The following is a 72,089-nucleotide window of genomic DNA, read 5'->3' on the forward strand; positions in this document are numbered from 1 at the left end:
TTCTACATCAGCTGTTACAACTGCCTTAACTGCTGTCAAACTGGAACCAACTGTTTCAGTTGAAAAATCTTCTGATCAGTTAAGTAATGACACTATGTCATTATTCGTGAAAAAGTTTGGAAGTTTCATGAGATGAAATCAAGGAAATTTCCAAAGATAATATTAGAAAAATCACTCCAAAGAAGAACCTAATGCTTGCTACAACTGTGGCAAAACTGGTCATTTCATTGCTGACTGTCCCAAGCCTAAAAAGCATAGTCAAGACTCAACTGAAAAGGGAAAGAAATCCTATGAGCACAAGACAAGATCAAAAGATGACAAGAAATCTTACAGAAAGAAGCATAAGGTGCTTCTAGCTAAGGAAAGCAAGTCAAAATGGACAGAATCTGACAGTGATGATTCAAAATCTGAGAGCTTGAGCTGCTCCAGTGATGATGATGAAGAAGTCAAGTGTCTAATGGCTGATGACATAGAACTGGAGTCAACCTGTCAACAGGTATTTGACTTTAGCTCAACTGATTTTACACGTGATGAACTCATTTCTACACTTCATGACGTGGTGAATGAGTATCACAAGCTTGCCCTATCTTTTGAGAAAGCCAGAGCAAAGAAAATTGATCCCATAGACAACAAAACTAAAACTGATGAATCAGTTGATATGTTGAGTCTTAAAAGGGAGATTGATGAGCTCAATGCTGAAAGAAGCAAGAATCAATCAATGATTCAGCAGTTGATTCTTGAAAATTCAAAGCAAACTGAGCTTATTAAAGCATGAAACAAATCATCTATTGCATTAGCTGAAATACAAGATAAACAAAAATCAGTTACTGATAAAACTTGTTTAGACTTCAGCAACCAAGATGAAACTTCCACCAGTGATACTCAGCCAAAACTAAACATGAACAAAGGGAAATACATTCACTTTGTAAAATCAGTTATGGTACAAGAACAACCAGAGCCAAGTAAACCATTTATACAGCCTATTGAAAATAAGGATAAGGCTAGAAGGTATGGTATTGGTTATAGCCCAAAAATTTCAGTTGACCCACAAAGTCAGTCATCAAAAAGGTCCAGTAATAAATACTTGAACTATTCAAATGGCTTCTCTAATTACTATAACAGCAAGCCAATTCAGAAAAGATATCGGCTGAATAACCAGTTGAAGAAGGCTAAAACTCATATTGATTCATCTGAACACTACACATCAAGCACACACATGCCGAGAAAAACTATCTGGAACACAGCAACTGGAAAGTCAATTAGACTTGTCTAAGTCTGGGTTCCTAAAGGACTAATCAGTTTAGGACCCAAATAAGTTGCGAGTACCAAGATTGTATATTGTGTGTAATTGCAGGTGACAGGTACAAACAAAGAATCAACCTGGTATCTGGACAGTGGATGCTCACGTCATATGACAGGGGATGCAAGTTTGCTATCCCAACTGATCAAATACATTGGTCCAAACATCAATTTTGGAGACAACTCCAAAGGTAAAACTGTGGGTAAGGGTAATCTTATCTATGGTAACTTTACTATTAAAGATGTTTTACTAGTTGACAATTTGAAGTATAACTTGATTAGCATCAGTCAGTTATGTGACAATAAATTCTCAGTTCAGTTTGACAGACACACTTGTTCAGTTAGAGACTCAACTGATGAGGTCGTCCTAATTGGCAATCGTTGTGGGAATGCCTATGAAGTCAGTTGGACTGAACAACCTTATACACCAGTTTGTCTTAAAACTTCCAAATCTTCTAAGAACTAGTTGTGACATCAAAGATTGAACCTCCTAAACTTTAAATCTATTGCCTATCTGAGTAACCATGATCTTGTAACTGGTTTGCCCAAAATAGATTTTTCAAAAGATAAAATTTGTTCAACATGTCAGTTTGGTAAGCAAGTAAGATCTTCATTTAAAAACAAGGGTTGTAAATCATCTTCTCGATGCTTAGAACTGCCATATATGGATCTTTTTAGTCCTATACCAGTCATGAGCTTAGGGGGGATGAAATACACTCTAGTAGTCCTGAATGATTTTTCAAGATGTACTTGGGTTATTTTTCTCAAATCCAAAGACCAAACTGCTGCACAACTGATTAAGCTTTTCAAAAGATTATTAAATGAAAAATCAGTTGGATTGATTGAATAAAGTCTGATCGAGGGACTGAATACATCAATCAAAATCTTTCACAGTTTTTAGAAAATACTGGAAACAAACATGAGCTCTCAGAAGAAAGAACTCCTCAAAAAAATGGTGTGCTGAGAGAAAAAATCGGACCCTTAAAGAAGCTGCTAGAACAATGCTTGCTGATTCTGGTATTTCTCAAACGTTTTGGGCAGAAGCAGTAAACACTGCATGTTACACTCAGAACAGATCAATGATTAATAAGAATCATTTGAAAACACCATATGAGATCTGACATGGACGCAAAAGTGTGGTTTCTTATTTCCAAATATTCGGCTGCAGATGTTTTATTCTTGATAATGAAAAAAATCATTTAAAAGATTTTGATGCTAAATCTTCAGAGGGAATATTTCTTGGATATTCTTCAGTTAGTGAAGCTTACAGAGTTTTTAACAAATGCACTTTGAATGTAGAAGAGTCTATTCATGTTGTATTTGATGAATTTGTGCTAACTGATAAGCCAACTGATCCAGTTGAGCTAGTTGATCGCTTTACAGATATCAATTTGGAGGATGATAATGAAGAAGAGAATCATATTAATTGAAATATCCTTCAAACACTAGAACCAGAAGTCCTGGATCAATCAATTGAACAAGAAATTGTTCATGATAATCAGTTAGTGGAGCAAAATGATAACAATCAGTTACCAACTGATATAGCAACAACTGAAACTGAAGAAAATATTTAGTTGCCAACTGAAGCAGTTGCTGAGATGGATGCAACAAATACGAATACAGATGGAAGAAATCATATCCACCAGAATTGGTGATAGGTAATCTATATGATATGGTAAGAACTCAGAATCAAATGTTTAATTTATTTGTTCATTCTGATTTCGTTTCCCAACTGGAACCTAAGAAAACTGATGAAACTCTTGCTGATCCTAACTGGATAAATGCAATGCAAGAAGAGCTAAATCAGTTTACCCATAACAATGTCTGGAACTTAGTTCCAAGATCAGTTTCTAAAACTATTATAGGTACAAAGTGGGTATATAGAAACAAACTGAACGAAGATGGTTTAGTTGTGAGCAACAAAGCGAGACTTGTAGCACAAGGATATAGGCAAGAAGAAGGAATAAATTACGATGAAACTTATGCTCCAGTTGGAAGACTGGAAGCAATCAGAATGTTCCTTGTCTATGCATCTTTCAAGAACTTTAAAGTCTACCAGATGGACCTGAAGAGTGCATTTTTGAATGGTCAGTTGCAGGAAGAAGTATATGTTGAAAAACCACCAGGTTTTGTTAATCACTCTCTTCCTGATCATGTCTATCATTTGAACAAAGCCTTGTATGGTCTTAAACAAGCTCCAAGAGCTTGGTATGAAACTTTTTCAAAATTCCTAACTGATCATGATTTTACTTTTGGATCAGTTGATAAGACTCTGTTCAATTCACGAAAAATGATCATATTTTACTTGTACAAATATATGTTGATGATATTATTTTTGGGTCAACTAACCCCAAATTATACGAGAAATTTGCCATGCTAATGCAGGAAAAATTCGAGATGAGTATGATGTGTGAACTGACATTTTTCCTCGGTCTGCAAGTGAAGCAATTGGATACTGGTATTTTTATCAGTCAGACCAAATATACAAAGGAATTGCTTCAGAAATTTGGCATGGAAACATTCTCAGCTGCAAGTACTCCCATGAGCTCATCAATCAAACTAGACAATGATCAAGGGAGAATATCAATTGAGACGACACTTTACAGAGGTTTAATAGGTTCATTATTGTATCTAACTACTAGTCATCCTGATATTGTATTTGCTGTTTGCATGTGTGCTAGATTTCAGGCAAATCCTAAGCAATCTCACTTTTCATCTACCAAACGTATTTTAAAATATCTTAAAGGCACACAAAATGTGGGCTTATGGTATGCTAAGGATTCTTCATTCAATTTAGTTGGATATTCAGATGCAGATTATGCAGAATGTAAGCTAAATCGAAAGAGCACCAGTGGATCATGTCAGTTTCTAGGAGACAGACTGATCTCATGGTTCAGCAAGAAGCAAGCATCCATAGCAACTTCCATAACTGAAGCATAATATCTTGCTGCTGGAAGCTGCTGTGCACAACTGGTCATGATTCAACAACAATTGAAGGACTATGGAATCATTGCAAAAGAATCACCACTATTTTGTGATAATACAAGCACGATTGTAATTACATACAATCCCGTTCTTAACTTTAGGGCCAAGCATATTGATGTCAGACATCTCTTCATCAGAGATCATGCTCTGAAGAAAGCAATAAGGCTGGAATATATATCAACTGAATAACAAGCTGTTGACATCTTCACCAAACCATTACCAGAGACTAAGTTTTTCCTTTTTCGCAATATTCTTGGTTTAATTGATTTATCTTAATTATATCAATCTTTAATAATGATATGTCGGTTGTTATTCTTATTCAGTTAGTAAAATATAAGTTAATAACTGTTCAGTTAGTTAATTATTTGTCAACTGATATCGGTCCATATGCAGATAAGGAAAGAACATTGAATCGAAATAACAAGTATATTGATAAAATCTAAACCAGGTTACACGATTCATCTCATGTTCAGAGGCATCTTGCCAAACGGACAACCAATTATTCAATTCATGACTGTTAATTCTCCTGAAGCCTTCTGAAGAAGAAATACTCTCCAGCACATTCCATTTCTTCATAAGCATTAGATGAATAAAACGTCATCAGTGACAATCTCTGAAGTATGGTTGACTTCAGCACGCCTCTTATACTTTCTTGCAGTTGCTCTCTGCTTGGCAGTAGCAACTAATCCATCACGTTGAATCGTTTGGAGCTCGTGTACCTTGGTCCAAGTGGACATAACTGAAAGACAAATTTTTCAAGAGATTTCTTTAGTTTCTCCAAACGATGAGGTGTCAATGCAGGATGAGGGACGTTAGAACTGCTTGAACTATCCATCGGTGCTTAATTGTTATTATCGAATGACAATGCTCTTATTTAAAGATAGCTCTTAAAGAGATAGGAAGAAGACGAAGAGACATCAGTTATCAGAATGGATATAACTGATCAGGACTAAGTTTCCTCTACTCTTTCTTTTATTTATATGCATTTATTGAGGGAGAATATCGAATATAAACGGTTAACTGAGAAGACAGTAGTTAGTTGGTCTTTAACTGAAATGATTCAACTTATAACTGATTACTCAGCTGCTGACCTAACTGATCTTCTCCAATAAGTTAACTGATAAATCGATAAATATTCCATAATAAGTTATTTGACTGATAATTACGCATTTAATGTACGTATTTCAATGAATAATGTTTTAAAACGTGGCCCCACGTAGCCCATTTAAATTCTATACACGCTTTTATCACACGTATACACGATTTTATTCAATTTATCTTGGACTGACACGTGTCCAAATATTTGAATAGTCACATACAAACATACTTATCCCCGCCTCATTTCAGTTTTTCTTCCTTTACGTGCATTTCAATCTCCAGATCAAATCAATACACTAAACTTTCTTTCTCGCAGATAATCAATCTTTCAGAAATGGCAAACCAAGTTCCAGCATATATGTTGAACGCTATGGATATTGATTTTGATTCAGTCCTATCTGTTAAGGATGAGGCTATCAAAATTGTGTTTATCAAAATAGAAGCTGCTGGACTGAAGACATTTTGAGATTTTCTTCCCAAGAAATCTATCCTAAAGAGATTCAAGATCTCTATGCCAATATTTTTATCTCTGCTTACGGCAATATCACTTCCAACGTCAACAACCAGTTGTTGATGATCGATGAAGACTCTTTCAGCAACCTCTTTCAGCTGCCAACTGATTGGCTAGGAAATATTTCTGAGGTAAAATCCTCCGATGTTGAGGAGATGCAAACTCTCATGTCTGCCAATGGTCGCAAAATCAAAGTCTACGACCCCAAGAAGGAACTCAAGCCAGAAATACAGTTACTGGCTGATATAGTGGCCAAAGGGCTTCTAGCTAAAGCAGGATCTTTTTCTGCCCTCACGTTGGAGAAATTTCAAACCATGACGGCTATCATGACTGGAAAAAGACTAAACTGGAAAGGTATCATCTTCAATCTTTTGAAGAACATGTTTCAGTCTTCAAAAGAGTCGAAGGGATTTGCTGTGCAGCTTAGCTATTTGCTGAAGAGCAAGGGCTTAGTGGGTGACTCATTTGAGAGGACATCCAAATTCAAAATCTTCAACGCCAAGAGTGTTCAGCTGCCGAAACTCAATCTGGACATCTCTCCTGGGCAGTTTGACAAGGTGAAAAAGGAGATTGGGATGCAGGGGGCTCCAAAATCAGTTAAGAAAGCCAAAATGGCACTTCAGAAAAAGGCAATCAAACGTAAACTAATTGTCAGTGAAACAGATTCTGAAAAGACTCCTTCTCTCAAGATCGCCAAGAAGCCCAGAACTCAGAAGACAAAACCTTCAATCGCTGTGGACACCATTCCAACTGAGAGGCTGATCCAATCCGGAGCTGAACAGCCAATCAAGGCTACTCCACTGAGAGAAATACCAGTTGGATCCTCAACTGATGATCAGTTACCTTCACCTGCTGCTCCTCTCAAGAAGACTATCACCGAATCTGGTGATAAGAAGAAATCTGTTGGAGTTAAAGTTCTACTCACCACTGTCTCTGGCCCAATTTCTTTGCCATTTGCCAGACATAAAGGGATAGTGATCAGAGAACAAATTGATACAACTAGGTAAGGACTGAGCATTCCTCATGTTCTGACTGACTCAAAGGGCAAAGAGGAAAATGACAGAAGAGGCCAGACCAACAAACACCATTCAAACCCATATTGACCTCATCTGGAAAGAGGTCAATGCATTTTCTGAGGCTAAGCTCAAAACTTATGATGAATGAGTAAAGTTTAGAACAGTCGTGTTTGTCAGGAAATTGCAAAAGAAATAATGATTTGAAGAAGTTTATTGCCCTGGAAACCATTGTTCTAAAGTGGACAATGCTGCTTCAGTGGCTCAAGTGTTGCAGAGGAAGAAATATTTCTTTGATCAAGTTCGGGCAAAGAAGCTAAAACAAATGGTTGTTCAGCTACACCAAAACTTTGATCCCACCAGTCCAACTGCCTTTAATTACAAAGCAGTTTATGACCAGTTGGACATAGATCTTTTATCTCTACAGATGGAAATCAAGCATTGGGAAATAGATCAAGAACAGATTATTCCAGAAGATTCCCAAGATCTTTCATCAGACGAGGAAGCTGAAAAGTCAGCTCAACTGGAAAAGCCATCCGAGGAACCAGTTGCAGAATCTGCTGAGCAAGTAACTGCTCCTTCTTCAAAGGATGCACAACTGTCAACTGATGCTCCTCATTCCTCAACCGCAGGATCTCAAATTTACACTGATGTTGAATTATCATTTGCATACATTGATGAAGTTATTAAATCAGTTGCTGCTGATATTCAACAGACTACTACAGAACCAGTTGAAGAATTATTCGCAACTGACGAGCCAGCTCCACATGCTACGTTTCAACAAACTGAAGAGCAACTTCAGTTGACTGCCACAACTGAACAGAAAGTTTCTACAAGAACTGAAGAAGCAGTTTCAGTCATACGCCACAAATAAACAAACATTAGAGATGCCAGATGTACAACCTACCATAGTTTCAGTTGTTCAACCAACTGAAGAATCAGCTGGGCAACCAGCTCAAGAAACAGCTACTATTTCAGCTGATCAACCACCTGAAGAACCTTCAGACTCTACTGCTGTTCCGACTTCTTCTTTTTCTCCACAGCCTCAACAGGAAGCTATACCGGAGGATACCTCAGAAATTGTCAATCCTGTAACTGAAACAACTGACGGGGCCCTTGTGATATTCAATCAAGAAAACAAGGAGCAGGAACCATAAACTTCTGGAGCCATGTCTCTTGGCATATCAATAGAACTGAATCTTTCTTTGAAGAAATTCAGGCTATTCAGACCAACCTCTTCGGTGTAATGACTTTCATTTCTGATATCAAGTCAACCCAATTTTCTCACACTATGAGGTTCGACTCTATAAGGGAAAATACCATGGGAAGACTGCAGCAAATCCAAAAGGATGTAACTTCATTATTTTTCCAAATTGAAGAACTTCGAAAAGACAGAGTGTCAGTTGAAGCTCATTTCCAAACTCAAGCCTTGGTTACAAGGCGTCTTGATTTTCTGGAAAGCACTGTCTCTAAGAGAATGGATTTACTTCAAGATATCCTGATGAATGTAGTTTCCAACCTCTCCTCAGATGTGCGGATCTTATCCAAAAAGGTTGATGAGTTTGACAAAAAGGAGGAAGAACAAGAAGAAGGAAAAGATCAGCAAGAGAAATCTTCAAAGTTGATCAAGAAGAAAAATAAGACTATTTTTTTGGCAGATTTTGTTCAAGATTATTTTATTTGGTTAGAAGATTCTTTATTCTTTTATTCTTTGTACGAATATGTACATTGAAAGAGTTATTTTATCTACAATGAGTTCAGCTGATCAGTTTCAGTTCTTACTTTCTAAGTTTTACAAACACCTAAAAGGGGAAAATTGTTGGAAACTGAATTTCGAATGTTTGACAAACTGAGCATCTAATTGATTTAAAAGAATGATAGAAAATGATCTAATATATGTAATTATCGGAAGGCAACTGAACCAGCAACTGAACTGAACTACGCAGAAAACTGACTGATCAGTTGGAACTGATCAGTTACTACAAACAGTTGTGATTTTATCGACTACAATCAATCAGCCGATCCCTCAGCTGTACACGTCATCAGTTAAGACATTCAATCGACAAAATCTGACTGCAACAAGTAGTGGGATCATAGTATCTCAGAAAAGCTGCAGTGTACGACTGTCAGAAAAATGTTGACGTGGCAAGCAACGGATAGGAAGTTTCAAATTGTATTTAATATTACTGTTGGAGGGAAGCCTATAAATAGAAGAGAAGAGCAGCTGAAGAACTCTTGAACTTTTGAATCTTTGAACAATTATCATTTTACGAATCAGTTACTCTGCTGAAATCCTTACAAACATCAAAGCTCACGCTTATTGCATACATTCATAGCTTTCACACTATACTTCGAGCTTTCAAACACAAGCTGTATTACTCGATCTTGAAGAGATCAGTTGTGTTAGATTATTTCAGTTCTTTTGTGTACTGTAAATAATTTTGTTACTAGGAGTTTCTGTTTGGAATTGTTAAGTCCAAAACTGAAGCGGGTCTGTACAACTTCTTGTATCGATCAAAGCCTTTCAGTGTATATCCTATCCTTGAGATAGAAATGGTGACGTAGGAGTATTTGAAATCTCCGAACATCCAATAAAATCTCGTGTCCTCGTATTTCATTTTATATTCTATCAATCAGTCAGTTTGCTTTCGCACACTATTTGTTAGCTGATTGATATTGACTTGAAAGAATCCCGAGTATCAGTTTATTAATAAACTGACTCATCAGTCGAAATTTTTTTTAAAATCGTAAGTGTTTATTCAACCTCCCTTTCTAAACACTTTTCTACCTTTAACCGATCCTATCAGTTTTATATCTTTTGCAATTGAATAACTGAAAATTGCATGGGATCAGTTCTGGATTATATCAGCTCAGTTATGGACAGAACAGAACTGATATCAGCTCAACTGATCAAATCAGTTAAGAACAAAAACAAGCAGTCAAACAGAAATAACACAATATATGTTTTTGGATGTTCAGTGACTGTAACTGTTCATACGTCACCCTTTCTACCATCTCAGGTAGGATCCATTAGAAGACTTTGATTTATAGAACACCTTGTAAAATTCTACTCAGCTTAAGACTTACTATACTACATAACTGAACTCCTAATCTAGACTGAAGACAACACCTTCCAGCGAACATTTGTTTAATGCATATGTGTCAAATACTACATAGACAAGTTTTACTTCTTTGTGCAAGACTCACTCAACTATTCTATAAGCTCAACTCTCTATATTTGTGAGTGGTGGTCTATGTGTATGTGAGAACTGAACAGTGAATACAACGGGAAGATGTTCTCACACACTGAGGTCAATAAGCTTCTAAACTAAGCCGATATAACTTTGGTGTACTCCTTCGACTAGGCTGATTGCTTCTAAAATAAGCTTCTTTTCTCTCTTGTTCTCCCTATGTCTTCTCACTGATCTTCATCTTTTATTTATAGGCGGGAAGCTTGGTCGTACAGTGAGACTAAATAATTGTATCCATTGCAGCTTTAATGCATTCTTTGAAATTTGTGTCTCGACTTTTTCGACAGCCATTCTGGAATATTTTGGCGTTAAGCACTGCTGCAACGTTCTTTATTGTACCTTGATCGTACAATTATCTTTGTACCCTTGTGCACAGCTGGATTCCATTAGATAAGCTTGCCGTGTTCTAAAAACTGATTGATTTCTAACTGATGCTTTGAACTGGTACGGTGAAATCAGTTGACTCGTCAGCTGAACTGATTTCACTTCATCAGTTGAACTGGTCAGTTGGGCTCTTCATCAATTGAACTCTTCATCAGCTGGCCGGGCTTCTGAAAGTCTTCTGCCGAACCACCTATCAACTGAACCATCAATTTAACTGGTCTTTGATATCTAAGTTTGACTGGTTAAGTTTGAGCAATCATTTGTCACTTTCAGTTTGCTTCTCGAAGGCTTCAGTTTTGGCTCGGTTAATTGATCAGTTCGAAGCCTGATCACTTCCAGTTTCCTGTGCACTTAGGTAAATTAATTAGAAAGAAAATAACAAGTTTTGTTATCATCAAAATCAAGATTGCGAACATGAAATATTCCAACAATCTCCCATGTTTTGATGATCACAAAACTTGAGCAATTAAAGCGATTTTAAAATTTTAAACTGATTTTCCCCCTTTGTGAGAATCAAAAACTTTTAAGAATTGTTTTTCAGTTCGAGAGATAAGAAAGCTCCCCTTCAATAACTGAATTAAAAACTCTCCCTCAATAACTGAATTAAAAACTCCCCCTAAAAAATTTAATCATTTACGCGATTTTAACAGTATTTTTAGCAGTAATTATCATGCAAGCAGTTAAGGCTTCACAAAAATTGGAAATAACAGTTCAATTATATTTAAACTAACTGGATAACAAGATGTTTATTTAAACGAATAAACTTCTCTTGTATTAGGATTAAGCGAACCAATTATGTAAGGGAAAATGCTACAACACTAGCTGAATTTTAAACTACATCAGTTATCAATCAGTTTACACATAGTACAACTAAATGTACCAACTATTGATTTCCTTCAATGCTTTGAAATGATGCATCGATCTTAAGTCTCTTCTTAGATGGCTGCTGTTGCTGCTCTTCTTCCCCTTTTTTGTCAACACCATCAACTTTATTGGATAATGTACGGACTTCTGAGGTGACAATAGATATAGCATTCATCATTTTTTCCTGCATCAGATCCATGTTAGAGTAGGTGCCCTGTCGAGCCAAGTGTCCGAGGGTTCACATTGAAAATCTATGTATAAACAATCTTTATTTTAATAATATTTGAAATGATTGTTTTGGCACATCTTTATCTATATACCCATGCTTGTTGCATAGATAAAGTCCTTGAATATACAAATAGTAGAAAGAATATGATATGATCATATGATGAGTATCATTAAAACTCATATTTGGAATACTGTATATTCTAAAAGTTCCTAGTCGATTCAGCCGCCGCTAAGAAGGATAAAGACCGCTCGAGTTTGAGACTAGTATCTGCGATGTGAGTACCATGTTTCATTGGTAGGGGACATTGTGATGTCTGAGCATGCAGATAGGTGTTCCTTGTAGAGTGCACTGAACAACCCTCTATAAAGGACTTTCCAAGTGGTTCTCATTTATCGAGTGGAACGTCCTAGTTTATGGTTGTACACCATTATTTTTTATGGGCCGGGACAACATTGCGACTCTATATGCTTGCATTGCACTTTGACTTGTTACCGACTCATATGAGGTCATCAGGTGGCAAAGTTTGGTGTTTTTTCGAAACATATAGGAGTCAATGCATTGTAGTCGGGGATTCACCGCTTACCTTCGGGTATGGATATCCTATGCGATCTCATGTTTATAAGTAGAAGGAAAATTAGAATTATGACTTCTATATGGGGAATGTAACTTTTAATTTGTGAAAGTATTCCTAAATTAAAAGTTGGCCAAATAAATAATGTATTTGAAAATTTTGATTTTATAAACATTTTTCGAATACATTTTTATGTACTTAATTAAATTAATTCAATTGTTGAATTAATTAAACAATCGTGGACTTAGTAGAGTCCAAATAATTAAATTAATTTAAGTTTTGAATCAATTAAATAACATTGGATCATGTAGAGCCTAAATGAAAATAATTATTCAACTAGTGGGCTTGAATAAATTCAAGTAAGATTTTATTTATCTCAAATGTGTTTGAGATATTAAAAATTAATCCATAGACTTTGTACATGTTACAAACCCAAATAACATGCTAGGGAGGTGAAAGGTTGGAAGTCAACTTTTTGAGTTAAAGGAAAGCATGCCTATGGAATACATTTTAATTTTTTCAAGAACCAAGAAAAGACTTCCTCTTCCATTTTTCTCTCCCCTTGGCCGAACACTCCACTCTCATTTTTCTTAAAAATTTTGCTTATTCATTTGATGAATTAAAAGCAAACTTCCCAATGAAAATGCATTGAGTTTCCTAGTGCAATTGTAAGTTGGTTCTAGGTTGTTGGTTGTAGACTTGATTTTGAGGAAGGAGTGCTCAAGTGAGGCTTGTAGATTTGTCTACCATTCAAGAGCTAAGTTGTTTGATAACTTAGTTGGAGCCATCATCAATCTTTGTAATTGATAGGTAAATCTATAAAAACACTCTATGTATGTTTTTGTGTTTTTATTTGTATTTGCTACACACTAAGTGGGGGGTGCTTGGGTTTTTGCTATTGTAAATTATTTTTAAAACTTCTGTTGTACATTCCGGGCACCTATAATCGATCCCCTTTCAATCCATTCTTTTTTCATGCTTGTTTGTTTGAAATCAATTCGATTCATTAGCATGTCCCGAGTTTGGAAAGGTGCTGGAACTGTCACTCTGTCCTTCTTCAACTGATCTACTAGAAGGAATAAGAAAGTGATATCCTTAGTAACCTGCTGAAGGCTGTTCATAGTGCTCTCTTTCGTAGAATCAATCTTCAATGTATGCAGCAGTTGGGTTGACTTCATGTCATAAATATTCGAAATAAGATTGTGCAAGCTAGACTGAATTTCTTCCATCATAATATCAGCAGCCATTGTTATCTGAGGGGACAGGGCTTTAGATGATTCTGGTTCTTGCTCCTTGTCTTCTTCATTGAAAATTACCAAGGCCCCATCTGTTGATTCAGTCACAGCCTGAACTATTTCTGGAATAATTTCTTTAACTACGTCCTGTTGAGGTTCTTGGGGTGGAGTAGAAGTCTGAGTAACATTTGGCTTTTCAGTTTGGAGTTGCACTTCTTCAGTCTGTTCAGAGTGCAACTGTAACGTACCGTGTTTTTGAAATACTTGAAATTTGCAGAGTAAAAATTTCTTAAATAAATAATAACCTTTCAAATAACGATAAAATAAACTACTCGTCTAAAATATTTGGATTTAAAACAGTTACAACCAAAGTTTGCAAAAAAGATATTCGTTTAAACATCGTAAAATAAACTCATTAAAATCAGAGTATTTGAATCAACATGCATTAATTCTTAAAACATAGGCGGTCCTCGGGTTTAGCCTGTGCAGTCCGAGCCTAGCTCACTGGTCCCCACCTCTCGACTCATCATACTCGTCGTCACCTGCATCAATCAAGTCTAGTGAGTCTAAAGACTCAACATGTATAAACTGGGAATAACAAGTAATACATAATATAACCACTTGCATTTTAAAGTAGGACATACATACTGAAACTTGAACGTACTTACATAAACATAGATCTGCCATCATATCGTAAAAATTTTCATAAACATACTTGAACATGCATAACATCATTTTGCATAGAGATATGTTTCAAAGCAAGTGACCGTAACGTAATGCGCCTGATCAGACTAAAACACAGTACTGGGCTGGGAGGGATGTCCACTACCACATACATGAGATCCCCGTTCATGCTTTACGGGTGGATTGGTTCCTGGTCATGCTTTACCGCTTTCCAATCCTGATCTAACCCCGATCATGATTTACCAGGGTGGAGAGGTCCTTGGCCACATTCACCGACTTCCAAACCCGTTCATATTTGTTCACAATACATTTAGCATACCTCAAAAATAAAACATTTTCTTTTGCACGTCGAACATACTTAAAAACGCCGGGACTTCGTTGGAACTCTCTGGACATGCTGCCCTAACCACAACATCAAAGATTCAGGAGATCCCAACGAAGCCTGCAACCAACACTTGAGAAAACAGTGAAGAACATGCCCAAATTTTCATAGCTTGAGCGGTTTTACGATAAAAATCACACCTCTCTCATATCTTATCAAAAAATTACGATTTACTAACGAATCAAAGATAACACGGAGTACAACAAATCTTATGATGAAAAAATTTCCAAATAACCAACCTATAAGTTTCAGAATTCAAAATAACAAAGGGTGACGAGTTTTGTGACACAGAAATTTCACAGTTTGAGCATTCTAACAAAAATGATCATAACTCAATCATTTCTGGTCCAAAAATTACGAATTTACTGTCAAATCGAAGATATGAAATAGTACTACGTTTTATCTGTTGAAAGTGTTTCCAAAAAATCCACCGAAAATGCACAGTATTAAAAATCACGGCAGACTCGGTATTTAAGCTCTAAAAATCGTTTCAAAATCGATCCAACCATTTTTGCTCAAACTTTGCATTGCATACATGGATTTTTGTACATAATAAACATCAAAACATATAGTATGACAAGATTGATGCAAAAAAGAAAGAATATACATGCCTTGGATGATTACTCACGAAATGACGACTATCGAAGCGGAGAGATGCGAGGGTTGATCTTAGACGAATTGTGGCGCGATTTCTTGCTACAAAAATGATCGAGAATTGCTAAAATGATGAAGGGGAAAAGGGTGGTGGCTGGTGCTCTCCAAGAACCCTACCTCTTCCAAAAGAAATGAAATGGAATGCAATGAAATGTGTGTGTGGATAGGCCAAGTGTGTGTATGTGTATACGTGCATGTGTGTGTGACTTAGTAACGTGTGCGCGCGCTAATGGGTTAGGGGGTTAGTGGGAATTCAGGGGTTTAATTAATAATTAACATGCTAATTAAAAATACTAACCCACTATTAACTTTACTAAAAATATCATAATTTAGAATAAAATACTCAAGTGATAAACTTTGAAACTTTAAAATCTTAAAAATCACCTAATAATTAAATTAGGGTTTAAAATGCTTAAAAAAATTAATAAATCGTTTAAAATACCATTTTTTGACTTAAAATAAAATACCACATTTTAAAATCGCCTAAATCGTCCTCGCTATCTTTTCATTGATCTCGCATCGAATATTCGCCTAAAATGTAAAACTCAAGTAAAATGTTTTAACGTGCATCAAATAAACATAAATAATTTAAAATAATGCAAATTCATCAATCATGCATCTCTAAAATCATTTTAAACTTAAATAAATAATTTAACAATTAAATAAATACATATGTTTTACGTGTACTGATTTTGGGCTCTACAGCAATTGAGCCTTTTCAGTTGGTTTATCAGCTGACACTTCAGTTTCACTTGTTGCTGCTTCAGTTGGTATTTGAATATCATCGTTTTTGTGGGGACCCTGATGCTAATTCATTTCTTAATCGTCTGTGGGAATAATTAAATCAATTATAATAAACAGGGTCTAATTTTTTTTTATACAAGTGTCAAGTGCGGAACGTAATGGAATTCATTCGAATATATTCTTCGAAACAAAGTACAAGTTTTGTACCATATACAGTCATATAAAACTAAGGTTTAACTACATCATCTCAAGTGTTCAACCCTATCTAGAATCCAAGTCCGTAGTCTCCACTCTACTCATAATCTCTCTTCATCTCCTCGACCCTGATCCTGTCCCACCTGTTGTCATGCACACATACAAACACGACAACAGCCGGATAACTCCGGTGAGAAATACATCCCAGTATAAATCAACGATACATGCAATCATATAATCAATATAAAGCATGAAACATATATCAGTAATATGTATCAAAATCTGAAACATAATTCAATATAAATCTGTCAATCAACTCCTGATTCAATATCTCAGAGTAGACTCATTCCTAGTCTAGAAATCCCGGTTTCCAGACGTTGGCATACTATATCGAATCTCAGTACTAGAAGTAAATCCACCTCTAATCAAACATCGATATAAACCAAACATTCAGTGTCTTGACCTATCTGTCAAAGACTTTGGCACCTCCGCCAATCACTATTCTGTGACAATGTGCAATGGGCCAGTGACGATTCCATCACCATCTGACCCTTCTGTCACAAGATCAATCGTCTAATACATGCTTTCTATAAATCAATAGAACAAGCATATCAATCCAAATCAATGTACACAATAACAATCAGTATGTGGTTTAGGAAAACTCAAGTATTTCACAATCGAGTCATTCTCCCGGTTCGACATTGACTTATACCTTTCTTTTTATCGAGGTTCGGCTTTGTTCTGTCTCAGAATCTTCAATACCAATCTGGAATGACATATCGAATATCAATATACAACTCATAGCAATACTCATCTGATCAATACGTAATCTAAAATCTGATAGACCCAATCTCAGTCAATGTCGACAGCATAACGGTACAGTCTCGATATACCCTTGGCAATTCAATATCAATAAACAATCTCAACATCTCACAATCTCAACAAATACAATCATAATTCAAATCTGCTCAACATCAATTGATATATTCTGAAAAATGATAACAATTGCATAAACGATCTGTTCTTCGATATGGTTTCGATTCTACGATTACCAGTATTTCCAAAACACAGAATATCAATCAAATACTGATTCCTTCAATACATAAATTTCAAACCATACTGAAAAGTAATAAAACTTACATCTTTTTGAAGTTCTTGACGAGAGAAATACAGAACTGTGTACGGATCGAAATTCTGATAGACAAATCTTGTACAATCGAAATTCTAAGGGATTTACGAAAACTTGAGAATTAGCTATGGGAGCTATCGGGTTTCTCCTCAATTCTGAAATGAGAATGAAGGTAATATACATCCAAGTTGCATGGTGAAGACAAGTGTCCCACTCAAATCCATTAATTGCAATTTAGCCCCTGAAATCTTCACTATTTACAATTTGGTCCTCACAACTCTTTTTAATTCAATTTCAATACTATGGAATTGTAGGACTATGGAATATGACACAACATTCCAAAATTCATAAAGTAAATAATCTCGGATTAAAATGATAAAATCTCGGGCCTTACAGTTTTTCTCCTCCAACTGATTATCAAGAACAATTTCTTGTTCAATTGATTGATCCACTACTTCTGGTTCTGGTGTTTGAAAGAGATTTCTATTTATATGAACTTCTTCTTCATTATCATCCTCCAAACTTTATCTGCAAAGCAATCAATTAGCTCAACTGGATCAGTTTACTTATCAGTTAGTCTCGATTCATCAAATACAACATGAATCGATACTTTACATTCAAAGTACATTTATTAAAAACTCTATAAGCTTTACTAACTGATGAATAACCCAGAAACATTCCTTCTACAGATTTTGCATCAAATGTTTTCAAAGGATTTTTGCCATTATTGTGAATATAACATCTGCAGCCGAATATTATGAAATAAGATACCAAACTTTTATCTCCATGCGAGATCTCATATGGCGTTTTCAAATAATTTTTGTTAATCACTTATCTGTTTTGAGTGTAACATCTAGTGTTTATTGCTTCTGCCCAAAATCTTTGAGATATACCAGAATAAAAAAGCATTGTTCTAGCAGCTTATTTAAGTGTTCGATTTCTCCTCTAAGCTACACCATTATGTTGAGGTATTCTAGCTGCTGAGAGCTATGCTTAATTCCAGTATTTTCTAAAAATTGAGTAAGATTTTGATAGAAAAATTCAGTCCCTTGATCAGACCTTATTCTACCAATTTCAACTGATTTTTCATTTAATAATCTTTTGAAAAACTTAATCAGTTGTGCAGCAGTTTGGTCTTTTGATTTAAGAAAGATAACCCAAGTAAATCTTGAAAAATCATCAACGATTACCAAGGTGTATTTCATTCCCCCTAAACATGATTGGTATAGGATCAAAAAGATCCATATGTAGCAGTTCTAAGCATCAGGAGGAAGATTTACTACCCTTGTTTTTTTAATGAAGATCTTACTTATTTACCAAACTGACATGCTGAACAAATTTATCTTTTGAAAAATCTATTTTAGGCAGGCCAGTTACAAGATTATGGTTACTCAGATGAGGGATAGACTTAAAATTTAAGTGGTTCAACCTTTTATGCCACAACCAGTTTTTAGAAGATTTTTAAAATACAAAACACACTGGTGCATTAAGTTGATTAGTCCAACTCATTTTGATAAGTGTTACCACATCTATTTCCAGTTATGATTATTTCATCAGTTGAGTTTTTAACTGTGCACGTATGTTTGTTGAACTGAACTGAGAAATTATAGTCGCATAACTGACTGATGCTAATCAAGTTATACTTAAAATTATCAACCAGTAAGACATCTTTAATAACAATGTTACCGTGGATAAGCTTACCCTTATCCACGGTTCTACATTTAGAGTAGTCTCCAAAACTGATGTTTGGACCAGAATATTTGATCAGTTGGGATAACAATTCAGCATCCCCTGTCATGTGTCACAAGAAACCACTATCTATGTACCAAAATGATTCTTTTATTGTACCTGTTACGTGCAATCATACACAATATATAATCTTGGTACTCATATCTATTTGGGTCCTAAATTGATTAGTCCTTTAGGAAAACAGACTTGGATCAGTCTAATTGACTTTCCAGTTACTGTGTTTCAAATGGTTTTTCTTGATTTGTGTGTAATTGGTGAGTTGTGTGCAGGAGAAACAATACGAGTTTTAACCCTTTTCAACTGATTGTTCTTCCGATATCTATTCTGAACTGGCTTACAGTTGTAGTAATTTTAATAGCCATTCCTAGAGTGCTGATTTTTGTAGCTGAATTGTTTAGGTGACCAGATTTTTGAATCAGTTGGACTCTCATGGTTATATCCAATTCTATACCGTTTTGCTTTGTTCATATTTTGAATTGGTTGAACAGTAGGTTTACTTGGTTCAAATATTTCTTGTACCACTGTTGATTTCACAAAGTAAATGTATTTCTCTTTGTGCTTATTCAACTTTGGCATTGAATCACTTGCAGAGGTTTCATCAATGATTTTGAAGACCGAACTAGTTCTATCAGTAACTGATAAACCTTACATTTCAGTCAGAGTGACTGATGACTTATTCCAAGCCTGAATCAAGTCAGTTTGTTTTGAAATCTCATTTTTCAACCGATGAAACAAATATTGGTTCTCGATCATTTCAGCTTTTTGCTTTGAAATCTCCCTTTCAGACACAACAATTCAACTGACTCGTCAGTTTCAGTTTTATTGTCTTTGGGATTATTTTGCTCATCTTTGGCTTTTTCAAAAGAGCGAGCAAGCTTGTGATACTTGTAACGTACAATATTTTGAACAACTTTAAAATTTGCGGAAAATAAAAATCTTCTTAAATACAAAATCAATCTTCAAATTGCTATAACACTAAACCGTTCACCCAAAATATTTGCAAAAAAAGATCACAAATAAATTTTACTAAAAATACTTGTTTAAACATCGTAAACAAAACGTGAAATCAGAGTATTTGAACATGCATAAGATTCTTAAAAACAAGGGCGGTCCTCGGGTTTAGCCTCCTACGTAGACCGAGCCGGCTCATTGGTCCCCACCCCTCGTCTCCTCATAATCACCCTCACCTGCATCGATTAGTGGGTCTAAAGACTCAACATATATAAACTGAAGATAACAAATAATACATAATAAAACCACACGCATCCTTAAAGTAGAGCATACATACTTGAAACTTGAACGTGATAACATAAACATAGACGTGCAATCATCATAAAACTTTTCATGAACATACTTGCATCATACATACTTGAACATGCGTAACTTCATCATTTTGCGTAGAGATATGTTTGAAAGCAAGTGACCCATACATAAATGCGCCTGATCGGACTAAACCACAGTACTGGGCTGATAGGGAAAATCTATTGCCACATACATGAGATCTCCTGTCATGCTTTACCGGGTGGATTGGTCCCTGATCATGATTTACCACTTTCCAATCCTGATCTATAGCCGGTCATTCTCTACCGGGGTGGAGAGGTCCCCGGACACGTTCTCCGGCTTCCAAACCCGTTCATAATTGATCATAATACATTTAACATACCTAAAAAACTTAAAATATTTTCTTTTGCACGTCGAACATACTTACTTGACGTTGAGGGATTCGTTGGATCTCGCTTAGGGCCGCTACTGCACGTACTACATGAGTTCAAATACTTATCTTTCATAACTTAGACGTATTAGTCATGCTCACATCCAATATGACAAATTTCCTTATGACGTTCTAAATTTCTTGGGACTTGACCTCTTTTAATTATCGTACTAAATCATGACATCAAACCCAAAAACAATCCCTAAAAAGATTTTTTTTTTTGGAGGACACGGACCCGGTGTAAGGGTCCGGGTACGTGTAGGAACTTGAAATTCACATTTCGAAAGAACAAGAGCACGGACCCCGTGTAAGGGTCCTGCTTTGGGTCCATGTACCTGCAAGAAGGGTAAACCAAGGGTAAAAACACTGCATTAGTGGCTTATTCCTCCAAACTCAATCATACGGTCCTTGAACCAACACCTCAAGACTCATCCTAGCATACTATGGCATTGACTCAAACCCGTCAATCACAAACGAAGTCTGCAACAATAAAACTTCAAGAACACATCAAGAACGCATTTTCAGAAAATTGCAGTTTGAGCAGTCCCACGAAAACGATCATAACTCGCTCATTTCTTATTTAAATATTTCTAATTTACTATGAAATCGAAGGTATTGAAAGGTTCTACGTTTAATATGTTGAAAGTTTTTCATGATAAGTGACCAGAAAGTCGCAGCACACGAAAAGAGAGCAGAATTCGATTTCTAGATCCAAAAATCATTTCAAAACTGATCCAACCAATTTTTGCTCAAATTTTGCACAACATACATGAATCTTCTCCATGGCTGCATGTAAACTCTTCCAAACGGATGATGTGAACCTCGGGTCCCTATCGGACACGATAGAAACTGGGATTCCGTGCAATCGAACTATCTCCCTTATATAGAGCTCAGCATACTGCGTCATGGAGAAAGCCGTCTTCACTGGTAAGAAGTGTGCTGACTTAGTAAGTCGGTCCACTATAAGTCAAATGGCATTGGACCCTCTAACTGACCACGGCAAACAAACAACAAAGTCCATGGTGACATTCTCCCATTTCCACTCGGGGATAGGGAGTGGCTTAAGCATTTCTGCTGGCCTCTGATGTTCTGCTTTCACTTGCTGGTAAGTGAGGCATTCTGACACAAATCGGTAGATGTCCCGTTTCATACCTGACCACCAATACAGAATCTGCAAATCCTTGTACCTCTTGGTACATCCTGGATGGATAGAATACGGAGATGTATGATCCTCTGTCAAAATATCCTCTCTGATCAAATCAACACTTGGCACTTACATCCTTTCTCTGTACTTCACAATACTATCAGACACTGTGTAAAGAACACTGCCTTTGGCTGAATCCTTCAGTCTTCATTTCTGCAACTGCTCCTCTGAAGGCTGACCTCTACGGATTCTATTAACCAAAGAAGACTGAACTGTCAGATTAGACAGCTTTGGAGCTCTGCTCCTGGGATAAACCTCTAAACCAAACCTCTGAATCTTTGACTGAAGAGGTCTCTGTACTGACAGCTGTGCTACGACCGCAATTTTTCTGCTCAAAAAATCTGCCACAACATTAGATTTTCCCGGATGGTAGCTAATCTCACAATCGTAGTCTTTTACTAACTCTAACCATCGTATTTGTCTCATATTCAGCTCTTTCTGCGTGAAGAAATACTTGAGACTCTTGTGATTAGTAAATATCTGGCATTTCTCGCCATACCAATAATGTCTCCATATCTTCAACGCAAAGACAACGGCAATTAACTCAAGATCATGAGTCGGGTAGTTCTTCTCATGAACCTTCAACTGTCTGGAGGCATAAGCTATAACCCGGCCATGCAGCATCAAAATTGCGCCTAAACCGAGCTTATAAGCGTCGGTGTATAACACAAAATCGCCTTGCCCTGTTGGCATGGCTAACACTGGCGCTGAGATAAGAGCTTGCTTCAAAGTATCAAAGCTCCTCTGGCACTCTCCATTCCAAATAAATTTAGCATTCATCTTAGTCAACGAAGTGAGAGGCACTGTGTAACGTCCCAGATTCGACGACTGTCCTCACTGTATCAAGACGAGTCTTTCCAGCGTGCTTATGTCCTCACTCACACGCACCCTGGGAAACTTCCCAGGAGGTCACCCATCCCAAAATTGCCCCAAGTCAAGCACGCTTAACTTTGAAGTTCTTATGTGATGAGCTACCGAAAAGAAGATGCACCTTCGTGATATGAGTAGTACAAATCAAATCTTTTAAGCCCTCTTCAACTGTACAGTCCATTACATTGAACAGTCTCGGAATCCCTCTCATTCCCGTGTGGGTCGGTTCATTCATGTTCCCTTCACCTAGAAGCCTGCCAGGAGCCGCTCATTGTCCGTGCAACTACTGATGGCACCGGCGATCACCCCCCGCCCTCTTCGGCCCCGGGCCTCACATGCCCACCAGCTTCCGCTTGGTTCGTCCCCGAACCACACCGTACTAAGAGAACCTGGCTCTGATACCACTTGTAACGTCCCAGATTCGACGACTGTCCTCACTGTATCAAGACGAGTCTTTCCAGCGTGCTTATGTCCTCACTCACACGCACCCTGGGAAACTTCCCAGGAGGTCACCCATCCCAAAATTGCCCCAAGTCAAGCACGCTTAACTTTGAAGTTCTTATGTGATGAGCTACCGAAAAGAAGATGCACCTTCGTGATATGAGTAGTACAAATCAAATCTTTTAAGCCCTCTTCAACTGTACAGTCCATTACATTGAACAGTCTCGGAATCCCTCTCATTCCCGTGTGGGTCGGTTCATTCATGTTCCCTTCACCTAGAAGCCTGCCAGGAGCCGCTCATTGTCCGTGCAACTACTGATGGCACCGGCGATCACCCCCCGCCCTCTTCGGCCCCGGGCCTCACACACTGCAATAGAAGAAAATCTCTGAATGAATTTCCTGTAGTAGCCTGCTAAGCCTAGGAAACTGTGGATCTCTGACGCATTCTTCTGCTCAACCCATTCTTTAACTGCTGCTACCTTAGTTGGCTCCACCTCGATGCCACAACTAGATATTAAATGACCCAAAAAAGCTACCTTCTCCGACCAGAATTCACACTTACTGAATTTTACAAACAACTTGCGACTCTGCAAGACCTGCAAAACTGTACCCAAATGCTGACGGTGTTCCTCATGGCTCTTCGCGTATATAAGAATGTCGTCAATGAACACTATGACAAACTGATCTAGGTAGGGCTGAAATACTCGATTCATCAAGTCCATAAAAATTGCTAGAGCATTTGTCAGTCTGAATGGCATCACTAAGAACTCGTAATGCCCATATCTAGTCCTGAAGGCTGTCTTATTGAAATCTGCATCTTTTACCTTCAGCTGATGATACCCTGATCGTAGATCTATCTTAGAGAACACCGTGGCTCCCTGCAACTAATCGAACAAATCCTCGATCCTTGGTAGTGGGTATTTATTCTTGATCGTTACCTTGTTTAGTTCTCGGTAATCGATACACAACCTCATTCTCCCACACTTCTTCTTTACAAAGAGTACTGGTGCACCCCATGGTGAGAAACTAGGGTGGATGAATTTTTTATCCAAGAGCTCTTGAATCTGCTGCTTGAGTTCTAACATCTCAGCTGGAGCTAAACGGTACGGTGCCTTTGAAATTGGCACAGTGTCTGGCACAAGTTCGATGGCAAACTCCACCTCTCTCTCTCGTAGAAGGCCTGTGACGTCATCTGGAAAGACGTCAGAAAAATCTCTGACTATTGGTACGTCAGATATCGACGAAGTGGGTACGTCAGGTGCGGAAATGATGCTCACCAAGAAAGCTTGACACCCTTTGTGAATAAGTCTTCGTGCCTGCATGCAAGAGATCATGCGAGGAATACTTCTCCATCTATCTGGCTCAAAAAGAAACTGCTCCATGCCCAACGGTCTTACCAACACTGACCTTTTCTCAAAGTCAATAAGAACTCTGTTCTTCGTCAGCAAGTCCATCCCCAAGATGATATCAAATTCTGGCATCGGCAACACGATCAGATCGGCATACGCTAGGTGACTTGCAGTTCGAGATCGATGTCTCTGACCATGCTAGTAGCTGATAATTCTTCTCCTGAAGGGACTGTCACTGAATAACTCACGTCGAGTCCAATAGACTTGACGTCTAGATGAATAGCAAACGTCTCCGAAATAAAAGAGTGAGTGGCCCCTAAATCTATCAAGGCCTTTGTGGCTACCTTTTTTATGAAAATATTTCTTGAGAGACGTTATGTAAAGGCCCGTATTTCGTATTCATAATTTTGCGGAATTATATAAAAATTTTTCTAAATAAATAATTATATTGTCCCATTTAATTAAAGTAAATATGTAAATAATTTTAACTTTAAAATAACAGCGGAAGCAAATATTGTTTTCAACCAACAATTTAAAAATAATTCAACGTAAACATCAACTTAAAAATAATCCAACGTATTAAAACTGAGTTTGAATAATAAAAGGTGCATAAATTAAATCATGAGATCCTCGGGTTTACTACTGATGTCCCAAGATCGCTCACTGGTCTCCGTCCGCGGTCCCGACTTCATCAATACCTACAACAATCAAGTCTAGTGAGTCTAAAGACTCAACATGTATATATCGTGAATAACAAGTAAATATATCATAAAATCGCATGCAACGTAAAAATAAAGTATCGTAAAGCGTACGGTAAAAATCATATCAAGAATAATTATAACTACGTGTATATCTAAAAATCATACGTAAAAGGTTTGCTCAATAGAGCTCTGTCATAACATATCATAATTTTCTGGTAGAGATAATGTTTCTAAGCTAGTGGCCCATAACATAGCGTAAGCGCCTGGTCAAACTAAACCACAGTATACTGGGCGGTAGAGATCAATCACAGCCCTTGGACTGGATGTCCGTACCATACATAATCATAAACCGGTCGTAAGTCACCGGGCGGAGAGGTCCTCGGTTGTTCCTACCGACTTCCAAACCCATAAGCATAAGGTGGCCACAAGACATATCGCATATATCTCAAAAATAAACATTTTATATTTTTATGCACGTAATATAATTATAACCTTATTTTTTTACCGGATGAGTTGGATCGTTCCTAGGCTTGCTGCGACTTACTACTAATATGTGACACATGAAATAAATCTGAACTTGATAAAATCTTAACAATAGAACCAAAAACGAGACGATTCGGACCAACAACTTGATTTTTAACCATGGCTTCGTACCAACCCGAACCAACATTAAACCGACGTTTAACCATGATTAAAAATACCCCAAACATACTGAAAAATATGTATAATAACTGTAAAACACGAAAATGGGTGAAAGGAATCCAAAAACATAAAACACTCTTTCGAGAGTCATTTTGGCACCTTTCACCGTAAATTCTCGTACGACCTCTAAACTCGACCGAATCACGAACGGCCAAAAACATGACTTTCCTAACTCATTGAGGTACTGTCCAGTCCAAGTCCATGGGCTAAAAGCCAGCCAAGAACTCAAACCAACCTCATGAACCGAACAGCAAGTTGCTGTCAAATTACAGCAGGAACAGCTTGTGTATATGAGGGGAAATTCTGAAATTTAATGACCAAGGGCTTGAACCACCACCCAAAGACTCTTACCAACATCCTAAGGCATGGCTTGGACCATGGCTAAGGGCTAGAAGTCAACCACAAACCAAACCACACCCCAAAACCGAAACACACTCACACAGGAAATGGAAAGACCGAAATATGCACTTGTGTTGTTGTTTAAAAATTTTGAGGGAACCATGAACCAAACCTTGAAAGGACACCTTGGTCACGTCCTAGACATGGTAAGTGAGGGTTATAACCATGGCTACAGTCCCTAGGACAGCCAAGATTAGAAGACACACCTTAACCACCCAAATGACCAAAACCGTGACTCATTATTGCACCTAAGGGAAAGTTGCTGTCATTCTTTCGTTCTTGAGTGTATGGACTGAAACACATGAACCAAAAACCCCCTAACATACTCTAAATCATGCCTATAATCAGCCTTGGGAGCCTGGAACCGAAACAACTCCTGAAATCACAAGAAACATCTCAAACAAAAACATAAGCCAATTCCGAGGACCTGTGCAGATTTTTCGAAAATGTTGCTGCCATAATTTCGTTTTGCCTCATGAATCTTTAACATATAATGTTTAAAAATATTTATAGGACTTGATTGAAGAGCAAAGAAACAACATATACATGCCTGGAATTTGTTTTGACAAAAACAAATCAATACGACAATTACGACGCGACGGAACCGAGTTGGATTTCTCTTCTTGTTTTCTGCTGAATTCTCACGCCTATAAGCTACTGTTTTCTGATGTATTTCAAAGGTAATGGTGTGGAGGTGCTAGACAATGGAGATGGCTGTTAGAGGAGGTGTTAAAGGTGTCTTCAAGTGCATTTAGTGGAGAGTTACAAGTGCAAGAATTGAATGGGTTTGAAATGATTCTCCTCCCCCTTGCTGCCGTTGCTTTTCCCTCATTCTGCTGTATTTTTTATTTCCGATGATTAGCTTAGTCATTAGTTGGGAGAAATAAGGTGTAACATTGTTTTTGAATTACTATTAATTAGTGAATTAAAAATGGGAAATAGATACTCCAAGAATTGTAATTAGGAATGATTTGAATGGGGAGTTATCAACTTTTGAATTATTTTTAATGTTGGACCCAAAATTATGATTACTAATTTGCATGGTAATTTATTGTTTAAATCTTGTATTTTAATTGCTTAAAGTTTAGCACCCTCATTATATATTTTTTTGTGAATTTACACATTAAATTTAGGATAGATTATTGCATGACATTCATGACCTCAAATTTAAATATTCAAATGCTATGATTAATTTCTTGAATATTTTATACCTAGATTAATTCACCTTCATTTGTTCACATATTTTAATTTAAACTTTAATTAAATATTGAACCTAAAATAATTTATTTAACAACTTAGCTCTAATTAATTAATAAATCCTACAACATTCTTTTTCTTTAAATTAAATTATTCCTTGACTTAATTTAAATTTAGGAATATTTTTCTTATTATTAATCTTATATTTAATCTCCAAACTCCGGTCCGACCTCGCGTATTTATCCTGAAAAAATAAAACTAAACATCTATTTTTTTAAAAAAATAAATAATCATGACTCAATAAATTTAAAAGAATGAATTTAAACTCTCATGCATAAAAATCATTTTAATTTAAATAACAGTAATTATGCATGGCTTATACGTAGTCTGATTTTCGGGTCGTTACACGTTAGCACCACACACAAACTTATATCTCAAAATTCTAATCTTAACCTCAAGCATAGTAGGAAAAACTCTACATAAAGTCACCAAAACTACTAACTAGCACACTCATAATTCCAAATAAAATTTGAAACATGCATAGCAAAATAATACAGTGCTGAATTAAATGAGTTACAATTCAACAAGGTTGTGTCTGGGTTCACCTCCTCTGCCTGCATGGCGAACACTCTACCCTGAGTCGGCTGCCTCCTCTATTGGCAGTCTCTCAGTATATGATCATTGGCTTCGCATTCAAAGCACTTGCCTGATCCCCATAAGGAATGTCCCGGATGCTGGCGGTTGCGCTTCGGGCACACCGGGTGCTGTCCCGGCCGCTGAGGAGCCTTCTGCTGAGGAATAGGACCCTTGCCTTTCGGCGGTCCCTCGAATGGCCTTTTCCCCTGCTGTCCTTGGAAAGGCCTCTTGAATTGGGGTCGCTGCTGTTGTTGTTGCTGCTGCTGAGGTGCCTGGTAGGGCCTCTTGCCCTGTCTGTCGACCTCAATGTCTCTCTGGTCCTGTTCTACCACCAAGGCTCTAGACACGGCAACAACATAGGTGGTAGGACCAGAAACTCTCACATCACGGCCCAAGATCGACAGCAAACCATCCATAAAATGCCTCAACTTCTCCCGGGTATCGTTAGCAATTAGGGGCACGAAGTGACACCCCCTCTCGAACTTCCTCACGAAATCAGCTACGCTGCTGTCTCCCTGATGCAGTGTCATAAACTCCCTAGTCAGTCTGGATCGTACTTCTTCAGTGAAGTACTAGGAGTAAAAGACTTCCTTAAAGTCATCCCATGACAGAGTCTGCAAATTCACCGACACAGACGCGCTCTCCGACCACAGTCTGGAGTCTCCTGTCAGTAAAAATGTGGTGCACCTAACTCTGTCTGCATCCTGCAGCTCCATAAACGCAAAGATTACCTCGATGGACATAATCCATCTTTCAGCTATCGTTGGGTCCGTAGTTCCCGAGAACTCCTTCGGGTCCATTCTCCTGAACCTCTCATAAACAGCTTCTGGTCTTGGCCTCGCCTCTGTATCCACTGCAGCATTGTTCCCCGCAAACTGTACGAAGAACTGGGTCATCCCTGCAAGCATCTGAGCCTGCATGTCTGGGGGTGGATGAGGAGGAATGTCCCTCTCCCCATCCTAAGCTTCTCTGTCCTCTTCACCTACTCCACGAGCAACCATACGTCTAGGAGGCATACTATTCCAAAATTTCCCCAACACATAAACCCAATATGCATGAACATCATTTCAATATCATAAGATGCACGTAATATGAACTTAAAACATGTACTTGCTGAAATAATGAATTGATTCTTACTTCATGAAATAATTTAAAACCTTAAAACCTACAGACTTGAGGTGTGACTTTGTGAGCTTCTCGCAACTGGCAGTAGGCATAACCCTTTACAAGAAGACTGCCCTGATACCAATTGTAACGTACTATATTTTGAACAACTTTAAAATTTGCAAAAAATAAAAATCTTCTTAAATACAAAATCAACTCTTCAAATTGCGATAACACCAAACCGTTCATCCAAAATATTTGCAACAAAAGATCACAAATAAAATTTGCTAAAAATACTTGTTTAAACATCGTAAACAAAACATGAAAACAGGGTATTTGAACACGCATAAGATTCTTAAAAACATGGGCGGTCCTCGGGTTTAGCCTCCTACGCAGACCGAGCCGGCTCATTGGTCCCCACCCATCATCTCCTCATAATCGTCCTCACCTGCATCGATCAAGTCTAGTGAGTCTAAAGACTCAACATGTATAAACTGGAGATAATAAATAATACATAATAAAACCAAACACATCTTTAAAGTAGAACGTACATACTTGAAACTTGAATGTGATAACATAAACATAGACGTGCCATCTCATAAAACTTTTCATGAACATACTTGAATCATACATACTTGAACATGCGTAACTTCATCATTTTTTGCGTAGAGATATGTTTCAAAGCAAGTAACCCATACATAAATGTGCCTGATCGGACTAAAACAAAGTACATGGCTGACAGGGAAAATCCACTGCCACATACATGAGATCTCCGGTCATGCTTTACCGGGTGGATTGGTCCCTGGTCATGCTTGACATCTTTCCAATCCTGATCTAAACCCAGTCATGCTTTATCAGGGTGAAGAGGTCCTCGGTCACGTTCACCGACTTCCAAACCCGTTCATAGTTGGAGAGGTCCCCGGATACTATGGCATTGACTCAAACCCGTACAAACGTCCCAAATGAAGATGCACACCAAACAACGCAACGCCACCCGTAAACACGACATTTTTGACATCAAAACGCATCCTACGACTTCTAATGCAATCAAGTGCCTATCGACGCAAACCGACACACCAAAACCATCCAAACATCATACTCAACATACTTAAATGCAACAGCAATCACCCGTCGATCCCCAACAAAACCTGCAACAATAAAACTTCAAGAACACACCAAGAACGCATTTTCAAAAAATCGCAGTTTGAGCAGTCCCACGAAATCGATAATAACTCGCTCATTTCGTATCCAAATATTTCGAATTTATTGTTAGATCGAAGGTATCAAAAATTTCTACGTTTCATATGTTGAACGGTTTTCAAAGATAAGTGACCGAAAATTCTTAGCACACGAAAAGAGAGCAGAATTCGAGTTTTAGATCCAAAAATCATTTCAAAACCGATCCAACCAATTTTTGCTCAAACTTTGCACAACATACATGAATTTTCACGCATAATAAACAAAAAAGCATATAATATGACAAGATCGATGCAAGAATGAAAGAATATACATGCCTTTCTCTTTCAAAATGCTTGAAACAACGATACTGAAGCGGAATGAGTGCGAGGGTCGATCCGGAATGAACGTGGCACGGTTTCTCGAATAAAACCCAACGTGAAATGCTGAAATTTTTGAAGAAAAATGGCGGCTGCTGGAGAGCACCAAGAACCCTAGATTTTCCTCTAAAAATATGAAAATGAAATGTGTATGTGTGTGTCGTGTGTTTAACGTGTAGGGGTGTGTGTGTAAATGTGTGTGTGCATTAAGTGTAATTAGGGGAATATAATTGTTTAATTAAGGGTTAAAATTTTAATTAAAACGTTAGTCCACTCTAACTTTTACAAACTCCTTAATCAAAATAAAATACACACTAACTTTACAAAATTCTCTAATTAACGAAATAAAATACATAATTGCTAAACTTTAAAAGTTTTAAAATCTTAAAATCACCTAGTAAATTAAATTAGGATTTAAAACGCTAAAATCCTAATAAATCATTTAAAATGTCCCAACCTTAATTTAAAATAAAATACCATATTTTAAAATTGCCAAAATCATCGCCGGTCTCTTTTCCTCGATCCCGCATCAAATAATCGCCTGAAAATGAAACTTGAGAAAACATTTTAACGTGCATCACATAAAAATAAATAATTTAAAATAATTAAATTTAATAAATCATGCATCGCTAAACTCATTTTAAAATTAAATAAATGATTTAACAATTTAATTAAATGCATGGTTTTACGTGTACTGAATTTGGGCTCTACAGTTCCTCCCCCACTTAAATAAATTTCTTCCTCAAATTTAAACTTACCAAACAGTTCCGGGTAGCGAATTCTCATATCTGCCTCGGCTTCCCAAGTGTCCTCCTCCACTGCTTGATTCAGCCATCGGACTTTGACCAACTTGGTTATTTGTTCCTAAGTCTCCGCTCTTGTCTGTCTAGGATTTGAACAGGTCTTTCCTCATACGACAGATCCGGAGCAAGCTGTAACGGCTCAAAACTCAAAACTTGCGAATGATTTGCTAGGCACTTCCTCAGCATTGAAACATTGAACACATTGTGTACACCGGACAGATTCGACGGTAGGGCTACACGATAAGCTAGTGTCTCAACTCTGTCAATGTCGTTGGAATGAACCTTGGTTTCTTCTCATGAATTTACAAAATTTTTTCACAAATAATGATAATGACGTCATTACTTAGCTGATCTGCAGTTTTCTCAACTGAACCAGTTGGTTCCAGTTTGTAAGTACTAAGAGCAGTTGTAACTACTGAAACGTCTACTCATTTTAAAAGTGCGGAAATTTTTTTTTTTCCTTTTTAAAAGCTCACATTTTCGAAATAACATAAATAAAAATGATCTTATACATTTGACAGTAAAAATGGTGCAGTTTAAATTAATCAAAATCATCCAAAGTCATACGTAAACATAAACGAATAAAAATCTTAAAATCATCAACGTATGAAAATGTTCGTCTCCTCTCAAAACTCATGAATCATAATGCGGAAAACATGCGGTCCTCGGGTCGTGTCACCGCACCAGGTCTGCCTACTTAGAGTTCGGCACCTCCAGTCCCCTCATCATCAAGCTCACCTGCATCACACATGTCTAGTGAGTCTAAAGACTCAACACACATGTACCAGAAATAACAAGTACATATACATGGCACACAGCAATGAAAAATACCATACACAATATAGTTCGTGAACTTAAAAACATGAACATAAATGTGTCGTGTAAATCATATCGTGTCAAAACATGTCATCTCATGTCATCATATACGTATATATTTTCTTTCAATTGAATTCAGTTCATTAGTTGCAACTTTCGTATCAGCTACTATTCGATAGGATCCATCTGCGTATAACCACAGTATCGGACGGCGGGGACATCAGCGACGGCAATACCCGTACATCGTCAGTCACAACCAATTCCTATCCTTCAAAAACATCATCATATTCACCACTTAATAAAACATGCATATACATAACTTTTTCCTTAAAATCAAGCATGCACCGTATTTATCATAATTTCATAAAAATCATAAACATGATGCATAAACATTTAAAATATGGTAAAACGTGCTCAGGGCGCTGCCTAGGACTAAAATCTTGACTCGGGTGCAAAATGATCATTTTGCCCCTGGAAACCCAAAATGACCGTTTTACCCCTGAACCTCAACATTTCGACTCGAAGCTTACCAAACACCTTAAAACATCCCAAAACATATTAAAAATAACTTCTTAGACATAAACTCAAGCTCGTTTCAAAACTTAACCGATTCGTTTTAAAACTTGAACCGGAATCTCGGTTTTAGCCCGAATCAACCCAAAACTTGACCAAAATTTTCCAAACTTAAACCGTGACTCAAAACTCCATGACCAGCCTCTAAAACATTTATTTTAGACCAATTAGGACCTAGAAAAAAGCCCAAAGGTTGCTGGAAATCTCCAGCGTATGCGCACAAATTTTCCCAGCTTGAGCGATTTTACGATAAAAATCATATCTCCCTCGTTTCTAATCAGCAAATTACGAATTTTCTATTGAATCGAAGATAAAAAATAGTACTACAAATAATATGTTGAAAACATTTTCAGAAAACCAACCAATAAGTCACAGAATTTGAAATAACAGAAGGTGACGGTTTTGAGACACAGAAATTCCACAGATTGAGCAACTTTACAATAAAAATCATATCTCCTCGTTTCTAATCAAAAAATTACGAATTTGATATCAAATCAAAGATAAAAAAAGTACTACAAATCATATTTTGAAAACATATCCAGAAAACTAATCAATAAGTCACAGAATTTGAAATTACAGAAGGTGACAAGTTTTGAGACACACTTCAACAAAAAAAAACTGATCGACCCCTGACTTAACCCATCTAACCATCGAACCTAACACGAGCCGCCTTCTTCCTAGCCAATACCAGCTGGTTAAGGACCTTCCCTAGCCTCTTTTGGACCCTCTTGTATCGCCCCTCAGCATGGTGCAGCCCCCACACAACCGAGCCTCCTCTAATAAACCACAAACACGCATCGAACCCCATCCGATTTGAATAAAAGGCTTCTGCCTTCACCCAAAACAGAGCATACCTAGGCTCCCCTTATCTAGTCACCTTAAAACACAGCACTCTCACCATAAAAAAACCAGAAGTCGACAGCCCCTTGCAAAAAGGATCATAAAAACATGAGCAACATGCAAAGGAACCGAAATTTCATGTCAAACTTTCGCAAAAATACAAGCATGGCTGTAGATCATAAAATTCTCATACAAATATATTAAATTCAATATATATATGATGTGTAAGATGAGGAAATGAAAATACAAGTTTGCCTTTATGATATAAGATTGAAAGCTTGAAGAATTTCGCGTCGGGGAAGCACCAGAGAGGCGGGAAGAAGACTTGTTTGCAAAAGAATGGAGGACCGAAGCTACCAGCTGGAGTTTTACGTGAAAATGGCTGAATAAGTGAGGGTGTCGGCTGATGGAAAAGAATATTAGGTTTAGTGGAGTTTATGGGAATAATTAAATAATATAATAAGCTCTAACGGGTCATTAATTATTGTTTAAAGAGTTTACAAAGAATTTAAAGCCCAATAAGCTTAAAAGTAGGCTCATTATTCCAGACATATTCTCGGAAAATATTTCGTGTTGGCAAGTTTCTGAAAATATTACCCGAACCCTCAAAAAGACCTCCGAATCGTTAAAATTTGCGTACCAGCTAAAAATATAACCCGGCGGGTAAAATACCCAATCAAACTTAAAAACACCTCATATTAAATAATTAAAAATAATTATTCAATAAAAATATTTTTCCTGAATATCTCTGGTCTCCGTTCCTTGATCGAGCGCGAATTGAAACTAAAAATCTTAATGCATTAAACTTTAGACAAACCTTGAATTAAAACACAAATTAATGAAATAAACATGAATTTATTGATTTAAAAAAATTTAATAAAATACCAAAGAAATTTAATTACTTGTAACGCCCCGAAAATTTTAAAGTCCACTGCAAACCACGTGTATATAAATTATTAAATTCTCCTGTATTTTAATTAAATGTTTTAATTGCATGAATTAATTATGTTGTGCATATTTACATGTTTAAAATATATTTTTCTAAAATGTTGCATTAAAATGGTATTTTTAAGGAATGTTCAAGTGACGATCGAGGAACGGGGACCGAGGGCTGTAAATAGAAAATGTTTTTATAATTATTTTTAATTATTTAAAAATATGGTTGATGCTTTTTATTATTTTTGAAAATAAGAGGATTTTGAGATGATTTTATACGCCGGGACGTAAATTTTATCGGTGTTGGTTTTTCAACAAAATTACGGACTTTTTGATAACTCGGCTAATAAATTCACAAACCTATTTTAACAAAACTACTTTTAACATTTTAATTAAACTCTAATTAAGCACTATTGGGCCTAATGTGTAGGCTTAATAGGCCTAAATTTAATTAAGAGTGTGATAACTATATATTATGTTAAAAAAAATCACCCCAAACCTCATTAGCAAGTCACGCCCAATTCAGAATTGTGGCCGCACACTCTCAACAAAATTTAACTCTCCCCACCAGCAATACATACGCACACACGTCACTTTGTGGAGGAAAGGTTCGGTTCCTTTGAAGGAAAAAATAAAATTCAGCCAAGCATCTTGCGTCTACATCCCTCGTATCGCCGTCGAATATTCGTGCGTTTAAAACGCAAAGGACACGCCATAAATCTCCTTTTCTCATCTATCACACCATATTACATGTTTTAATTATGTTTGCATGGGAAATATGTTGATCTTTTATGTATTTTCGTTTTTAATCCATATCATGTCAAAAACTTATGCTTTCATGATCCAAACTTATGATAACTTTGCATTAAGGGGCTGCCATGTTAGGGGCTTCATAGGGGACGTTTTTCCCCTGGATTTAGAGTCCTTAAGGTCATGAACAAGGGCTGGACAGGACCATGTATAATAGGAAACGAAAATTTAGAGTCCTAGTGGGTTGGGACTCTTTCGCTAGGGTTCACTAGGGCTTGCGGCGGCTTCCTGCTGTCAAGGGCATGACCAAGGGGCTTATGAGGGTGCTGCCAGGGTCTTAGACAGGTTGCACAAAGGCTGGACCAAGTGATTAAGGGTTGGAGCCGAAGAAGGAGGAGTTCAAATTCTATTAGAACTAGGATTCCTTGTGCAGAAATTCAGTAGCTGGTAGGGAAGTGTTCAAAGGACTAAATGGGCTTGATTTGGGTTGGAAAAGGTTTAGTTATGTGTCAGGAGGCTTTAGTTCAAGTTTGGTAAGTTTTGGTTAAGTTTCGAGTCCATACGAGTCAAAACCGGGATGTACGTTTAAGGTTAAAAACGAATCGAGGAATCTATCGAAAAGCTAGTTTTACGCATTATAAAATTATGAAAAATTAAGTTTAAGCTTAAATAATTATTAGAAGTCTAAGTTTTTAATTTGGGAATTTTATATTAAGGTTTGGTTTAATTCGGGATTAAAAATCGTTAATACGTCTTATTTAAAGATTAAATTAATAGTCCTCGTTTTAAGCTAAATAAAAAGATGGGAAAATTCATGTAGGCTTAAAAATTATTTGAGACATATTAGAGTCATGAAATCAAGATAAAAGTCGAAAACGTAAAATGTCGAGTCTAGGGGTAAAACGGTCTTTTTACACCGGAAAATTAGTAAAGGTCATGGCTGTGCCCTAAATGCTATTTTTATGAAAATATGATTATTTTTAAATGTTTATGAATTGTTCATGATTAAATGATGATTTTTAAATGTCTAAGGGATTTTTATGATTTTAAGAAGACATTTAAAATACATGTAGCATGCTTGGTTTCAAAAATGAAAAACGTAATGATATTCATGATTTTTCTAAAGTGATGTGAATGAAAAATGTTGAAGGATGTGAAATAATTGTGACTTATTCGTTAATGTTGGCGACGTCGTGAGGGTTATGGTCCCAGTGGGAGCCCGACGATCGTGTTTCCATCATTACGAATATGTGGTAACGGATATGTGGTAACGGTTTTGTGGTAACGGAAGAATGGAATATCGTGAGGGGAAAAGGCCCCAGAGGGAGCCCCGACGATCGTATTTCTATTCGAATCATGATAGGCCAGGGCCCAGTTGACCGGTGAGAGTGTTGCTGGTATCCCCCGCCGCCCAGTACTGTGGTTTTATGTAGATGGATCCATCGACCCTCATGAGCATGATCAGAAAAGTCACAATTAACAATCTGAATTCAACAAAGAAAAGGAAAAAAAAGAAAATGTTCATGATTATGTTTAAGGTTTTATGTCATGTTGAGGAAAAGGAAATTCATGTTTGCATGTCATGAAAATATTTATGTTTAAAGTTTTATGCATCATGAAAATGTTTACGAAAATGTTTATGTTTATGCATCATCATGAAAACGATATTTTAAGTACAAGTATTTTTCACCGTTATATGTTGACTGTATTACGTATTACTCGTTATAAAGATTATGGTGTGTTGAGTCTTTAGACTCACTAGGTGTGATGGATGCAGGTGGTATTGAGGGAGGACTTGATGAGTGATTTGACTGGACTGAAGGCGCACACAACCCGAGGACCAGCGCTACATTTTTCGCATTACGTTTTATGATTACTGATTTAAGTTAAAGATTTTTAAGATTATTTATTTATGCATTTGAGAGATTTTTGAGAGGTTTAGTATGGGCTATTCTTTTCAAATTATTGCTTTTTAGGTTTGGTAAAATGTTTGACGATTTTATGCTTTAAAATATTTTCCTTTGGATTTTTAAATAGTAGTGGATGATTATTTTTAAAATGATGTCAAAAATATTTTATGGTTCCGGCCGATGCTAAGTGAGGTTTAAAAAAAAAAATTTCTAGTACTTTTAAAGCAATAAAAAGGGCAGGACGTTTCATAACTTGTATGCATGTGGTTCACGTGGACCTTTCAAATTTTCGGGACGTTACAATCTACCACCCTTAAATTGGATTTTGTCCCTGAAATTTGCTTATCCTCGATAATCAAAAAGTTTAGACTTATTAATTCTAGTGTCCCACATATCCAAGCTTCCGCTGCACTCTCTGATAAAATACGTGTTAAACTGTCCTTATGTCTCCTCAATCCTAATTATTTTGCCAACTGAAATTCTCGTTTGCGAATCGCAACTTAAAATAACTTATGGTGACTTAGTTCTATTTTTTCTATGTCCTCGAATTTCTGACTTTCTCGGAATTCCTCATACTAGAAATGGATGTCCAAACTTATCGCACCCTACTTTTCTTATATTATACCCATAATGTTCATCGACCTATTACATTAGAATTATGCAGTTCGACTTAAGAAAGCTTAGCACCAAAATTCACTGATCGTTCATATCCCCGGTAATACACTTAAAAGTCAAGCCTTATCTCAACCCCATAATAATATTAGCCAAAGATCCTTAAATCAAACTTTTACCTTACGGCACCAAAATTACGTAACTTAACTATTTACAAGTACATCACAAATATCAAATTGTTGCAAATCTTATAATTCGAGTAGCGTTAATTCATAAAACCCAAATATACACTATCGATCTTCTACCTAATTAAAAAAACCCTTCTAGCATGAATCACGTGCTTAAACTATTTTATTCATAATTACAATTTAGTTGAGGCCTAAGACTCTTGGACTTTCCTCATTGAAACAAACATTATTACGTATCCTTAATGCTTAATAAGTACTAGCGTATAAAACTTAATAAGTTATACCATAGTAGCCTCAGACTAACTCTAATAAATCAATTTCACTTATAACCCATTGAGTTCTAAAATCCCTATATTAAGATTTTTGATTACTTACTCGATCGAAATCTTAATATTCATTCATTGGTAACCTATGTTGAACACAACTAATTCCATTTTGTTTTTATTTCACCCAAAATTTCCGTATGAACACATATCTAATAAATTTGAAATTCAAACTTACTGCAACCAAAATAGTTTTGGATAACATAATTACAACAGACATATTCACTTATTCCAAAGTTTCTTAATGACTTACAAAAATTCCTAAAGATAAGGTGTCCTTCTATCAAGTAACCTAACCATCAATCATACCAATTTTCTTGAAAATTTAAACCTAACAAAGGTATAATTTTAACTATTAAGATCATGACTAAAACTTATGATGCATCAAACCTTAAGCTCCCAAAACTAAGTTAACTTACCGTCTATTCTTTTAACTTAGCTAACCGATCAACTTTCCATAAATTGTCATCACTTTAAATTCTTAATTTTTTTCACCATATTATTTCATTAACACTTAAATTTTCAAGCCCAAATATTGATTCATCCTATGATGCCCTTGATTACCATTTCTTATAACATTATAACCCAAATATTTTAAAGTTGTAAATATCCCTTCAAGCCTAAATTATCGAAAACTCCTATTACTTAAACCATTAAATTATCACTTATCACTAAATCAGTCACCAAATTTCTTAACAATTGCGAAAATAATTCCTAATTTCTTCAAAAATTATCCATTGGTCCTTAATTACGAGAGTTCTAAAATTATCCACTAGTTCTTGGTGTTCTCAATTCCTATTCTATAGGTTCCTCAGTAACATGAAGTTCAAAATTTTAAACTTATTAGCCCTAAAATCAATCCCCATAACCTCGAAAAATTACTGATATAACCTAAGTGTTCCTCAAAAGTTCGAATTTAATCCTCAAAAATTTCGGAATTTGCAATTTGGTCCTTGAAGTTCTCGAAAATTACATTTTTGGCCATACAACTCTTCAAAATTTGCATTTTTGTCCCCATAAAATTTTCGATTTTTGCCTCACTAAACCTTAAAATTCTCGAAACTCAGAATTTAATCCCAAAATTCGGTAAATTCGAAAATAGTCCCTTAGGATTTTATTTTTACACTTAGGTCCTCAAATTATTGGTTATTACAATCAGGTCCTTACAATTATCAATTCGTGCAATTCAATCCTTAAATCCCATTAGGTAGATCATGCATCCTAAATAAATTCTACGTTTTTATACTCCAAAGATGGTCGTAGTCTCCTAATCATTAATCCTTACATGGAATCCTCAAAAATTAACTCAACTAGCAACCACGAACCATCAACAATTTCTTAGAAAATCTACGAGTTTCTAAAGCATTCATAATCTTTATGACTAACTTGTGACACAAAGGGTAGAATATCAGTACTTACTAACCAAAAATCAATATAGATAAATCATTTCCAACCTTTCCTAATGTCCAATAGCAAAATTCTTATTCATGTCCAATTCCACCACAAAGCCAGCATGCATGAAAATCATATAATTTCTTATTTCATGTCGTAACATGCATAAAAATTTTAAAGCATCTAATCTCAAAACATAACGACAGATAAAACTGTACTGTAAAACTTATATCATGTAAACACGCAGGTGATAGCAGTAAATCATTTAAAACCATTAAAACATAAAATCTTACAGACTTGAGGCGTGAAGACTAAGCTGCAGAAGCTGGCGGGTACACAACCCTTTACAGGACCCATGCTCTAATACCAACTGAAACGTCTACTCATTTTAAAAGTGCGGAATTTTTTTTTTAAAAGCTCACATTTTCGAAATAACATAAATAAAAATGATCTTAAACATTTGACATTAAAAATGGTGCCGTTTAAATTAATCAAACTCATCCAAAATCATACGTAAATATAAACGAATAAAAATCTTAAAATCAACAACGTATGAAAATATTCGTCTCCTCTCAAAACTCATGAAACATAATTCGGAAAACATGCGGTCCTCGGGTCGTGTCACCGGACCAGGTCTGCCTACTCAGAGTTCGGCACCTCCAGTCCCCTCACCATCAAGCTCACCCGCATCTCACAGGCCTAGTGAGTCTAAAGACTCAACACACCTGTACTAGAAATAAGAAGTACATATACATGGCACACATCAGTGAAAAATATCATACCCAACATGTAGTTCGTGAACTTAAAAGCATGAACATAAACGTGTCATGTAAAATCATATCGTGTCAAAATATGTCATCTCATGTCATCATATACGTATACATTTTTTTTTAATTGAATTCAGTTCATTAGTTGTGACTTTCGTATCAGCTCTATCGTATCAGCTATATTCGATGGATCCATCTGCGTATAACCACGGTACTGGACGGCGGGGACATCAGCGACATCATTATCCGTCCACTGAGCCTTGGCCTTAGCTCATCATATCTCGGGTTTTTTATAAATAATTTAATTTTTAAAATACATTTAAAAAATAATTTTAAAAAAAAAACATTTTTCAAAATTACTGCAATCCGTGCTTACGAAGCACGGACCATAATCCACGTGGATCGTGGTCCGTCCTTCATAAGCACGAACCACGCTCCAACGTGGAGCTTCCGCGCACCATAAGCGCGGATGTTCCACACCATATGCGCGGACCCTCCATCGTCCCTCCTCCACGTGTCCCATTTCCTCCCCTCACACCCCTTATCCCTCACCTACTCTCTTTTCCTTCTCTCCTACTTCCTCCTTCGTTTATCCTTCCATTTTCATCTCTCCATTCCTCCTTTGTTTACCCTTCCATTTTCATCTCTACATTTCAACCCTTCCATTTTCATCTCTCCTTTTCTCTTCTCTGTATATCTCAATTTGTCTTTCGTCACCGAACAAATTTTGATCGTTGCTTACCGTATAACGAAGTTTAGAAGATCGACAATTTATTTAAGAATGCAGATAATTGAGGTCCAGAAGATCTCAGTGTCCTCTATTTACAAGCGACACATATGTCATCAACAGTTTCTTCATTAACCGTTGATGATATTGTCAAAGTGAAGAGGTCAGACAATTTGATTTCGAAGTTATACACTGATAATTATATACACAATCGTGTACTTGACTTTTTAAATCATATGGGTTTTTATAAAGTTTTAGAATGTGGTTCACAAGTTTTTGATAATCATTTGATTACTGCTCTTGTTGAACGTTGGCGACGCGAGACACACACGTTTCATTGTACATGTTGTGAAACAACAGTCACGTTACAAGATGTTTCAATAATTTGGGGTCTAACAATTGATGGTGAAACAGTCACTGGAATAGATGTGTCACATAAAGTTGAGGAATGACAACACATCTATTTGGATTTGTTGGGATTTGTGCCATCATCAAAACATTTGAAAGGTGGTCATTTGTCTATGACCGCACTACACGATCATTGCATGTCTAACCTTGTTAATGATGATAATTCAGAAGTAGATGTTGTGAAATATACCCGTTGTATAGCGTTAATGATTATTGGAGGAATAATGTTCCCTGACTATCAAGGAGGCTCTGCTAGACTAATATTTTTACAACTGCTACGGGATATTGATAACGTGAAGTCTTATAGTTGGGGTAGTGCAGTTTTAGCATTTCTGTACCGTGAGTTGTGTAACGCGTCACGTATAGAGAAGACCACAATGGCTGGTACCTTTATATGTCATGCAAATATAATTAATGTAATGTGATTATTTAACACAATGTGTTTGTTAATTTTGTTGACCTATTTTTATTATTATAAGCAGATATGGGCATGGAGCAGGATTAAATGTGTTAACCCCGACCGAGATGGGTTAACATTAGTTGTACCTCCCATTGATCCAGATGCTATTATTCCAGTTTCTCCATATGGTGCACGGTAATATTTAAAAATTATTGTGGTAATATCAAATATAACTCTTATAATTTTTTGATATGTAATTGTTTTTGTTAAATTGTAGGTGAAAAATTGGATTTAGTTACACACATTCGCCAACACATGCTCTAAGAATTATAAGAGATTTTCTAGATCGTATGAATTATGATGAGGTATTATAGAATATTAATATTTAATAGTGATTAAATGAAGATTATTTTTGTTTTGATTAAATGAATTTTAAATTTTAACATTTATATTTTTTACAGTTTAATTTGATCGTTTACCAGAAGAATGACATAGATGTAAAGACGATTATTTATTCATACGACAACAAAATATGACGATGTGTTTGTCTCCTTATTTGCTTTGACATCGTGGAGATGCATCATCCTAATCGGGTGATGCAACAATTCCGAAGACGACAATCAATTCCAGTGTCTACCTGTCAACAATGATGATATGCATAATATCACAAAAATAGGTCATCGAAACACCAATTGGAGAGATTATCATAAAAATTCAATTGAGTTGTGGAATAGTAGGGTGAGGTATGTTGCTAAAGGGGTACGACACGACGATCGATGCAAACTGACGAAGACTACTTCCAATGGTATGATCGAATAACTGTACGCACCATATCACCTACAGTTAATGTCGTTGATTTTCAACCATACCCGTACAATGCTTTTGCCGGACAATGTAATGTCCAACAAAATTTCAGTATGCCTTCTCCTTTTTCGCATCAGTCATCATTAGGGTGGGGAAGTGATGTGGTTAGGCAACCTAAGTGGGTTTGTAGGAACCTCTACTACTATTCTGTCAACTGATTTGAATATTGCAGGAACCTCTACTACTCAACCTGGTTCTTTCGGTGATTCAGGGATTGCTGACTTTCGTTCGTTTGGTCATCAGGATTTTCAAACTCCGTCTTGGTCGAACATACAAAGTTTTACAAATTTTCTTAATATTGGTCCTCAGCATCTTGTGCATGACATTCGACCACAGAGGAATGTTATTTCATCTCTCACTTTTCTAGGTTACTCGAATGAGGCAAATCCTGAAGATGTAGGATTCCGTAGAGGGACGAGAAGACGCAATCCACCTGATTGTGGAATAGGGAGCCATTTGTATCATTGTAATTGTGACGATGATTCTTCTATTTAATTGTAACTATATCATTTTTGTTGTTGTACCGTTTGAATTGTTGCATCGTCTAAATTGTATTATTTCTACAATAAATGATCATAAGAGAAAGATAAGCGAAAGATAAGATGAACAAAATCAAAAGTGCCGAATAAAAACAAAGATACACAATTAAACAAAGCTGAAATCAAAGATAAGATGAAAAAACATAAGTGATGTCTCTGTCCTAAAATTTGTTGTTCTTCGTTTCGTGCTCATCTGCGAAAAGTAAATGAAAATTAAAGAAACCCAAACTTTAGTACATGCAATGTTTCCAATGTACAGTAATAAACAAATAAAAGCATGGGATCACATACCTCATTCAAGTAGCATCAGGAATCGTTGATCACAGCTCATCCTCGTCATTTTCTGGTGGTTACACTCCCGAAGCATCCTCTTGTTGCTGATAGTCATACTGAAAATGGAACGGCGGAATGAACGGCGGAGGTGGAGGGATGGTCCCTAGGGTCAACACCCCTGTGGATTAGCATTGTGCGCATCATGGACTCGACATAGGCGAAATGTTCATTGAAGTTCGAGTTAACTTGTTCCTGATGAGCCATGAAGGCAAGAGTCTCATCTAGTTTGTCGTTTTGAGACCGCATGTGGGGCTGTGAGCGACGCGGGGCGGCGGTGCTCTATCCACCTATATCTCCCTCATGAGTCAGGAATTCTAACTATCGTTTCGTGTATTTTCGCTGCAAGTCCTGTCCACAAATGGGCTTCATTGGTTGCAGCCACTCCTCATGTGGGAAAGAAAAGCCCCATGTGGCTATTATGAACGCTCATCATGATTTGAGAATTGATGAGCTTTCCCACATTGATGTTGTAACTTTGACATAACGCAGATAGCACCACGGCCCGTTCCTTTTGTACTTCACTCTTGTGTGAGACCGGCATCATTTTCCTTGCCAAAAACAAGTACCAAAGGGCAATATCGGCCTTCAGATATTTCTCATCAAAACAACTCGGTGGCCCCCCCTACTAGTTTCCAGATCGCCCCTGGATGACACAGCATGTCGAGTATCACAGTGTAATCAGGGGCAGCAAACAATGTCCGGAAGGCATAATCATTGACCTCGGGCGTTTCTAAAAATGTATTGATTGTACCCGAATCAAACGACACAAGTGTACCCTGGACAAAGGCCTTGTCATCCGTCCTCTCACCCTCATTGGCGTAAAATTCTCGCACCACCGATACAACCGCCGCGTTAGGTTGAGCTCTAAATTTTTCCCATCTCCGCCTCTCCAACCCCACAAGAGGCCCTACTTATCAATCCTCCCATTGTCTACGAAATCCCCGCTTGGTAATCGGGTTTCTATGAATTTTTGCATGGTCATACCTAGCCCGAGCCGCCTCACTCACAAATCGAGTTCTATCAAAAGAATAAGAAGAGGAAGAGCAGGGATTACCTTTTGCCTTCAAGTTACCGCTCGGGCGTGAGCTTTGTGCTGGAAAAATATTTCTAGCGCAGCTCGCAAGCTTTGCGGTGGAAATATTTTTCCAGTGCAGCAACGTTCGTGTTCGAACAATAATATTTTATCGCTCGATCGCGAACACTGCCCGACTATTTCTGTTTTTTTTATTTTTTTTAACAAAATAAAAAAAACCAATTTATTTTTAACACATCAAAGCGTTATTACAATTTAACAAAAAACTTCATCGATTTTGTCTCTCTCTAACTACCGGTCTGTCCATCTCATTTCTCAATCGAGTTGTTCTGTTCCTACCAACTCTTCTTCTTTCACGTCTAACCGGGTTGTGGTACAACTCGAAAGTTGAAGGATCCCAGTATCGCTCATCTGCAAGAGGTTGAAATCTGCCCTCGTACGTTGCTAAGTACTCAGCTATGTTATACTATGGCTGCACAAGTGTCGTCGGATCTAAGGAGAGCCACTTAGCGGTGCAAATAGCATAGGAACATGGGATGCAAAAAATCGTCCATTTACTACATGAACAATCACTCGTTAATAACTTCACCACTGCATATGTTGGCTACGAGTTTGTCTTCCAACAGTTGCAACCGAAGCAGTTTGCTCACGTACATCATATTTGGCAACACGATATTCACTAGACTTTCTCGTCCATTTCTCAGACTTCTGACATGCATAATCTGACCACAGCTGAATTTTCTGAACCATACGACTACCTCTTGTCACACGTTCAATGAAATATTGTACACACCTCAGAAGTGTCAAATATACTATGACAGATATAGGAAGTCTACGAGCACCCTTCAATACACTATTTAAACACTCCGACATATTGGTTGTCATCACCCCACGACGCCAACCACCGTCATTAGCCAAACTCCATTTTTCTTTCGCAATTCCAGTCAAATATCAGTGCGCCAAAATATTTTTTTGCTTGATTGCCTCCATTATTCCTTCAAACTTACAAATTTGATTTTGTTTGCCTGCCGCCCAGCATAAATCTTTCAAATGCACGTCTTTGAATTTAGCGTTAAAGTTTGAACACACAAGTCTCAAACAAAAACGATGCACATCATAAGGAGATTGAAAATATGGTAGATCTTCAGTTGCTCGCACGATTCCCTTATGCCTATCAGAAATAAGAAACACAACATTTTCACCACGAACAACATGTTTTCCTAGGTTCTCCGAGAACAATTTCCAAGAATCTGATGTTTTTTCATCCACAATAGCAAATGCTAACGGTAAAACCTGATTGTTCGCATCCAGAGTGACTGCGATCAACATTTTGTTCTTTTATTTGGTATACAAGTGTGTACCATCGACACTAATTATTTTTCGACAATGCCGAAACCCATCAACACACGGCCTGAATGCCCAGAAAACATAGTTCAATGTCTTACTCATTTCAGTGTTGGCTCTGAGATGCTTCCACTCCATAGCTGTTCCCAGATTATATTTTGACAAAGTACACATTTATTTTGGAATTAACTGAACGGAGCTCTCCCATGTACCATAAGCAATTTCCATAGCACGTTTCAAACTTCTTCATGCCTTCGTATACAAGATTTGATATCCATATTTATCTTTCACATTTTCGACGATATACTTAATCTCATACGAAGGATCACAACGAACAACTCCCAATAGCGTAAATGCCACCATATCACTGTTCAAATTATTATGGTCTATACCAACTGAGGTAGATATACATGTGTGAGGCCCGCCATATTTTGTTATTTTCCAATAACCAGTTTTGGCCTTCAAAGAAGCGCGAAGTCCCCATCGACAAATGACCGTAGAAAAATTATTTCTACAACGTAATTTCAACAAACTGCATGTGCCATCCATGACACGGTACTCACGCCTGACCACTCTAACTGAATAATCCTTCACAGATGCAATATGATAATTCTTATCTTTAAATAACATATTAACGCATAATTCACCTCTATCCGGATTGTAATAGCTTGTTTGCATTCCAGAAGGTATATCGACAGAATCAGGAGGCTCTTCCCCAAAAAAATTATTGAAAAATGATGGCATCTCAGAAGTGTTTGAAAGAAATGGTACGGTCTGCCTCTGTAATGTGTCACGAGGTGGTTGCAAAGACTGATGTCCCCTCATCAGGATTTGTAACAGTATTCACTTCATCATCATCATTCACTTCTTCTTCTTCAGACTCGCTATATGACATATCGGGTTCAGAATCACTCCTCCAAATATCATCATTAGTGGCCAAATCCGGACAACGAGCACTCGTATCTAATGTTGGATTCGGCCAATATGGAGTAGGATTTTGTTCCGTCGAGACATTGATATATTGAATTCAAGACCCACTTACATCATCGAAATTTATATTACCGAGTCCTTCAGTAACCTGTGGAACATAAGATTCTACATCCTGGAAACCACCATATATAGAAGTACCGGGTTGGTTATTGAACCCTGAATCGGATGCAAGTGGAACGTAGGATTCAGGATCATCAAATCCAAGATGATGCTCAATTGAATTTGCTTCCACGTATAAATGCAACATATGCATATTTTCACATTGCATTATAAACTGTAAAGCATCATCATCAACGAGATTGACTTGAAGTTCATGCCAAGATGTTCTCTCCATAAATGAATATTTTGTTAACAACTTTAGATAAAAATTTGTTGGGTCGATTCCTAACATTTTATGCATAATTTCAACCAACTCTAACATATTAATATATCGTAATACTCGTATCGGTCAAACAAATGGAATGCTATATTCAACCGATCCATTATCGATAACTACATGACCACCAAAATATAAGACTAAATCGATGTTAGAAATTTTTCCGATGAAAATTGAGAGAAAATTTATGTAGATTCAAAGAAAAAATTTATTACTCATTCATTCACAACAATTATATAGACGAAAAATGCTGAAGAATATTTAGATTTCAATTATTGAACTTGATGTGAACATTCAGAAATCAGAAATCAGAATTTCACGTGAACATTATAAATCAGAAATCAGAATTTCACGTGAAAGGTCAGGAAATGAACGGAAGAAAAAAAGAAAAAAATATATACAAATTCCTTCCTTTGTAAGCACGGACTCTCGCACGTGGAGGTCCACGTTGGAGCATCCGTGCTTACGAAGCACGGACGCTCCAACGTGGAGCATGTACGTGCTTCACAAGCACAGACGCTCCAATGTTCGTGCTTACGAAGCACGGACCATGATTCACACGGATTGCAGTAATTTTGAAAATGTTTTTTTTAAAATTATTTTTGAAATATATTTTAAAAATTAAATTATTTGAAAAAAAACCCTCATATCTCATGTCATCGTATACATATACATCATCAGTCAGAAGCAATTCTCATCCTTCAAAAATGTCATCATATTCACAACTTAATAAAACATGCATATACGTAACTTTTTCCTTAAAACCAAGCATGCACCGTATTTATCATAATTTCATAAAAATAATAAACATTATGCGTAAACATTTAAAACATGATAAAAATGTGATCAGGGCGCTTCAGGACTAAAATCTCGACTCGCGTGCAACCTGGAAACCCAAAATGACCGTTTTACCCCTGAACCTCAACATTTCGACCCGAAACTTACCAAACACCTTAAAACATCCCAAAACATATTAAAAAAACTTCTTAGACGTAAACTCGAGCTCGTTTCAAAACTTAACCAATTCATTTTAAAACTTGGACCGGAGTCCCAGTTTTAACCCGAATCAACCCGAAACTTAACCAAAATTTTCCCAACTTAAACCGTGACTCAAATCTCCATGACCAGCCTCTATATCATTTATTTCAGACCACTTATGACCTAGAAACAAGCCCAAAGGTTGCTGGAAATCTCCAGCGTATACGCACAAATTTTCCCGGCTCGAGCGATTTTACAATAAAAATCATATCTCCCTCGTTTCTTATCAGAAAATTACGAATTTACTATCGAATCGAAGATAGCAGAGAGTACTACAATCATATGTTGAAGACATTTCCAGAAAACCATCCAATAAGTCGCAGAATTTGAAATAACAGAAGGTGACAAGTTTTGAGACACATAAATTCCACAGCTTGAGCGACTTTACGATAAAAATCATATCTCGCTCATTTCTAATAAGAAAAGTACAAATTTTCTATTGAATTGAAGATAACAGAGAGTACTACAAATCATATGTTGAAAACATTTCCAGAATACCAACCAATAAGTCGCAGAATTTGAAATAACAAAAGATGACAGGTTTTGAGACACAGAAATTCCACAGCTTGAGCGACTTTACGATAAAAATCATATCTCCCTCATTTCTAATTATATAATTACGAATTTGATATCGAATCGAAGATAACAAAGTGTACTACAAATCGTATGTTGAAATCATTTCTAGAAAACTAACCAATAAGTCGCAGAACTTGAAATGACAGAAGGTGACGGGTTTTGATACACACTTCGTCAAAAAAAAAACCGATCGACACCCCGACTTAACCCATCTAACCATCGACCCTAACACGAGCCGCCTTCTTCCTAGCCGAGACCAACTGGTTAAGGGCCTTTCCTAGCCTTGGTTGGACCCTCCTGGATCACCCCTCAGCATGGTGCAGCCCCCACATAACCGAGCCTCCTCTAATAAACCACAAACACGCATCGAACCCCATATGATTTGAATAAAAGGCTTCGGCCTTCACCCAAAACCGAGCATATCTAGGCTCCCCATTTATTTGAAACGTCTGCTTATTCGTTTACTTAAAAAGTACTATAATTTTTTTTTTTTGCAAACCTCACATAGCATTCGGCCGAATCATAAAATATTTTGGAATTATTTTAAAATATAACAACCAATTAACATTTTACTAAATCTAAAACTAACATTTTAAAAGTATAGCCCATACTATAACCTCTCATAAATAATCGTCGTAAAAATATCTTTAACAACACTTAAAATCATGAATCGTAAACTAGTGCGAAAAACTAGCGTCGGTCCTTGGGTTATGTGCACCTTCAGTCCAACAAAGTCAATCATCAAGACCTCCATTATCATAATTATCACAATCACCTGCATCAATCACACCTAGTGAGTCTAAAGACTCAACACGTCATATCCTTGATAACAAGTAATACGTAATACAGTTAACATATAACAGTGAAAAATATTTGTACTTAAAATATCATTTTCTTAATAATGCATAAACTTTAAACTTAAACATTTTCAAAAACATAAACATATCACATAAACATATTCATATCATATCCATATTCATGTCCATGTTCATATTCATCTTCATATTCGTATCAACATATTCATCTTTATGTTCGTGTTTGTTGAATTCAGATTGTGATTGTGACTCGTATTCTTGATCGTATTGGACGATGTATCCATCTAAAAAAACCACAGTACTGGGCAGCGGGGGACACCAGCAACACTCTCACCGGTCAACTGGGCCCTGGCCTACGTATTAACATATTCGTATTCGTATTCGTATCTGTATTCAAGGAAACACGATCGTCGGGCTCCCACTGGGACGATAACCCTCACGATATTTCCAACATGTAGTAGTCACAATCCCTTCACGTCCTTCAACATGTTATCATTACTTAATAAAAACATGCATATAATATCATTTTTATTTTGAAACCAAGCATGCAACATATATTTTAAATGTCCAATTTAAATCATAAAATTCATAAACATTTAAAAATCATAATTTAACATATTAAAAATCATAAACATCTATGAACAGTTTTAAAATAAACATTTTAATTTTATAAACATTTAAAATAAACATTTAGAACATAAACATTTAAAATAAACGTTTTAGCATATTAAATCATAAAACATTAAACATATTAACGTCTTAAAAATCCATAAACATTTAAAATTGACATATTAACATATAAACATCCTTAATCATTGAAAATAATCATATTAACATATAAAACAGCATTCAGGACACTGCCATGACGTTTACTAATTTTTAGGTGTAAAAAAACCGTTTTACCCCTAGACGTAAAATTTCACGTTTTTGTTATTTTCTTAATTTCATTGACTCGAACATGTCCCAAATAAGTATTTAAGCCTACATGAATTTTCTCATATTTTTATTTAGCTTAATTCGATGACTTTTAAATTAATCTTTTAAATGTGACATATTAATGCGTTTTAATCCTGAATTAAACCAAACCTTAATATAAAATTCCCAAATTAAAAACTCAGGATTTTAATAATTATTTAAGCTTAAACTTAATTTTTCATAATTTTATAAAGCTTAAACTAGGCGTTTCAATTAACTCGTTAATTAGCGTTTCGTGCGGCGATTAAATCCCGAATAAATCCAAAACTTGTTATTTTGATCCCAAATTTTTAACAAAACCTTTTTATGATTTATTCTACCCTTCCAAGTCATGAGCCACACCCGTGGGCCCATGGATTCATTTTTGCCCATTAATTTTCGTTTTTGACACCTTATCGAACACACAGAGTCATCTCCTAAAATACTCGAGCCACGCCCGAGCCACCTTGAGTTAAAACCTAGCCAACCCACCTAGGGACCCTACTGAACCATTAGAACCCATTGGACCTGAACCTAAGCTCCCAAACAGAAGCAACCCCTAAGCTGAAGAAACAGCCCAAAACCCACCTAGGCACCCTTGAGCCAACGAGACATACATGCTTCTAACCACTTCATGCTTAAACCGACTCGAACCGGACCCGAACCAGGCCCTAGACGTTACCCTTAGACACAAATTAAGACCATGGTTAAGCCCCTTTTTACTCAGAACCAGCGCCTATATCCCAAAAATCAGAAACGGGACAGCCCCTCATGTGAGGCCAATTTCTGTGCAGCTTTCGAGTTTCTGGTTCCAACGCTCTACCCGACCATCCAGCCCATGAACCACCACCACAAGACTCAACCTAGGACCCTACGGCACTACCATAACCACTTCCCCAGGCCCTGGAACGACCCAAGCCCCTAAAACACCAGAAGCTTTGCACCAACCTTCACGTGAGCCCCATTCTTGTGCAGCTGTTGTTTTCTGTTTCCACCGCTTTCCCTAAACAACCAGACCATGAACCACCCCAACAAGCACAATCTTAGGACCCTAATGACTCGTCCTAGCCCAGCCCAAAGCCCCAGGCCGAGCCATCTCTTCCTGCCCAGTTGCTGAAACCTGCGCAACATCCTTGCAGCTCACGGGTTGGAGTCCTAGCCTGCTAGGACTCCTTCCCAGCCTCTTGTCTCGAGTCCTAGCGTGGCTAGGACTCTTCCCTTGACCCATACCAGATCCTACCAAAGCCCTGGTCACAGCCGAACCAAAGCCCAGCAACTATGCCCAACAACCGTGCCCCTAAGGTACACCATGACAGAATATGTTCCAGCTTGTATTATTCATGTTTGTGCAACGTTGTAGTGATTTTTATGACTCTAAAACATGTGTAAATAATCCCCTAATAATTCCTAATCATCGCAGCCCCTTTAACCGCATAACAAACATGATTTTTCCTCAAATTCAAGCCTTAAAAATTTGCATATGACACAAAACCGAAAATATTTCATGTTGCAACTTGTTTTCCATGCGAACCGATTTTAAATAATTACTATGGTATGAATGATGAGTAAAAATGAGATTATGGCGTGCCTTTGCGTATTTTACGCACGAAAACCGTTGGCGATTGCGAAGAACGACGACGAGGAACGACGGCTTGAAAACCTTGCAACTTATGATGCTTTTCCCTTGAATTTACAATAGTTTCTCTTCAAAATATGTTGTGTGTGCCGTGTAACTTTGGGAAGAGTTTTAGGGGTAAAAAAATCAGAATGTGGCGTACACAATGAGGGCTTGGGGGTGGGGTTTTGGCTATTTTATTGTTAATTAATCATTAATTAAGTTTAGGCCCATTAAGAATGTAAATTAGGTCCATTAGTGATTAATTAAAATATTTAAAAGATTTAAAAATAATTTTGTTTAATAACTTTGTGAATTTATTAGTCGGGTTGTCAAAACGTTCGTATTTTTGTTGAAAAAACAACACCGATAAAATTTACGTCCCGACGTATAAAATCACCTCAAAACCCTTATTTTCAAAAAAATAATAAAAAGCATGACCCTTATTTTAAATAATTAAAAACAATTAACCAATAAAAACATTCTCTATTTTTCAGCCCTCGGTCTCCATTCCTCGATCGCAACTCAAATAACCTTCAAAAAATATATTTTAATGCAACCCTATAGATATTAAAGCAAGTAATATAAATATACAAAGAATTTAATAATTGGTATGCATGTGGTTCGCGTTGACCTTTAAATTTTCGGGGCGTTACAATCTCCCCCCATTAAATTGAATTTCATCATCGAAATTCACTTATCCATAATAACCCAAAGTTTATACTTAATTCTAGTATCCCAAATGTATCCGCTAACGCTTAGATTTTTCAAATTTAGTATTGATTTATCCTTAAAAACTCATGATCAACATTCCTTATAACAATATAACCAATATATCCCAAGATTCCAAATATTCTTAAAGGTCTAAATCATCGAAAATTCTTATCATTTAAACCAGTTAATCATCGCTTATTGCTAAACTAGTCCCCAATTTCTTTAATAATTGCAAAATCGCTTCTTAATTTCCTCAAAAATTATCCCATTTGGTCCTTAATTTCGAAAATCCTACGATTAACCCATAAGTTCTTGGCATTCTTAATTCTCCTCTACGGGTTTCCCATAACATAAATTTCGATAATTTAAACTTATTTACCCAAAATCAATTTCTATAACCAATTTTACCTTTCATCAAAACTTAAAATCCCAATTTATACATTTTCTTATTCCCAAAGTCGTTGCAAATACTCAAATCATTATCTCTTATGAGTAATTCTCAAAAATTAATTCAACTAGTAACCATGAATCATAAATATTTTCTTAGAAAATTTACATGTCCCAAAAGCATTCATAATATTCACGATTAACTTATAGCCTAAAAAGTAGAACGTCAATACTAAAACCCAAAAATCAACATAGTCCAATTCCACCACGAAGCCAACATACGTTGAAATAAAATAATTTCTTATTTCATATCGTATCACGTATAAAAAAAATCCAAAGCATATAAATCATATATCCTCATAGAGCTATTAAACATGTGACGTAAACATATAATTCATGTACTTATGCATGTAACATCATAAAGTCATATAAAGCATTTAAACTTACAAGTTTGAGGCTTGACGACTGATATTTCTGGCGCTGATGGTGGCACAACCCTTTACCGGACCTTTGCTCTGATACCAACTGAAACGTCTGCTTATTCGTTTACTTAAAAAGTACTAGAATTTTTTTATTTTTTTTGCAAACCTCACATAGTATTCGGCCGAATCATAAAATATTTTGGAATTATTTTAAAATATAACTACCAATTAACATTTTACTAAATCTAAAAATAACATTTGAAAAGTATAGCCCATACTCTAACCTCTCAAAAACCACTCATAAATAATCGTCGTAAAAATATCTTTAACAACACTTAAAATCATGAATCGTAAACTAGTGCGGAAAACTATCATCGGTCCTCGGGTTATGTGCACCTTCAGTCCAGCAAAGTCAATTATCAAGACCTCCATTATCATAATTATCACAATCACCTGCATCAATCACACCTAGTGAGCCTAAAGACTCAACACGTCATATCCTTGATAACAAGTAATACGTAATACAGTTAACATATAACAGTGAAAAATACTTGTACTTAAATATCATTTTCTTAATAATGCATAAACTTTAAACTTAAACATTTTCAAAAACATAAACATATCACATAAACATATTCATATCATATCCATATTCATGTCCAACATGTAGTAGTCACAATCCCTTCACGTCCTTCAACATGTTATCATTACTTAATAAAAACATGCATATAATATCATTTTTATTTTGAAACCAAGCATGCAACATATATTTTAAATGTCCAATTTAAATCATAAAATTCATAAACATTTAAAAATCATAATTTAACATATTAAAAATCATAAACATCTATGAACAGTTTTAAAATAAACATTTTAATTTTATAAACATTTAAAATAAACATTTAGATCATAAACATTTAAAATAAACGTTTTAGCATATTAAATCATAAAACATTAAACATATTAACGTCTTAAAAATCCATAAACATTTAAAATTGACATATTAACATATAAACATCCTTAATCATTGAAAATAATCATATTAACATATAAAACAGCATTCAGGACACTGCCATGACGTTTACTAATTTTTAGGTGTAAAAAGACCGTTTTACCCCTAGACGTAAAATTTCACGTTTTTGACATTTTCTTAATTTCATTGACTCTAACATGTCCCAAATAAGTATTTAAGCCTACATGAATTTTCTCATATTTTTATTTAACTTAATTCGATGACTTTTAAATTAATCTTTTAAATGTGACGTATTAATGCGTTTTAATCCTGAATTAAACCAAACCTTAATATAAAATTCCCAAATTAAAACTCAGGCTTTTAATAATTATTTAAGCTTAAACTTAATTTTTCATAATTTTATAAAGCTTAAACTAGGCGTTTCAATTAACTCGTTAATTAGCGTTTCGTGCGGCGATTAAATCCCGAATAAATCCAAAACTTGTTATTTTGATCCCAAATTTTTAACAAAACCTTTTTATGATTTATTCTACCCTTCCAAGTCATGAGCCACACCCGTGGGCCCATGGATTCATTTTTGCCCATTAATTTTCGTTTTTGACACCTTATCGAACACACAGAGTTATCTCCTAAAATACTCGAGCCACGCCTGAGCCACCTTGAGTTAAAACCTAGCCAACCCACCTAGGGACCCTACTGAACCATTAGAACCCATTGGACCTGAACTAAGCTCCAAAACCGAAGCAACCCCTAAGCTAAAGAAACAGCCCAAAACCCACCTAGGCACCCTTGAGCCAACGAGACATACATGCTTCTAACCACTTCATGCTTAAACCGACTCGAACCGGACCCGAACCAGGCCCTAGATGTTACCCTTAGACACAAATTAAGACCATGGTTAAGCCCCTTTTTACTCAGAACCAGCGCCTAAGTCCCAAAAATCAGAAACGTGAAAGCCCCTCATGTGAGGCCAATTTCTGTGCAGCTTTCGAGTTTCTGGTTCCAACGCTCTACCCGACCATCCAGCCCATGAACCACCACCACAAGACTCAACCTAGGACCCTAAGGCACTACCATAACTACTGCCCCAGGCCCTGGAACGACCCAAGCCCCTAAAACACCAGAAGCTTTGCACCAACCTTCACGTGAGCCCCATTCTTGTGCAGCTGTTGTTTTCTGTTTCCACCGCTTTCCCTAGACAACCAGACTATGAACCACCCCAAAAAGCACCATCTTAGGACCCTAATGACTCGTCCTAGCCCAGCCCAAAGCCCCAGGCCGAGCCATCTCTTCCTGCCCAGTTGCTGAAACCTGCGCAACATCCTTGCAGCTCACGGGTTGGAGTCCTAGCCTGCTAGGAATCCTTCCCAGCCTCTTGTCTCGAGTCATAGCGTGGCTAGGACTCTTACCTTGACCCATACCAGCTCCTACCCAAGCCCTGGTCACAGCCGAACCAAAGCCCAGCAACTATGCCCAACAACCGAGCCCCTAAGGTACACCATGACAGAATATGTTCCAGCTTGTATTATTCATGTTTGTGCAACGTTGTAGTGATTTTTATGACTCTAAAACATGTGTAAATAACCCCCTAATAATTCCTAATCATCGCAGCCCCTTTAAGCGCATAACAAACATGATTTTTCCTCAAATTGAAGCCTTAAAAATTTGCATATGACACAAAACCGAAAATATTTCATGTTGCAACTTGTTTTCCATGCGAACCGATTTTAAATAATTACTATGGTGTGAATGATGAGTAAAAAAGAGAGTATGGCATGCCTTTGCGTATTTTACGCACGAAAACCGTTGGCGATTGCGAAGAACGACAACGAGGAACGACGGCTTGAAAACCTTGCAACTTATGATGCTTTTGTTAGAGTAGATTCCCTGCAAGCCAACGGTTGGCTAGAGAATTTATTGACTCAAATGAAATAAACAATCTTTATTTTAATATAATTTAACTTTTTATGGTCTTGTTATACTTTATCATGTATACCCATGCAAACAGCATAGATAAAGTCCTTGATTATGCTTTAATACAAATAAATCGTAATTCGATGTTGAAACTCATTTGTAAACACTGCATATTCTAAATTTGTTCCTAGTCGATTCAGCCGCCTAAAACAGGGATAAAGGCCGTTTGAGCTCGAGACTAGCATCTGTGATGTTGTGTACTGCGTTTCTTAGTAAGGGCATAGAGATGTCCAAACATGCAGATGGGTAGTCATATGATGATTATACCGAACAACTCTCCCTCGGACTTTCCAAGTGGTTATCATTCATCGAGAGGATAAGTACGTGGTTATGATTGTACACCATTAGTCCTTACGACCCGGGACAACACTGAGGCTCTATATGCTAGGGCTGTGCTTTGACTCGTTTACCGGCTCCAGGAGAGTCATCAGGGTGGCGAGGTTGGGTACAGTTGCGACACATATAGGAGCCACTGCATTGTAGTCGGGGATTCACCGCTCACCTACGGGTGTGGATATCCTATGTGATCTGATGTAATAATAGTGCATGAAATCTCTGGCCAGAGTATGAGATGTACATTGGAGAAGGAGTTCTCCAATGGTACATGCGATGCCACTATTTATATGTATCACATAGTTATCGAATTATTATGCAACCCTCGATGAACCAATGGTTGCAGATTCGATCGGGATATATGAGATGAAGGGACCGTACTGTACGTTAATCATAATCGACTGGTTCTTGCAGGCACTATCAGTGATACCTAGGGGATCATGGGGCGATGCTACTAGACGCTCTTACCCTGATCCGATGGGTACAATCAGAAATGAGTTCTGACATTCTTGATCAAGGTGTTGATGAAAAGAATAGGGCTAACTAGGGTAAGCCCGAATAAAGATTATGTCCTGAATCACAAAGATTTGTGAACCCACGGCTAGCTGTATCCCTGAACCATTGAGGGTCACACAAGCACTGGTTTACTTGTTCCCGTTGAGATAATAAATTCAATGAGTTGAATTTGTAAGAAATAAGTTCGATATGACCAATCGATAAGCTTATAAATAAAGTTTATAAAAGCTTATAGAAATTTTGAGAGCATGATTGTTAAGACAGTCAAAAGGAGTACATCTGCCTTATTTAGACATTGGTGATCTCAAAATTAAAGTGTGCATCATAATAACAAACAAGTTGAATTTGTCACATCGATGATATTGGATCGTCGATTGGGATTATGATGAAATTAATGTAATGGGAGCATGGATCATGGGCTTGTAAAAGTATAAGCACATCATGCTAATTTATTAAAGTTCAAATGAGCTTTAATAATTGAATTATATTTTAATTAAGTTAAAATATAGCACATTAAGTTTTTATAAAATATGGTATTGATTTATGTAATATGAAAATATTCATGATACCATAATTTAAAAACTTGCACACAAAGAAAATAATATTGGATGATTATGAGTGTGCTAATTTTGAGAGTCAAAGATTTATTGAAATCTAATTACTTAATTAATGTGATTAATTAAGGAAATGACCATTAGTTGAAATAATATAATATGTATTGACTTGGTTGAAAAGGGAGACCACCGAAACTTTAAAACAATGAATAAGGATTTTAGAATCTTGTGTTTACTTAATTAATTAGATTAATTAAGTAAATGATGGCTTAAATAAATAATAAGATTTCTTTATTCTAATGGCATATCAATTATTCGAAGATTCCTTGGAATTGAAAAAGAAAATACTTTCGGCTCTTCCCAATTTTTGTGTGCGCTGCTCTCGAAAATTCTTCTTTCTTTTGCAAGAAGTTTTCGGCAATTCTAATGAATAGAATTGAATCGATTTCTTCTTCGTGTTCTATCTCTACGCAAAAGTTCTTCTAAATTACTAGTGCAATTTAGAAGAGGGACAAATATTCCAGTCGTGGACCGGATTAGGAGATCGAAGAATGTTCGTAGAGATTTACAACAAGAGCTACGTCCGTTAATACCGGTGTAGTTGGAGCCACGTGATTTATTCACCAAAGGTATAACATTCTTTACACCCTATGAATGTTTCTAGTTAAATCATACGAGCGTCCAAACATATTTTGATTGTCAAAATAAATAAAAATTTTTAAACTTTCGCTGCGTTTGGGCGTGTAGAAAACCAGATCCAACAGTGGTATCAGAGCCAAAGTTTTTTCTAAATCGTATGGTTTTGATATTGAATAATTTAATTCTAACCACACAAGAAAATTTTTTAGAAAATTGTAACACCATTAAAAAGTTTATTTTTCCAGAAATAAAAAAAAAAATCGGGGCTGCCCGGAACTGTTCCGGCAGTGCACTGTGCGCGTGCGCTGTGCGGAGCGTCCGCACAGCGCGCGGCTGCGCGCGTGCCCTCTGTGCAGAGCGTCCGCACAGCGTGCGGCGTGCGGAACGTCCGCACGTTGCGCGCCAGCGTGCCGCCGCGCTGCGCGCAGTGCCCTTGCGGCTGCCCGAAACATTCAGGCAGCAGGCGGGCGGATGCCCGGGAGCGTCTCGGGAAGCGCGCTGAATAATAGGCTTGAATTGTTTGGGCCTAGGGTGCGATTTTCTGATTTTTCAAATTTTTGGGTAAAATTGATATTTTTGAAAATTGGTTCAATTTTTATTTTGGAAAATTAATTTTTGGAAAATTTATAATTTTCTTGTAAAATAAATAATTAGAATATGATTTTAATTATTTATGGTAAAAATGAATTTTTACAAGAAATCAATTATTATTGATTTAATTGGAAATTAAATAAAAGAGTTTATTTAATTTATTAAATTATTTAATAATTGTGGTGGTTAGTGATAAATTATTAGATATATGATTTATCAATTAATTAAATTGTTTAATTAAATTGATGTTAATATTTGATATTAAATGCATGAAGGATGATCGAGAGTCTTGACCAATGTTTAGGTGTATGTTAGGATATTTTACTGTTTTATTCGTTTTTTATAATATTTGATATTATTAAAGTGGACCTGGTTTATGGCCCGTTCCCACCCCATGAGATGTATCCTTTATGTGCCATGGCTATTTAAATGTAATTATTAGAAATAGTGGGAGATCAAGACTGGAAGATGGTGGGCCCGATGAACAAGATGAAGACATGTAAAATATTGGAAGCTCTTGTAATAGTTGTATTTGCATCCCTGCATTCACCTAGGTTTGGACCTGGATCCATGTTTGGCTCTTATGGATCTAATAGTGTTGGCGAGCGATCATCCTTATTTATTGTTTAATGTCATATTATGATATATATGCGATATATAGTAGTATGCATGTATGTATATTATTATATAATATAGTTGCATGAATCCGGCAAACATACAAACTCGTGGCACGCGATTTTAAATTAAAATGATGAGACATTTTTAAAATTAAAATCCCTCATTTTGAATATGATTCAAAATTTATATCAAACCGTAAAAGTAAAAATTAAAAGAGTTTAATTTTTCCTTGCCTTCCATCAACCGTGGTTTCATGTTGATCGCTACCCGCGGACAGTGTCTAGCTCATATTATTGGGGAGGCCTGGACGCCTGAAAGCTGTGACTTCCACCGGACATATGATGTGAATTGAGTGGAACTCCCATGACTTCGGCTCATATTATTGGGGAACTCATGGCGACCGTCTACTACAATTCAATATTGATGGGTCGGTTTGACACGCGAAAATAAACGGCGTCATATTATTGTGTCCTTATTAAACGTGAGGCAAAACATGCGGAGGTTGCATAGGGATGCAATTGGATTCTACCTTTTAGAAATTATAATTGGCCGATATTATTCGGGATTATAATTGGCTAATTGGACTCTACGTGCCCACTAAGGAAATACGATTTCCATTTTTCATCAGAGGGTGGTGAAAATGTCAAAATAGTGGGAGGGAGATTTATAAAATAAAATCCATATTTTATATCTTAAAATTATTTTAAAATAATCAGCAACCATTATTCTGTTTCCATATCAGTATATTTTCGATTTCGTCACGTAATCAATTTTTTGTTAGTAACAAGCTAACCGAATCTAATTTTCAAGACTGGTTGGGAAAAATTGTTCTAAATTCGGAGAAAATGACATACACACTAATGTCAGTCTTGCTGAACTGACAAAGCATGCAAGATGGTAGGACCATAGTATGCAAGCTAAAGTGTGATGTGCTCGCTTCTACGTCAAATGAACTGTAGGGACAGTTTGAGAAAATGTTGAATACTGCTGACATTCGAATACACATGCAAGAGTTGCATGGTACATGAAACTCGTACAGTGATGCACACCACTTTTAAAAGCTCATGACTACACGAATGCAAGATGGGGCTTTGGTCCATGAGCGTAGTGTACGTATGACTGGGCTTATTGAGGATGTGGTGGGCCTGGAATATGTGATTCCTAATGAGTTACTAGATAACATTAATTTGTTGTCTTTCTCTTCCTCATTTGACGGGGTTATGGTGAACTTCAAGTTGAATAAGATATATGATAGGCTTGAAGAGCTAGTCAATACGCTTATCACTTATGAGATAACCATAAAATAAGAAATTGTTGTTTTTATAATGGGCTTCTCGTCGGACGAAAAATTGGCCCATAAGGTAAGGGAAAGAAATGTTCTGCCCATCACAAGAAATACAATCTCAATAAGAGGCAAACTCTGAAAGACACTTAAAAGGCCTACAAAGCCCGATAAGTTAGAACATATTTATTTCACTGCAAGAAGTCCGGACATAAGAAATTATATGTGCCAGAAATGTTCTGGAAATGATAAGTGAATGTCCAAGTAAACATGATTTCAACAACAAACAAAATAAAGTTAGATGATCCAAATCCCTCACAAATATGGCACGCTAGACTATGTCACATTTCCCAAAGAAGGATGCACAAGCTAGTGGGAGAATGCATGTTTGACTTGTCAGACATAAATTCTCTACCAACTTGTGAGTCCTGTCTAAAAGGAAAAATGACTAAAACTCCATTCAATGGAAACGTGGAACGTGCGCATGGTCTGTTGGATTTGATCCACACAGATATTTGTGGCTCGCTAAGTGTTAGCACAAAATATAGGCAATCCTACTTTATTACCTTTACTGATGACCATTCGAGGTATTGGTATGTTTATATGATGAAACACAAATCTGAAGCATTGGAAAGGTTTAAAGAATTCAGATCTGAAGTAGAAAACCAGCTAAAAGGAAGTATTAAGGCATTTCGATCTGATCGAAGTGGAGAATACTTGAGTGCTGAATTTTGGTTATCTAAAAGAGAATGAGATTCTCTCACAGTAGACTCCACCAGCAACACCACAATTGAATGGTGTTTCTGAACGTCGTAAGCGAACCTTGTTTGACATGGTTCGATCGATGATGGGATTCACTGAATTGCCTACATCAGTTTTGGGGCTTTGCGCTTGAAATCGCGGCAATGTTGTTGAATAATGTCCATATTAAAGCAGTGGATAAAACACCATATGAGATATGGATGGGAAAAACTCCCAAATATTCTTACGAGAGAATATAGGGATGTCCTGCTTACGTGAAGCAGACAGTGGGAGACAAATTGGATAGTAGATCCACTTTGTGCTACTTTGTAGGATATCCAAAGAATTCTGTTGAATATTATTTCTATCATCCCAATGAAGCAAAATGTTTGTTTCAAGAAATGCCACTTTTCGGAAAATTGAATTTCTATTAGATAGAAAAGGCAAGATGATAGAACTTGAAGAAATTCAAGATACTCCCTCAACTATAGAAGTTGAACCCATTTCCCAAGAACCAGTAGTTGAAGTACAAGCTCCTAGGAGGCTCTGATAGGGTTATTAGACCACCTGCAAGATATACACTTCTTCATTAACAAGGTCATGATGAGCCTTGTGTTGGATGTGATCCAATGAACTTTAAAGAAGTAATATCTGATACTGATTCAACCAAATGGCCTTGAAGCCATGCAGTCAGAAATGGACTCTATGTATTCAAACCAAGTCTGGACATTAGTGGATCCACCTGAGGAAATCGTTCCCATAGGATACAAATGGATCTACAAAAGAAAGCTTGGGGCGAATGAGAAGGTAGTGACCTTCAAAGCAAGACTGCTTGGAAAAGGTTATACTCAAAGGTAAGGATGAGAGTTTTTTCACCAGTTGCTATGTTTAAGTCCATTAGAATACTACTAGCCATAGATCATCATGGTATGACTATGAGATATGGCAAATGGATGTAAAGATGCATTCCTCAATGGAGACATCAAAGAAGAAATATATATGTCTCAACCTGAGGGATACACATCAGTAGGAAGTGAGCATAAGGTATGCAAACTTCAGATATCAATACATGGTCTCAAGCAGGAGTCAAGGAGTTGGAACCTCAGATTTGATAGCACTATCAAAGAGTTTGGTTTTGCTAAGAATCTTGAGGAACCATGAGTGTACAAGAAAGTTAGTGGGAGTGCGGTGACATTCCTAGTACTTTATGTTGATGATATCCTGCTCATTGGGAATGATGTTGGATCACTGCATTCAACTAAAGTATGGTTAGCCAGTAAATCCTCCATGAAAGACATGGGTGAAGCATCCTACGTATTGGGAATACAAATCTATAGAAATAGATCAAAGAGGATGCTAGGACTCACCCAAGTCACTTATATCGATACCATTTTGAAACGATTCTCTATGGAAGAGTCCAAGAGAGGATACTTACCAATATGTCATGGTGTTACTCTATCTAAAGCTTTGTGTCCCAAAACTGATGAAGAGATAGAGATGATGACACATATTCCATATGCGTCAGCCATTGGTAGTATCAGGTATGGTGTGATATAGACACGTCCTGATGTTGCTTACGCTCTGAGTATTACAAGCAGATATCAGGCAAACCCTGGTCCAATGTATTGGAAGGCCGTGAAAGATATTCTTAAGTACTTAAGAAGGACTAAGAACTTGTTCATGGTCTATGGGGTGGAGAATTTAAATTGGAAGGCTACACTGATTCTAGCTTCCAATGTGACGTAGATGATTCGAAATCGACCTCTGGCTTTGTATTGATGCTTAATGGTGCGGCTATCTCTTAGAAAAGTTCCAAGTAAGACACCGTTGCGGATTCCACCACTGAAGCTGAATACATTGCTGCATCTGATGCAGCTAAAGAGGTAGTTTGGATGAGGAATTTTGTCCAAGAGTTGGGCGTTATTCCTAATGGAGTTGATCCAGTCCCGTTGTACTGGAACAACACTGGTGCCATTGCACGAGCAAAGGAACCAAGGTCTCATCAGCGATCCAAACATGTACTGAGGAAGTTCCACATCATACGGGAGATTGTGGGAAGAGGAAACATATCAGTCGAAAGAGTCCCCTCTACAGATAATGTTGCTGATCCACTTACATAGCCCTTGCCAGGACCATTGTTTGAAAAGCATCGCGAAGCAATGTGATTAAGGGTAGTTGGCTCTAGGGCAAGTGGGAGATTGTTAGAGTAGATGTCCTGCAAGCCAACGGTTGGCTAGGGAATTTATTGACTCAAGTGAAATAAACAATCTTTATTTTAATATAATTTAACTTTTTATGGTCTTGTTATACTTTATCTGTATACCCATGCAAACAGCATAGATAAAGTCCTTGATTATGCTTTAATACAAATGAATCGTAATTCGATGTTGAAACTCATTTGTAAACACTGCATATTCTAAATTCGTTCCTAGTCGATTAAGCCGCATAAAACAGGGATAATGGCCGCTTGAACTCGAGACTAGCATCTGTGATGTTGTGTACTGCGTTTCTTTGTAAGGGCATAGAGATGTCCAAACATGCAGATGGGTAGTCATATGATGATTATACCGAACAACCCTCCCTCGGACTTTCCAAGTGGTTATCATTCATCGAGAGGATAAGTCCGTGGTTATGATTGTACATCATTAGTCCTTACGACCCGGGACAACACTGAGGCTCTATATGCTAGGGCTGTGCTTTGACTCGTTTACCGGCTCCAGGAGAGTCATCAGGTGGCGAGGTTGGGTACAGTTGCGACACATATAGGAGCCAGTGCATTGTAGTCGGGGATTAACCGCTCACCTACGGGTGTGGATATCCTATGTGATCTGATGTAATAATAGTGCATGAAATCTCTGGCCAGAGTATGAGATGTACATTGGAGAAGGAGTTCTCCAATGGTATATGCGATGCCACTATTTATATGTATCACATAGTTATCGAATTATTATGCAACCCTCGATGAACCAATGGTTGCAGATTCGATCGGGATATATGAGATGAAGGGACCTACTGTACGTTAATCATAATCGACTGGTTCTTGCAGGCACTATCAGTGATACCTAGGGGATCATGTGGCGATGCTACTAGACGCTCTTACCATGATCCGATGGGTACAATCAGAAATAAGTTCTGACATTCTTGATCAAGGTGTTGATAAAAAGAATGGGGCTAACTAGGGTAAGCCCGAATAAAAGATTATGTCCTGAATCACAAAGAGTTGTGAACCCACGGCTAGCTGTATCCCTGAACCATTGAGGGTCACACAAGCACTGGTTTACTTGTTCCCATTGAGATAATAAATTCAATGAGTTGAATTTGTAAGAAATAAGTTCGATATGATCAATCAATAAGCTTATAAATAAAGTTTATAAAAGCTTATATAAATTTTGAGAGCATGACTGTTAAGACAGTCAAAAGGAGTACATCTGCCTTATTTAGACATTGGTGATCTCAAAATTAAAGTGTGCATCATAATAACAAACAAGTTGAATTTGTCACATCGATGATATTGGATCGTCGATCGGGATTATGATGAAATTAATGTAATGGGAGCATGGATCATGGGCTTGTAAAAGTATAAGCACATCATGCTAATTTATTAAAGTTCATATGAGCTTTAATAATTGAATTATATTTTAATTAAGTTAAAATATAGGCCATTAAGTTTTTATAAAATATGGTATTGATTTATGTAATATGAAAATATTCATGATACCATAATTTAAAAACTTGCACACAAAGAAAATAATATTGGATGATTATGAGTGTGCTAATTTTGAGAGTCAAAGATTTATTGAAATCTAATTACTTAATTAATGTGATTAATTAAGGAAATGACCATTAGTTGAAATAATAGAATATGTATTGACTTGGTTGAAAAGGGAGACCACCGAAGCTTTAAAACAATGAATAAGGATTTTAGAATCTTGAGTTTACTTAATTAATTAGATTAATTAAGTAAATGATGGCTTAAATAAATAATAAGATTTCTTTATTCTAATGGCATATCAATGATTCGAAGATTCCTTGGAATTGAAAAAGAAAATACTTTCGGCTCTTCCCAATTTTTGTGTGCGCTGCTCTCGAAAATTCTTCTTTCTTTTGCAAGAAGTTTTCGGCAATTCTAATTAATAGAATTGAATCGATTTCTTCTTCGTGTTCTATCTCTACGCAAAAGTTCTTCTAAATTACTAGTGCAATTTAGAAGAGGGACAAATATTCCAGTCGTGGACCGGATTAGGAGATCGAAGAATGTTCGTAGGGATTTACAACAAGAGCTACCTCCGTTAATACCGGTGTAGTTGGAGCCACGTGATTTATTCACCAAAGGTATAACATTCTTTACACCCTATGAATGTTTATAGTTAAATCATACGAGCGTCCAAACATATTTTGATTGTCAAAATAAATAAAAAATTTTAAACTTCCGCTGCGTTTGGGCGTGTAGAAAACCAGATCCAACAGCTTTTCCCTTGAATTTACAATAGTTTCTCTTCAAAATATGTTGTGTGTGCCGTGTAACTTTGGGAAGAGTTTTAGGGGTAAAAAATCAGAATGTGGCGTACACAATGAGGGCTTGGGGGTGGGGTTTTGGCTATTTTATTGTTAATTAATCATTAATTAAGTTTAGGCCCATTAAGAATGTAAATTAGGTCCATTAGTGATTAATTAAAATATTTAAAAGATTTAAAAATAATTTTGTTTAATAACTTTGTGAATTTATTAGCCGGGTTGTCAAAACGTTCGTATTTTTGTTGAAAAATCAACACCGATAAAATTTACGTCCCGACGTATAAAATCACCTCAAAACCCTTATTTTCAAAAAAATAATAAAAAGCATGACCCTTATTTTAAATAATTAAAAACAATTAACCAATAAAAACATTCTCTATTTTACAGCCCTCGGTCTCCGTTCCTCGATCGCAACTCGAATAACCTTCAAAAATACATTTTAATGCAACCCTGTGGATATTAAAGCAAGTAATTAAAATACACAAAGAATTTAATAATTGATATGCATGTGGTTCGCGTGGACCTTTAAATTTTCGGGGCATTACAATATTGTCACCTTAAAACACAGCAATCTTGCCATAAAAAAAACTAGAATTCGATAGCCCCTTGCAAAAAGGATGATAAAAACGTGAGCAACATGCAAAGGAACCGAAATTTCATGTCAAACTTTCGCAAAAATGCAAGCATGGTGTAGATCATACAATTCTCATACAAATATATTAAATTCAATATATATATTATGCCTTGATGATATTAGATCGAAAGCTTGAAGAATTTCGCGTCGAGGAAGCACCGGAGAGGCGGGAAAAAGACTTGTTTGCAAAAGAATGGAGGACCGAAGCTACCAGCTGGAGTTTTACGTGAAAATGGCTGAAGAAGTGAGGGTGTCGGCTGATGGAAAAGAATATTAGGTTTAGTGGAGTTTAGGAGAATAATTAAATAATATAATAAGTTCTAATGGGCTATTAACAGAGCCGGACCTCTTATGAGGCCAACCAAGCGGTTGCCTCAGGGCCCGGCTCAATAAGGGGCCCAAATATATATATATATATATATATATATATATATATATATATATATATATATATATATATATATATATATATATATCTCAACCTTAATTTTTGTTCCCATTCAACAAATAAAGATTACGGTCCCCTACTTCTCTTAAGCCTAAGGTTAAGCAATTTTATTCATAAATTATGCCTTATTTCCATTTCAAATATTCTTTATAAATACACATTTATATTTATATTTGTAAATTAATCTATCAAAGGATTCTCACTGAAAATGAAATTTACTTGCGATATGGGCTACTGTAATGTGCTTAGAGATCAAGTTAATCAAATATATAACTAAAGCACGCATCACATGATTTAAATTCTTTCATGAGTTATAATTGAATTATGAGCTTATATAAATATTATGTGCGACTTGTGTAATTAATAAGTGAATAGTCTAAGAAAATAAAATAAATTGTGAAGAGAGCTGGAATGTGTGGACCGTTGAAAGATGAAACTCATAGTTTTTGGGATTTCTTTGTCCTTTGATTTTGTAATTTGTTATTTCTATTCAAAGAATTTTTTGATTTTGTAGTTTCTACAATTATAGAGATTAAAAGTGTAGTTTCTAACAAGAATTTTCTTCGATCAACAATGTCGTAAGATAAACTAAATGAGCTAACTATGTTGTCGATTGAGAAAGAAATGGTCTGACTATTGCATTACACAGATGTGATAAATATTTTCGCATCTACAGAGCTAGACGAATAATATTTATGTAGTTATTTTAAATATTTATTGTGTTGTTATTAATGTAATATATTGGTTTTGATATATTTGTGTATTTATTAGTATATTTGTTATTTGCAAATTAAATTTTATATTTATTATTGCGACAAAAGAGCCCATTTTTCAATTTTCGTTTCAGGCCTCATTCAACACAGGTACGGCTCTGGCTATTAATTATTGTTTAAAGAGTTTCCAAAGAGTTTAAATCCCAATAAGCTTAAAGGTAGGCCCATTGAGTCCAAACATACTCCCGAAAAATATTTCGTGTTGGCAAGTTTTTGAAAATATTACCCGAACCCTCAAAAAGTCCTCTGAATCGTTAAAATTTTTGTACCGGCTAAAAATATAACCCGGCGGGTAAAATACCCAACCAAGGGCCATTTTCAAAAATTATGCTTAAAAACACCTCATATTAAATAATTAAAAATAATTATTCAATAAAAATATTTCTCCTGAATATCCCCGATCTCTGTTCCTCGATCAAGCGCGAACTGAAAATAAAAATCCTAATGCATGAAAATTTAAACAAACCTTGAATTAAAACACAAATTAATGAAATAAACATACATTTAATGCTTTAAAATAATTTAATAAAATACCAAAAAAATTTAATAACTTGACATACATGTGGTTCACGTGGACTTTCAAATTTTCGGGACGTTACAGCTGGTGTAGAAGTTTCTTCTTCTCTTATCTACAGCTCGAACTCATAAGCTTTGAGAGCAGCAAATAAGTCATGTAATTCAACATTATTCAAGGTCCTTTGACTCTCTCATAGCAATGGTCTTGACATCTCATTCCTTGGGAAGACCTCGAACCACCTTTAGCGCAACTTGTTTGTTTGAATACAATTTTCCAAGTACATTCAGTTCATTTATATTGCCGCTGACTCTTTCATCATACTCGTTCATGGACTCTCCCATCTTCATTTTAATACTGTCTAACTTCTGAATAGCAACTGATAGTTTATTTTCTTTTGTCTACTTATTTCCTTCGCATAGCTGGATAAGTTTCTCCCAAATCTCTTTTATTGTTCTGTACATCTTTATTTTACTGAAAGTAATCTTATCCAATGTCTTGTACATAATATCTTTGGTCACATTATCCAAACTTGCTTTTCTTTTATCTTCTGCTGTCCATTCTTCACGTGGTTTGTCGATGCAGTGTGGTGCACCATCAGTTATGGCAACAACAGTATTGCTTTCAGCTATTCTCATTGGTCCATCAGTTATAACGTACCACGTATCATCGTCTTGTGCAGCTAAGTGAGCCTGCATTCTTATCTTCCAATCATCGAATTCTTCTCTAGAGAACATTGGAATCTTATTGAATGAAGATATGGTATTCAGATGTAAAGATGGAAATATTCATAAATAAGATTCAACTGCTCTGATACCACTTATTAGGATCGGTTGAGTGTGATAAAGTGTTTAGAAGGAGGGGTTAAATAAACACTTGATAATTTTCACAACTTTTCTAGGGATGAATCAGTTTAGTGAAAAACTGAATACGCGAATCTTGTTGTCAATATCAATCAGTTAACTAATGAAAGTGCGGAAAAAAGTGAATGACAGATAGAATAAACTGAGAATAAAGAACGCAAGATTTGTGGATGTTCAGAGACTTTAACTTCTCGTACGTCACCCTTTCTACCACCTCGGGTATGATCTATTAGAAGATTTCGATTTATACAACACCTTGTACAAATATACTCAGCATAGGACTTACTCTACTTTCTAACTGAACTCCTAGTCTAGACTGAAGACAACACCTTCCAACCAACACTTGTTTAACGTCTATGTGTCAAAGACTACATACACAAGTTTTACGTCTTTGTGCAAGACCCACTCAACTATTCTATTAGCTCAAATGTCTGTATTTCTGGGTGATAGGTTGTGTGTGCGTGTGTGAGAACTGAACAGTGAATACAACGGGAAGATGTTATCACACACTGAGGGAAATAAGCTTATAAACTAAGCCGATATAACTTTGGTGTATTCCCTCGACTGGGCCGATTGCTTCCTTGTAAGTTGATATGCAATATGCTGTGCTCTTTTTTTCTCTCTTGTTTTCCCGCTGTCTTCTCACTGATCTTCATATTCTATTTATAAGCGGGAAGTTTGATCGTATAGTGAGACTCAATAATTGCACTTGTTGCAGCTTGAATGCGTTCCTTGAAATTTGTGTCTCTACCTTTCCGACATCCATTCTGGAACATTTTGTCTTTAAGCGATGATGCAACGTTCATTATTGTACCTTGATTGTACAATAGCTTTTATACCCTTGTGCACAGCTAGATTTCATTAGATAATTTTGTCGTGCTCTGCAAACTGATTGATTCCTAAGTGATGCTCTGAACTGGTACGGTGAAATTGGTTGACTCGTCAGCTGAACTGAATTCACTGATTCAGTTGAAATGGTCAATTGATTCCTTCATCAGTTGAACTCTTCATCAGCTAGTCGGGCTTCTGAAGGTCTTCTACTGAACCATATATCAACTGAACCATCAGTGGAACTAGTCTTTGATATATCAGTTTGACTTGTTCAGTTTGAGCAATCAGTTGGAACTTTCAGTTTGCTTCTTGAAGGCTTCATTTTAGGCTCGGTTAATTGATCAGTTCGAATCTTGATCAGTTTCAGCTTCCTGCGCACTTAGGTAAATTCTTTAGAAACAAAATAACAAATTTTGTTAACATCAAAATCAAGATTACGAACATGAATTGTTCCAACAAACATGAATTAACTATTCTACATTTAAAGTACATTTATTAAACACTCTATAAGCCTTTCTAACTGATGAATAACCCTGAAATATTCTTTCAGCAGATTTAGCAGTCGAATGTTTTCATATAATTTTATCCATTATTATGAATTAAGCGACTAACATTACATTTTTCAGTCCATTCCAGATCTCATACGGTGTTTTCAAATGATTTTTATTAATCATTGATCTTTTCTGAGTATAACATGTAGTGTTTATCGCTTCTGCCCAAAATCTCTGAGATATACCGGAATTAGCAAGCATTGTTCTAGCTGCTTCTCTAAGAGTTCGATTTCTTCTTTCAGCTACACCGTTTTGCTGGGGTGTTCTAGATGCTGCGAACTCAAACTTAATTCCAGTATTTTCTAAAAATTGAGAAAGATTTTGATTGACAAATTCAGTCCCCCTATCAGATCTTATTCTGTCAACTCCAATTGATTTTTCATTTAATAATCTTCTGAAAAGCTTAATCAGTTGTGCAGCAGTTTGGTCTTTTGATTTGAGAAAAAT

This window comes from Primulina tabacum, chromosome 18 (assembly GCF_025594145.1).
Source record: "Primulina tabacum isolate GXHZ01 chromosome 18, ASM2559414v2, whole genome shotgun sequence".
Lineage (NCBI taxonomy): Eukaryota > Viridiplantae > Streptophyta > Magnoliopsida > Lamiales > Gesneriaceae > Primulina > Primulina tabacum.